Source organism: Lutra lutra, chromosome 1, assembly GCF_902655055.1.
Source record: "Lutra lutra chromosome 1, mLutLut1.2, whole genome shotgun sequence".
Classification (NCBI taxonomy): Eukaryota; Metazoa; Chordata; class Mammalia; order Carnivora; family Mustelidae; genus Lutra; species Lutra lutra.
The window spans coordinates 162,321,082-162,393,170 of NC_062278.1; the positions used below are offsets into that span (position 1 = coordinate 162,321,082).

At 47.6% G+C, this 72,089-nt stretch overlaps 1 protein-coding gene and 1 long non-coding RNA gene across 2 annotated transcripts; both read right to left on the reverse strand.

Moving 5' to 3' along the window:
- Positions 1-19,789: 19,789 nt before the first annotated feature.
- LOC125107448 (uncharacterized) lies at positions 19,790-20,688 on the reverse strand. The gene is made up of 2 exons (XR_007129561.1): positions 20,604-20,688; positions 19,790-19,889 (listed from the first exon to the last, which is right to left on the reverse strand). It is a non-coding gene; the product is annotated as an uncharacterized LOC125107448 (long non-coding RNA).
- A 1,793-nt stretch (positions 20,689-22,481) lies between these two features.
- LOC125107381 (sarcoplasmic/endoplasmic reticulum calcium ATPase 3-like) lies at positions 22,482-58,595 on the reverse strand. Its single transcript, XM_047742394.1, is given in 25 exon segments — positions 22,482-22,548; positions 22,734-22,834; positions 23,150-23,267; positions 23,754-23,856; positions 24,334-24,393; positions 24,395-24,459; positions 28,521-28,598; positions 28,600-28,607; positions 29,184-29,386; positions 30,303-30,523; positions 38,842-39,177; positions 39,294-39,512; positions 40,690-40,815; positions 41,203-41,334; positions 42,615-42,717; positions 42,888-42,976; positions 44,595-45,041; positions 46,540-46,625; positions 46,720-46,794; positions 47,076-47,214; positions 47,388-47,452; positions 47,455-47,505; positions 47,566-47,652; positions 47,921-47,938; positions 58,343-58,595. Coding segments are annotated over 25 exon segments (3,126 nt in total). The 5' UTR covers positions 58,473-58,595; the 3' UTR covers position 22,482.
- Between the last annotated feature and the right edge of the window lie 13,494 nt (positions 58,596-72,089).

The window sequence follows — 72,089 nt, forward strand, 5'->3', positions numbered from 1 at the left end:
TATGGTCAACGTTATGGAAGTCCTAAACTAGTGCTCTGTACGTGACTCTTCATGTTTTCCATGCAGCCAGTGCCAACAGCTTCCAACTTTCCACAGCCTCAACCCTGTCTTGAGTCCATCCTAAAGCATACTTCCCTCACAACGTTTGAAGCATTTTCGACCTAGGTAGGCAGTGTGGATGACCACAGGTCATGACCTGCCAATATATGTTTTGGATGCGTAAAAGCCGTAGCCTGCACATCACTCACAGGATCTAACCATGCAAATTCCCTCCTAGTTCTATCTTTTTTCCTCAACTGAGAAGACACCGCCATAGATGGGTGTCCCCCTGAAGGAGTTTCCCTGAACAGAGAACTTCCAATGGTCATCGGTAAGGGCCTTGTACGTGACCTTTCATATTTCAACATAGACAGATACAATAACTTCCAACTTTCCTCAGCCTCAACCCTGTTGTGGGTCCGTCCTAAAGCACACATCCTTCACAACGTTTGAAGTGTTTTCTACTGAGGTAGACAGTATGGATGAGCACAGGTTGTGCTCTGCCACTATACGATTTGGACCCCTAAGAGCCCTAGCCTGCACTTCACTCACAGTATCAAACATGCACAGAGTCTGTTGTTGTTCTATCTTTTTTCCTCATGTGGGAAGACAATGCCACAAATTGGTGTCCCCGTGAAGGAGTTCCCTGAACTCAGACCTTCCCATGGTCACCAGTATGGACCTCTGAGACTGGGGCCCTGTATGCCACTCTTCATGTTTTCCACACAGTCAGTTCCAACAGCTTCCACATTCCGACAGCCTCAGGCTTGTCGCTAGTTCTTCCAAGAGCACACTTCCCTCACTAGGTTTGAAGCATTTTCAACAGAGGTGGACAGTGTGGATGACCACAGATGGTTCTCTGCCAATATACGATTTAGACACCTAAGAGCCGTAGACGATGCTTCACTCACAGTAACAACCTGCCCAGTGTCCGTCCTTGTTCTATCTTCTTTCCACAACTGGGAAGACACTGCCATGAATGTGTGTCACCCTGAAGGACTTTCCGTGAACACAGACCTTTCTATGGTCACCGTAATGGAAGTCCCAGGCTAGGGCCATGTAAGCGACTCTTCATGGTTTCAACACAGTCATTTCCAACAGCTTCCAACTTTGCACAGCCTCACCCCTGTCCGGAGTCCGTCAGAAAGCACACTTCCCTCACAACATTTGAAGCACCCCCACTGAGGTAGACAGTGTGGATGACCACAGGTCATGCTTCGACGATATTCCTTTTGGAGGCCTAAGAGCCATAGGCTGTACTTCATAGACATTATCCAACCTGCCCATAGTCCATCCTTGTTCTATCTTCTTTCCTCAACTGAGAGAACACTGCCATGAATGGGTGTACTCCTGAAGGAGTTTGCCTGATAAGAGACCTTCCTATGGTCTCCGGTATGGACTGGGAGACTGGGGCCCTGTACCCGACTCTTCATGTTTTCAACAAGTCAGTTCCAACACCTTCCACCTTTCGACTGCCACAAACCTGTCATGAGTCCCTCCTAAAGCACACTTCCCTCACGATGTTTGAAGAGTTTTCAACACAGGAAGACAAAGTGGATGACCACAGGTCGTGCCCTTCCATTATATGTTTTGGATGCCTAAGAGCCATAGCCTGATTTTCACACACACTATCCAACCTGCCCAAAGTCCGTCCTTTTTCTATCTACTCTCCTCAACTGGGAAGACACTTCCACGAATGGGTGTCTGCCTGAAGGAGTTTCCATGAACCCATACCTTACTATGGTCACCACAATGGAAGTCCCAGGCTTGGGCTCTGAACGCGACTCTTCATGTTTTCAACATAGTAATTTCCAACAGCTTCCAACATTACACAGCCTCAACCCTATCACTAGCGCATCCTAAAGCCTACTTCTCTCACGAAATTGGAAGCATTTTCGACATAGGTAGATGGTGTAGATGGCCACAGGTCGTGCCCTTCCAATATATGTTTTGGATGCCTAAGAGCCGTAGCCTTCACTTCACTCATAGTATCCAAACTGCACATAGTCCATTGTTGTTCTATTTTCTTTCCTCAATGGGAAGACAGTGCCACAAATTGGTGTCTGCATGAAGGAGTTTTCCTGAATACAGACCTTCCTATTTTCACCGGTATGGACGTCCGAGACTAGGCCATGTATGAGCCTATTCATGTTTTCCACACAGTCAGTTCCAACACCTTCCACGTTTTGACAGCCTCAACCCTGTTGTGAGTCCCTCCTAAAGCATACTTCACTCATGATGTTTGAATCGTTTTCAACACAGGAAGACAGTATGGATGACCACAGGTCGTGCCCTTCCAATATATGATTTGGATGCCTACGAGCCATAGCCTGCTCTTCACTCACAGTACCCAACCTGCCTAGAGTCCATGCTTGTTCTATCTTCTTTCCTCAACTGGGAAAACACTGCCACCAATGGGTGTCTGACTGAAGGAGTTTTCCTGAACACAGAACATTTCATGGTCACTGGTATGGAAGTCCCTGACTAGGTCTCTGAACATGTCTCTCCATGTTTTCCACTCAGTCAGTTCCAACAGCTCTCAACTTTGCACAGCAGCAATCCAGTCACAAGTCCGTCCTAAAGCATACTTCCCTCATGACATTTGAAGCACTTTCAACAGAGTTAGATAGTGTGGATGGCCACAGGTCGTGCTCTGGCAATATATGTTTTGGAGAACTAAGAGCCGTAACCTGTACTTCACTCACATTATTCAACAGGACTCTTCAAGTTTTCAACACAGTCATTTCCAACAGCTTCCACCTTTGCACAGCCTCAACGCAGTCGGGAGTCCGTCCTAAAGGACACTTTTCTCACGACGTCTGAAGCACTTTCGACAGAGGTAGATAGTGTGGATGACCACAAGTCGTGCTCTGGCAATATATATTTTGGAGGCCTAAGAGCCGTAGCCTGCACTTCACTCACAGTATCCAACCTGCCCAGAGTCTGTCCTTGTTCTGTCTTCTTTCCTCACTGGGAAGACACTGTCATGAATGGGAGTCCACCTGAAGAAATTTCAACGAACAAAGACCTTCCTATGTTCACAGGTATTGAAGTCCAAGACTAGGGCCCTGTATGTGAATCTTCATGTTTTCAACACAGTCAACACAGTCAACAACTTCCATGTTTCCATTGTCTCAAAACTGTCATGTGTCCTTCCTAAAGCACACACCCCTCAACACATTTGAAGAGTTTTCAACAGAGGTAGACAGTTTGGATGACCACAGTTCGTCCTCTGACATTCCCCAATTTGGAAGGCTAATGGCCATGTCCTGCACTTAACCCAGAGTATCCAACTCATTGCTCAACTGGGTAGGCACTGCCTCAAATGGGTGTCTGCCTGAAGAAGTTTCACTGAACACAGACCTTCCTATGGTCACCAGTATGGACATCGGAAACTAAGACCCTGTATGTGACTCTTCTTGATTTCAACAGTGTCAGTTCCAACAGTTTCCATGTTTTGACCCTCTCAAACCTGTTGTGAGTCCGTCCTAAAGCACACTTCCCTCACCACATTTGAAGCATTTTCAACAAATGTAGACAGTTTGGATGACCACATATCGTGCTGTCCCATTCCAAGTTTTGTAAGCTTAAGGGCCGTGGCTTACACTTAACTCAGAGTATACAACCTGCCTAGAGACCGTCCTTGTACTATCTTCTTTCCTTTACTGGGAAGACACTGCCTCGAATGGTGTCTGACTGAAGAAGTTGCACTGAACACAGAAATTCCTATGGTCACCTGTATGGACGTCCAAGACCAGGGCGCTGTACGCAAATCTTCATGATTTCAACACGCTCAGTCCAACAGCTTCCATGATTTGACACTCTCAAAACTCGCGAGTCCGTCCTAAAGCACACTTCCCTTACCACGTTTGAAGCCTTCTCAACATAGGTAGACGGTTTGGATGACCACAGGTGTGCTCTGCCATTCATGTTTTGGATGCCTAAGGGTCATGGCCTGCACTCAACCAAGAGTATACAACCTGCCCAGAGTCTCTCCTTGTTCTAACTTCATTCCTCAACTGGGAAGACACTGCCACAAATGGGAGTCCGCCTGAAGAAGTTTCACCAAACACAGACCTTCCTATGGTCACCGGTATGGATGTCCAAGACTAGGACCCTATACACGACTCTTCATGTTTTCAACACAGTCCGTTCCAACAGCTTCCATGTTTCGACCCTCTCAAAAGTGTTGCGAGTCTGCCATAAAGCAAAAATCCCTTACCAGGTTTGAAGAGTTCTCGACAGACGTAGACAGTTTGGATGACCACAGGTCGTGGCTGCCATTCCGTGTTTTGAATGCCTAAGTGCCATGGCCTGCACTTAACCCTGAGGATCGAACGTGCCCAGAGTCCATCTTTTTCTAGCTTCTTTCCTCACCTGAGAAGACAGTGCCACTAATGCGTGTTCACCTTCAGAAGTTTCATTGAACCCCAATCCTCGTATGGTCACTGGTATGGACGTTGGAGACTAGGGCAAAGTATATGACTCATCATGTTATCAACACCGTCAGTTACAACAGCTTGCATTTTCAAACCTCTCAAAACTGTTGCAAGTCTATCCTAAAGCACACTTCCCTTATTACTTTTCAAGAGTTTTTTACAGAGGTAGACTGGATGAAGACAGGTCTTGCTCTTCCATGCCATGTGTTGGAATCCTAAGGGCCATGGCCTACACTTAAAACAGAATATACATGGAGGACAAGGGGAGTTAAAGAGGAGAAGGGGATTGGGGGAAATTGGAAGGGGAGGTGAATCATGAGAGACTATGGACTCTGAAAAACAATCTGAGGGGTTTGAAGCGGCAGGGGGTGGGAGGTTGGGGGAACCAGGTGGTGGGTATTAGAGAGGGCACGAATTGCATGGAGCACTGGGTGTGGTGCAAAATAAGGAATACTGTTATGCCGGAAAAAAAAAAAAAAAAAAAAAAAACAGAATATACAACCTGCCTAGAGTCCATCCTTTTTCTATCTTCTGTCCTCAACTGAGAAGACACTGCCACAAATGGGTGTCTGCCTGAAGACGTTTCACAGAGCACAGACCTTCCAATGGTCATCGGTATGGACGTCTGAGACTAGTGCCCTGTCTGGGACTCTTCATGTTTTCAACACAGTCCATTCCAACAGCTTCCATGTTTTGACCCTCTCAAAACTGTCGTGAGTCTGTCCTAAAGCACACATCCCTTACCAGGTTTGAAGCCTTCTCGACATAGGTTGACAGTTTGGATTACCAGATGTCATGTTCTGCCATTCCATGTTTTGAATGCCTAAGGGCCATGGCCTGCACTTAACACTGAGTATCCAACCTGCCCAGAACCCATCCTTCTTCTATCTTCTTTCCTCAACTGAAAAGACACTGCCAAGAATGGGTGTCTGCCTGAAGAAGTTTCCCTGAACACAGACCTTCCTATGGTCACTGGTATGGATGTCCGAGACTAGGGCCCTGTATGCAACTCTTCATATTTTCAACACAATCAGTGTCAACAGCTTCCATGTATCGACTTCCTAAAGACTGTCACAAGTCTGTTCCAAAGCACACATCCCTTATCAGGTATGAAGCCGATTCGACAGAGGTAGACAGTTTTGATGACCAGATGTCATGCTCTGCCATTCCATGTTTTGGAAGCCTAAGGGCTGTGGACTGCACTTACACCTGAGTATCCAAACTTCCCAGAGTCTGTCCTTGTTCTATCTTCTTTCCTCAACTGAGAAGACACTGCCACAAACGCATGTCCTCCTGAAGTTTCACTGAACACAGACCTTGCTATGGTCACCAGTATGGACTTCTGAGACTAGGGCCCTGTCCAGGACTCTTCAAGTTTTCAACACAGTCTATTCCAACATCTTCCATGTTTCAACACTCAAAATTTTTGTGAGACCATCCTAAAGCACACATCCCTTACCAGGTTTGAAGCCTTCTCAACAGAGGTAGACAGTTTGGATGACCACAGGTCGTGCTCTGCCGTTCCATGTTTTGGAAGCCTAAGGGCTGTGGCCTGCATTTACACCTGAGTATCCAACTTCCCAGAATCCGTCCTTGTTCTATCTTCTTTCCTCAACTGGGAAGACACTGCCACGAATGCGTGTCCACCTGAAATTTCACTGAACACAGTCCTTCCTATGCTCACAAGTATGGACGTCCAAGACTAGGGCTGTATATGTGACTTTTCATGTTTTCAACACAATCATTCCCAACAGCTTCCATGTTTTGACCTTCTCAAAACTGTCGTGAGTCCATCCTAAAGCACACATCCCTACCAAGTTTGAAGACTTTTCAACAGAGGTAGACAGTTTGGATGACCAGATGTCATGTTATGCAATTCCATGTTTTGAAAGCCTAAGGGCCTTGGTCTGCACTTAACCCAGAGTATCCAACCTGCCCAGAGTCCATCCTTGTTCTTCTATCTTCTTTCCTCTACTGGGAAGACACCCCCACCATTGGGTGTCTGCCTTCAAAAGTTTCACTGGACACAGACCTTCGTATGGTCACAGGAATGGATGTCAGAGACTAGGGTGAAGATTTTGACTATTCATGTTTTCAACACCGTCAGTTCCAACAGCTTCCATTTTCGACCCTCTCTAATCTTTTGAGAGTCTGTCCTAAAGCACACTTCCCTCACTACATATGAAGAGTTTTCAACAAGGTAGAATGGATGACTACAGGTCGTGCTCTGCCATTCCATGTTTTGGAAGCCTAAGGGCCGTGGCCTACACTTCCCTCAGAGTATACAACCTTCCCAGAGTCCGTCCTTGTTCTATCTTCTTTCCTCAACTGTGAATATACTGCCGCAAATGGGGGTCTGCCTAAAGATGTTTCACTGAACACAGACCTTCCTATGGTCATAGGTGTGGACGTCCGAGACTACGACCCTGTCCGTGATTCTTCATGTTTTCAACAGAGTCCATTCCAACAGTTTCCATGTTTTGACCCTCTTAAAACTGTCATGAGTTCATCCTAAAACACACTTCCCTTACCACATTTGAAGCTTTTTTGACAGAGGTCGACAGTTTGGATAACCACATTCCTGCTCTGCCATTCCACTATTTGGAAGCCTAATGGCTGTGTCCTGCACGTAACTCAGAGTATCCAACCTGCCCAGAGCCCATCCCTGTTCTATCTTCTTTCCTCAACTGCACATACACTGGTGTGAATGGGTGTCTGCCTGAAGACGTTTCACAGACCACAGACCTTCTATGGTCACTGGTCTGGATGTCCGAGATTAGGGCCCTGTAAGAGTTTCCAACCGGTCCAGAGTCTGTCCTTGTTCTATCATCTTTCTCTACTGGAAAAACACTGCCACGAATGGGTGTCCACCTGAAGAAGTTTCATTGAACACAGTCCTTTGTATCATCACCAGTATGGAGGTCCGAGACTAGGGCCCTGTACGTGACTCTTGATATTTTCAACACAGTCCCTTCCAACAGCTTCCGTGGTTCAACCCTCTCAAAACTATCGTTAGTCTGTCCTAAAGCACACATCCTTTTCCGGGTTTGAAGACTTTTCAACAGAGGTAGACAGCTTGGATGACCACAGGTCGTGCTCTGCCATTCCATGTCTTGGAAACCTCAGGGCCGTGGCCTGCACTTAACCCTGAGTATCCAACCTGCCCAGAGTCCATACTTGTTCTATCTTCTTTCCTTAATTGGGAAGACACTTCCATGAATGGGTGTCCACCTTCAAAGATTCACTGAACACAGACCTTCATATGCTCACTATTATGGACATCGGAGACTAGGGCGAAGTATGCGACACATCAAGATTTCACCTCCAGGGGCGCCTGGGTGGCTCAGTGGGTTAAAGCCTCTGCCTTCAGCTAGGGTCATGATCCCGGAGTCCTGGGATCAAGCCCCACATCGGGCTATCTGCTCAGCAGGGAGCCTGCTTCCCTTCCTCTCTCTCTGCCTGCCTCTCTGCCTACTTGTGATCTCTCTCTCCGTCAAATAAATTTAAAAAAAAATCTTAAAAAAAAGAAAAAGATTTCACCTCCATCCATTTGAACAGCTTCCATATTTTGACCCTCTTAAAACTGTTGTGAGTCCGTTCTAATATACATATCCCTTACCAGGTTTGAAGCCTATTCGACAGAGGTAGACAGTTAGATTGACCACAGGTCGTGCTCTGCCATTCCAAGTTTTGGACGCCTAAGGGTCCTGGCCTGCACTTAACCCTGAGTATCCAACCTGTCCACAGACCGTCCTGGTCCTATCTTCTTTCCTGAACTTGGAAGACACTGCCATGAATGGGTGTCCGCCTGAAGAAGTTTCACTGAACACAGACCTTCATATGGTCGCCAGTATGGATTTCAAGACTAGGGTCCGGTGTGCGACTCCTCATGTTTTCAGCACATCAGATTGAACAGCATCCATGTTTCGACCTTCTCAAAACTGTCACGAGTCCGTCCTAATTCACACATCCTTTACCATGTTTGAAGCCTTTTAGACAGAGGTAGATAGTTTGGGTGACCACAGGTTGTGCTCTGCCATTCCATGTTTTGAAAGCCTAAGGGCCATGGCCTGCACTTAACCTTGAGTATCCAACCTTCCCAGAGTCCGTCCTTGTTCTCTCTTCTTTACTCAACTGGGAAGACACTGCCAGGAATGGGTGTTCACATGATGAATTTTCACTGAGCACACCTTCGTATGGTCACTGGTATGGACGTTGGAGACTATGGCGAAGTATGCAATCTTCACGTTTTCAACTACATCAGTTACAACAGCTTCCATTATCTACCCTCTCAAAACTGTTGCGAGTCCGTCCTCGAGAACGCCTCCCACACTAAGTTTGAAGCATTTCGACAGATGTAAACTGGATGACCACAGGTCTTGCTCTGTATTCCACGTTTTGGAAGCCTAAGGGCCGTGGCCTGCACTTAACTCAGAGTATACAACCTGCCTAGAGTCCGCCGTTGTTCTATCTTCTTTCCTCAACTGCAAAGACACACCTGCGAATGGGGGTCTGCCTGAAGAAGTTCCACGGAACACAGAACTTCCTATAGTCACCGGTATGGAAGCGCGAGACTTGGGCCCAGTATGCGACTCTTCATGACTTCAACAGTCAGTTCCAACAGCTTCCATGTTTTGACCTTCTCAAAACTGTCATGAATCTGTCCTAAAGCACACATCCCTTACCAGTTTTGAAGCCTTTTTGACAGAGTTAGACAGGTTGTATGACCACAGTTTGTGTTCTGCTATTCCATGTTTTGGAAGCCTTAGGGTCGTGGCCTGCTCTTAACCCAGATTACCCAACCTGTCCAGAGTCCCTCCTTGTTCTATCTTCTTTCCGCAACTGGGAAGACACTGCTTTGAATGGGTGTCCGCCTGTAGAAGTTTCACTGAACACAGACCTTCCTATGGTAATAAGTATGGACGTCTGAAACTAGGGCCCTGTAAGGGACTCCATGTTTTCAACACAGTCTGTACCAACAGCTTTCATGTTTCGACCTTCTCAAAACTGTCACGAGTCCATCCTATAGTACACATCCCTTACCAGGTTTTAAGCCTTTTCGACAGAGTTAGACAGTTTGGATGACCACTTGTTGTGCCTTGCCATTCCATGTTTTGGAAGCCTAAGGGCCGTGGCCTGTACTTAACCCAGAGTATCCAACCTGCCCAGAATCCGTCCCTGTTCAATCTTCTTTCCTCAACTGGGAAGACACTTCCACACTGCCACGAATGGATGTCCACCTTCAGAAATTTCACTGAACACAGTCTTTCGTATGGTCACCAGTATGGACGTTGGAGACTCGGGCAAAGTATGCGACTCTTCATGTTTTCTACACCATCAGTTCCAACAGCGTCCATGATTTGAATATCTCAAAACTGTTACGAGTCCGTCCTAAAGCACACTTCCCTCACTACATTTGAAGAGTTTTGACAGAGGTAGATTGGGTGACCACAGGTCGTGCTCTGCAATTCCATGTTCTGGAAGCCTAAGGGCCGTGACCTACCCTTAAATCAGAGTATGCAACATGTCCAGAATCCCTTTTGTTTTATCTTCTTTCCTCAACATTGAAGACACTACCATGAATGGTTGTCTGCCTGAAGAAGTTTCACTGAACACAGACCTTCCTATGTTCACAGGTATTGAAGTCCAAGACCTGGGCCCTATACGCAACTCTTCATGTTTTCAACACAGTCAGTTCCAACAGCTTCCATGTTTCGACCTTCTCAAAACTGTCATGAGTCTGTCCTAATGCACACATCCCTTACCAGGTTTGAAGCCTTTTCAACAGAGTTAGACTCTTTGGACGACCACAAGTCTTGCTCTGCAATTCCAAGTTTTGGAAGCCTAAGGGCCGTGCCCTGCACTTAATGCAGAGTATCCACCCTTTCCAGGAGCCCTCCTTGTTCTATCTTCTTTCCTCAATTGGGAAAACACTGCCACGAATGGGTGTCCGCCTTCAGAAGTTTCACTGAACATAGATCTTCGTATGTTCACGGTATGGACGCTGGACTAGGGCAAAGTATGCAACTCTTCATGTTTTCAACTATGTCAGTTTCAACAGCTTCCATTATCGTCCCTCTCAAAACGGTCATGAGTCAGTCATAAAGCACACTTCCCTCACTATGTTTGAAGAGTTTTCTACAGATGTAGACTGGCTGACCACAGGTCTTGCTCTGCCATTCCATGTTTTGGAAGCCTAAGTGCCGTGGCCTACACTTAACTCCGAGTATACAACCTGCCTAGATACCGTCCTTGTTATATATTCTTTCCTCAAATGCAAAGACACTCCTACGATTGGGGGTCTACTGGAAAGAGTTTCACTGAACACAGAGCTTCCTATGGTCACCAGTAGGGACATCTGACACTAGTGCCCTTTACGCTACTCTTCATGTTTTCAATACAGTCAGTCCCAACAGCTGCCAGGTTTTGACCTTATCAAAACTGTCACATGTTTGTCCTAAAGCACAAATCCCTTACCAGGTTTGAAGCCATTTCGACACAGTTAGAAAGTATGGATGACCACAGGTCATGCTCTGCCATTCCACGTTTTGGAAGCCTAAGTGCAGTGGCCTCCATTTACCTCAGAGTGTACAACCTGCCTAGAGTCTCTCTCTGTTCTATCTTCTTTCCTCAACTGCGAATAAACTGTCCCAAATGGGGGTCCACCTGAAGAAATTTCACTGAACACAGACCATAAATGGTCACCAATATGGACATCCCAGACTAGGGCCCTGTACGCGACTCTTCATTTTTTCAACACATTCAGTTACAACAGTTTCAATGATTCGACCATCTCAAAACTGTCATGAGTCCATCCTAAAGCACACATCCCTCAACACGTTTGAAGAATTTTCGACAGAGGTAGAAAGTTTGGATGACTACAGTTCATGCTCTGCCATTCCATGTTTTGGAAGCCTAAGGGCCATAGCCTGCACTTAACCCAAAGTATTCAACCTGTCCAGAGTCTGTCCCTGTTCTATCTTCTTTCCTCAACTGCGAAGACATTGCCATGAATGGGGGTCTTCCTGAAGAAGTTTCGTTGAACACAGACCTTGGTATGGTCACCAGTATGGACGTCCGTGACTAGGGCCCTGTACGCGACTCTTCAAAAAGGTTTGAAGCCTTTTTGACAGAGTTAGACAGTTTGGATGTCCAGATGTCGTGCTCTGACATTCCATATTTTGGAAGCCTAAGGGTCGTATCCTGCACTTAACCCTGACTATCCAACCTGACCAGAGTCTGTCCTTGTTCTATCCTCTTTCCTCCACTGGGAAGATACTGCCAGAATGGTGTTTGCCTTCAGAAGTTTCACTGAACACAGACCTTCGTATGGTCACCAGTATGGACTTCGGAGACTAGGGAAAATTATGTCATTCTTCATGTTTTCAACACCATCAGTTCCACCAGCTTCCATTTTTGAACCTCTCAAATCTGTCACGAGTCCGTCCTAAAGCACACTTCCCTCACTATGTTTGAGGAGTTTTCGACAGAGGTAGACTGGATGGCCATAGGTCGTGCTCTGCCATTCCATGTTTTGGAAGCCTAGGGGCCATGACCTACACTTCACTCAGAGTATCCAGCCTTCCCAGATTCCGTCCGGGTTCTACCTTCTTTCCTCAACTGGGAAGACATTGAGACAAATGGGTGTCCACCTGAAGAAATTTCTCTGAACACAGAACTTCCTATGGTCACAGCTATGGACGTCCGGGACTAGGGCCCTCTACATAACTCTCCATGTTTTCAACACAGTCTGTTCCAACAGATTCCATGTTTTGCCCTCTCAAAACTGTCACAATTCCATCCAAAAGCACACTTCCCTCACCAAATTTGTAGCATTTTCGACAAAGGTACACAGTTTTGATGTCCACAGGTTGCTCAGATACTCTGTTTGGGAAGCTTAAGAGACGTGGTCTACACTTAACTCAGAGTATACAACGTGCCAACAGTCCATCCTTGCTCTATCTTCTTTCCTCATCTGTGAAGACACTGCCTCGAATGGGGATACACCTGAAGAAGTTTCACTGAACACAGAACTTCCTATGGCCACCGGAATGTACCTCCATGACTAGGGCCCTGTATGCGACTCTTCATGTTTTCAACAAGGTCAGTTCCAACAGCTTCCTAGTTTCAACCCTCTCAAAACTGCCGTGAGTGCGTCTTAAAGCACACTTCCCTCACCAAATTTGAAGTGTTTTCAAAAGAGGTAGACAGTTTGGATGACCACAGTTCGTGCTCTGCCATTCCATGTTTGGAAGCCTAAGGGCCGTGGTCTACACTTAACTCAGAGTATCCAACCTTTCCAGGAGCCCTCGTTGTTCTATCTTCTTTCCTCAACTGGGAAAACACTGCCACGAATGGGTATCCACCTGAAGAAGATTCACTGAACACAGACCTTCGTATGGTCAATGGTATGGATTTTGGAGACTAGGGCAATGTATGCGACTCTTCATGTTTTCAACTACGTCAGTTACAACAGCTTCCATTATCAACCCTCTCAAAACTGTCACAAGCCCATCGAACAGAACACTTCCCTCACTATGATTGAATTCTACAGACGTAGGCTGGATGAACACATGTCTTGCTCTGCCATTCCATGTTTTGGAAGCCGAAGTGCCATGGCCTACACTTAACTCCAAGTATACAAACTGCCTAGAGTCCGTCCTTGTTATATCTTCTTTCCACAAATTCGAAGACACTCCCTAGATTGGGGGTCCACTGGAAAGAGTTTCACTGAACACAGAGCTTCCTATGGTCGCTGGTATGAATGTCTGATACTAGGGCCCTGTACACGACTCTTCATGTTTTCAACAGAGTCAGTTCCAACAGCTTCCAGGTTTCGACCTTCTCAGAACTATCTCGAGTCTATCCTAAAACACACATCCCTTACCAGGTTTGAAGAAATTTTGACAGTTAGACAGTTTGGATGACCAGTGTGGTGCTCTGCCATTCCATGTTTTGGAAGCCTAAGGGTCGTATCCTGCACTTAACCCTGACTATCCAACCTGACCAGAGTCTGTCCTTGTTCTATCCTCTTTCCTCCACTGGGAAGATACTGCCAGAATGGTGTTTGCCTTCAGAAGTTTCACTGAACACAGACCTTCGTATGGTCACCAGTATGGACTTCGGAGACTAGGGAAAATTATGTCACTCTTCATGTTTTCAACACCATCAGTTCCACCAGCTTCCATTTTTGAACCTCTCAAATCTGTCACGAGTCCGTCCTAAAGCACACTTCCCTCACTATGTTTGAGGAGTTTTCGACAGAGGTAGACTGGATGGCCATAGGTCGTGCTCTGCCATTCCATGTTTTGGAAGCCTAGGGGCCATGACCTACACTTCACTCAGAGTATCCAGCCTTCCCAGATTCCGTCCGGGTTCTACCTTCTTTCCTCAACTGGGAAGACATTGAGACAAATGGGTGTCCACCTGAAGAAATTTCTCTGATCACAGAACTTCCTATGGTCACAGCTATGGACGTCCGGGACTAGGGCCCTCTACATAACTCTCCATGTTTTCAACACAGTCTGTTCCAACAGATTCCATGTTTTGCCCTCTCAAAACTGTCACAATTCCATCCAAAAGCACACTTCCCTCACCAAATTTGTAGCATTTTCGACAAAGGTACACAGTTTTGATGTCCACAGGTTGCTCAGATACTCTGTTTGGGAAGCTTAAGAGACGTGGTCTACACTTAACTCAGAGTATACAACGTGCCAACAGTCCATCCTTGTTCTATCTTCTTTCCTCATCTGTGAAGACACTGCCTCGAATGGGGATACACCTGAAGAAGTTTCACTGAACACAGAACTTCCTATGGCCACCGGAATGTACCTCCATGACTAGGGCCCTGTATGCGACTCTTCATGTTTTCAACAAGGTCAGTTCCAACAGCTTCCTAGTTTCAACCCTCTCAAAACTGCCGTGAGTGCGTCTTAAAGCACACTTCCCTCACCAAATTTGAAGTGTTTTCAAAAGAGGTAGACAGTTTGGATGACCACAGTTCGTGCTCTGCCATTCCATGTTTGGAAGCCTAAGGGCCGTGGTCTACACTTAACTCAGAGTATCCAACCTTTCCAGGAGCCCTCGTTGTTCTATCTTCTTTCCTCAACTGGGAAAACACTGCCACGAATGGGTATCCACCTGAAGAAGATTCACTGAACACAGACCTTCGTATGGTCAATGGTATGGATTTTGGAGACTAGGGCAATGTATGCGACTCTTCATGTTTTCAACTACGTCAGTTACAACAGCTTCCATTATCAACCCTCTCAAAACTGTCACAAGCCCATCGAACAGAACACTTCCCTCACTATGATTGAATTCTACAGACGTAGGCTGGATGAACACATGTCTTGCTCTGCCATTCCATGTTTTGGAAGCCGAAGTGCCATGGCCTACACTTAACTCCAAGTATACAAACTGCCTAGAGTCCGTCCTTGTTATATCTTCTTTCCACAAATTCGAAGACACTCCCTAGATTGGGGGTCCACTGGAAAGAGTTTCACTGAACACAGAGCTTCCTATGGTCGCTGGTATGAATGTCTGATACTAGGGCCCTGTACACGACTCTTCATGTTTTCAACAGAGTCAGTTCCAACAGCTTCCAGGTTTCGACCTTCTCAGAACTATCTCGAGTCTATCCTAAAACACACATCCCTTACCAGGTTTGAAGAAATTTTGACACAGTTAGACAGTTTGGATGACCAGTGTGGTGCTCTGCCATTCCATGTTTTGGAAGCCTAAGGGCCGTTGCCTGCACATAAACCTGAGTATCCAACCTGTCCAGAGTCCCTCCTTGTTCTATCTTCTTTACTCAACTGGGAAGACCCTGCCATGAATGGGTGTCCACCTGAAGAAGTTTCACTGAACACAGACCTTCCTATTGTCACAGTTATGGACGTCGGAACCTAGGGCCCTATACACGACTCTTCATGTTTTCAACAAGTCAGTTCCAACAGCTTCCATGTTTCGACCTTCTCAAAACTGTCGCGAGTCCATCCTAAGGCACATATCCCTTAGGAGGTTTAAAGCTTTTTCGACAGAAATAGACAGTTTGGAGGACCACATGTCCTGCTCTGCCATTCCAAGTTTTGGAAGCCTAAAGGCCGTGGCCTGCACTTACCCCAAGTATCCAAACTTTCCAGGACCCCTCGTTGTTCTATCTTCTTTCCTCAACTGGAAGACACTGCCTCAATGGGTCTCTGCCTGAAGTTTCACTGAACACAGATTTTCCTATGTTCACATGTATGGACGTCTGATTCTAGGGCCTTGTACGCAACTCTTCATGTTTTCAACACAGTCCGTTCCAACAGCTTCCATGTTTCGACCCTCTCGAAACTGTCACGATTCTGTTCTAAAGCACACTTCCCTCACCACATTTGAAGACTTTTCATCTGAGATAGTTTGGAAGACCACAGGTCGTGCTCTGCCATTTCTCGTTTTGGAAGCCTAACAGCAGTGGTCTACACTTAACTCAGAATATACAACCTGCCCAAATCCCGTCCTTGTTCTATTGTCTTTCCTCAACTGTAAAGACAGTGCTGCAAATGGGGGTCAGCCTGAAGAAGTTTTCCTGAACACAGACCTTCCTATGGTCAGCGGTATGTGCATCTGAAACTAGGGCCCTGTACGCAACTCTTAATGATTTCAACACAGTCCATTCCAATAGCTTCCAGGTATCAACCCTCTCAAAACTGTTGAGATTCTGTCCTAAAGCATACTTCCCTTACCAGGTTTGAAGGCTTTTCGACAGAGGTAGAGAGTTTGGATGACCACAGTTCGTACTCTGTCATTCTATGTTTTGGAAGCCTAAGGGCCGTGGCCTACACTTAACCCAGAGTATCCAACCTGTCCAGAGTCTCTCCTTGTTCTATCTTCTTTCCTCAACTGGGAAGACACTGCCACGAATAGGTGTCCACCTGAAGTAGTTTCACTGAACACAGACCTTCTTATGGTCACCGGTATGGACATTGGAAAATAGGGCGTAGTATTCGACTCTTCGTGTTTTCAACACCGTCAGATACAACAGCTTCCATTTTTGATCTTCTCAAAACTTTCATGAGTCTGTCCTAAAGCACACTTCCCTCAACATTTGAAGAGTTTTGACAGACTTACTGGATGACCACAGATCTTGCTCTGACATTCCATGTTTTGGAAGCCTAAGAGCCCTGGCCTACACTTAACTCAGAGTACACAACCTGCCCAGAGTCCATCCTTGTTCTATCTTCTTTCCACAACTGCAAAGACAAGACCGTTAATGGGGTCCACCTGAAGAAGTATCCCTGAACAGAGACCTTCTTATGGTCACTGGTATGGATGTCCGAGACTAGGTCCCTGTATGTGATTCTTCATGTGTTCAACTTGGTCAGTTCCAGCAGCTTCCATGTTTCAATCTTCTCAAAACTGTCGCGAGTCCCTCCTAAAGTGCACGTCCCTCATTACGTTTGAAGAGTTTTTGACAGATGTAGACAGTTTGGATGACCACAGTTCATGCTCTGCCATTCCATGTTTTGGAAGCCTAAGGGCCATGGCCCGCTCTTAACCCATAGTATCCAACCTGTCCAGAGTCCGTCCTTGTTCTAACTTCTTTCCTCAACTAGGAAGACACTGGTACAAATGGGTGTCTGCCTGAAGAATTTTCACTGAACACAAACCTTCTTATGCTCACCGGTATGAACATTGGATACTAGGGCGATGTATCCAACTCTTCATGTTTTCATCTACGTCAATTACAACAGCTTCCATATCGACCCTCTCAAAACTGTCGTGAGTCTTTCCTAAAGCACACTTCCGTCACTACATTTGAAAAGTTTTCAACAAACGTAGAGTGGGTGACCACAGGTCTTGCTCTGCCTTCCATGTTTTGGAAGCCTAAGCGCCGTGGCCTACATTTAACTCAGAGTATACAACATGCCTTGAGTCTGTCCTTTTTCTATCTTCTTTCCTCAACTTCAAATACACTGCCGTGAATGGGGGTCTGCCTGAAGAAGTTTCACTGAACACAGAGCTTCCTGTGGTCACCGTTATGGACGTCTGAGACTAGAACACTGTATGTGACTATTCATGTTTCCAACACACTCAGTTCCAACAGCTTCCATGTTTTGATCCTCTCAAATCTGTCGCGAGTGCGTCCTAAAGCACACGTCCCTTACCATGTTTCAGGCATTTTCGAGAGAGGTAGATAGTTTGAATGAAAACATCCCGTACTCTGCCGTTCCATAATTTGGAGGCCTAATGTCGGTGGCCTGCACTTCCCTCAGAGTATCCAACTTGCACAGAGCCCGTCCTTGTTCTATCTTCTTTCCTCAACTAGGAAGACACTGCCACGAATGGGTGTCTGCCTTCTGAAGTTTCACTGAACACAGACCTTCCTATGGTCACTGGTATGGACGTCTGAGACTAGGGCCCTGTATGCGAATCTTCATGTTTTCCACAGAGTCAGGTCCAACAGCTTCCATGTATTGACCCTCTCAAATATGTCGCGAATCCATCCTGAAGCACACATCCCTTACCAGGTTTGAAGCTTTTTTGACAGGGGTAGTCAGTTTGGATGACCACAGGTCATGCTCTGCCATTCCATGTTTTGGAAGCCTAAGGGCCGTGTCCTGCACTTAACTCAGATTATCTAACCTGTCCAGAGTTCTTCCATGTTCTATCTTCTTTCCTCAAGAGGGAAGACACTGCCATGAATGGGTGTCCGCCTGAAGAAGTTTCACTGAACACAGACCTTCATATGGTCACCGGTATGGACGTCAGAGACTAGGGCCCTGTACGTGACTCTTCTTGTTTTCAACACTGTCATTTCCAACAGCTTCCATGTTTTGACCTTCTCAAAACTGTCACGAGTCTGTCCTAAAGCACACAACCCTTACCAGTTTTGAAGACTTTTCATGAGAGTTAGACAGTTGGTTGACCACATGTTGTGCTCTGCCATACTACGTTTTGGAAGGTTAAGGGCTGTGGCATGCACTTAACACAGAGTATCCAACCTGTCCAGAGTCCCTCTGTGTTCTATCTTCTTACCTCAACTTTTGAAGACACTGCCACGAATGGGTGTCCGCCTGAAGAAATTTCACTGAACACAAATATTCCCATGGTCACAAGTATGGACATTGGGGATTGTGCCTTGCACAAGACTCTTCCTTTTTTCAACACAGCCAGTTCCAACAGCCTCCATGTTTTGACCCTCTCAAAACTGTCCCAAGTCCGTCCTAAAGTACACTTCCCTCACCACATTTGAAGGGTTTTAGACAGAGGTAGACAGCTTGGAGGACCACAGTTCGTGCTCTGCCATTCCAATGTTTGGAAGCCTAATGGCCATGTCCTGCACTTAATTCAGTGTATCCAAGCTGCCCACAGTCCAGTCTTGTTCTATCTTCTTTCCTCAAGTAGGAAGACACTGCGACGAATGTGTGTTGGTTGAAGAAGTTTCACTGGACACAGACCTTCCTATGGTCACCGGTATGGATGTCTGAGCCCAAGGCCCTGTACGCAACTCTTCACACTTTCAACACAGTCAGTTCTAACAGCTTCCATGTTTCAACCTTCTCAAAACTGTTGCGAGTCCGTCTGAAAGCAAACATCCCTTACCAGGATTGAAGACTTTTCCACAGAGATACACAGTTTGGATGACCACAGGTCGTGCTTTGCCATTCCACGTTTTGAAAGCCTAAAGGCCATGGCCTACACTTAACTCAGATTATACAACCTGCCCAGAGTCCATCCTTGTTCCATCTTCTTTCCTCAACTGCGAAGACACTGCTGCGAATGGGCATCAACCTGAAGAAGTTTCACTGAACACAGTGGTCACCAGTATGGACGTCCGAGACTAGGGCCCTGTATGCGAGTGTTCATGTTTTCAACACCATCCGTTCCAACAGCTTCCATGTTTTACCCTCTCAAATCTGTCCCAAGTCCATCCTAAAGCACACTTCCCTCACCAAATTTGAAGGGTTTTGGACAGAGGTAGAAAGTTGGATGACCACAGTTCGTGCTCTGCCATTCCACGATTTGGAAGCCTAAGGCCATGCCCTGCACTTAATTCTGTGTATCCAACCTTGCCAGAGTCCGTCCTTGTTCTATCTCCTTTCCTCAACTAGGAAGACACTGCCATAAATGGGTGTCCACCTGAAGAAGTTTCACTGAACACAGACCTTACTATGGTCACAGCTATGGATGTCCAACACTAGGGCCATGTACGCGACTCTTCATGTTTTCAACACAGTTCCAACAGCTTCCATGTTTCCAACCTCTGAAAACTGTCACGAGTCCATCCTAAAGCACACATCACTCACCAGGTTTGAAGCCTTTTCGACAGAGGTAGACAGTTGGGATGACCACAGATCGTGCTCTGCCATTCCATGTTTTGGAAGCCTAAGGGACTTGGCCTGCACTTAACCCTGAGTATCCAACCTGCCAGAGACCGTCCTGGTCCTATCTTCTTTCCTCAAGTGTGAAGACACTGCCACAAATGGGTGTTTGCCGTCAGAAGTTTCACTGAACACAGACCTTCATATGGTCACTGGTATGGATGTCGGAGACTAGGGTGAAGTCTTCGACTCTTCATGTTTTCAACACCATCAGTTCCTACAGCTTCCATTTTCTACCCTCTCAAAACTTTCACGAGTCTGTCCTAAAGCAAACTTCCCTCACTACATTTGAAGAGTTTTCGACAGACATTTACTGGATGACCACAGTTCGTGCTCTGCCATTCCATGTTTTGGAAGCCTAAGGGCCGTGGCCTGCACTAGCACCTGAGTATGCAACCTGCCCAGAGTCCGTCCTTGTTCTGTCTTCTTTCTTAAATTGGGAAGACACTGCCAGGAATGGGTGTCTACCTGAAGAAGTTTCACTGAACAGAGACATTCCTATGGTCATAGGTATGGACGTCCATGACTAGGGCCCTGTACACGACTCTTCATGTTTTCAACACAGTCCATTCCAACAGCTTCCATCTTTCGACCCTCTCAAAACTGTCTCGAGTCTGTCTTAAAGCACACATCTCTTACCAGGTTTGAAGCCTTCTCGAGAGATGTAGACAGTTTGGATGACCACAGTTCGTGATCTGCCATTCCATATCTTGGACGCCTAAGGGCCAAGGCTTGCACTTAACCCTGAGTATTCAACCAGCCCAGAGTCCGTCCTTGTTCTATCCTCTTTCCTCAACTGGGAAGACACTGCCACGAATGGGTGTAAGCCTAAAGAAGTTTCACTGAACAAAGACCTTCCTATGGTCACCGGTATGGACGTCTGAGTCTGGGGCTCTGTACGCGACTCTTCATATTTTCAACACATTCAGATCCAAAAGCTTCCATGGTTCAACCATCTCAAAATTGTAGCGATTCCGTCCTAAGGCACACTTCCCTCACTACGATTGAAGAGTTTTCGACAGAGGTAGAAAGTTTGGGTGACCACAGGTCGTGCTCTGCCATTCCATGTTTTGGAAGCTTAAGGGCTGTGGCCTACCCTTAACACAGAGTATACAACCTGCCTAGAATCTGTCCTTGTTCTATCCTCTTTCCTGAACTGCGAGTACACTGCCGCAAAAGGGGGTCCGCCTGAAGAAGTTTCACTGAACACAGACTTTCCTGTGCTCACCTGTATGGACACCTGAGACTAGGGCCGTGTATGCGACTCTTCATGTTTTCAACACAGTCAGTTCACACCCATACAGCCACTCCCTAGAGCAGGGCACCACCCTTTCAAGCCAAGCCTCACCAGGACCATAGTCAACATCTCAGGTTCATGGTGGAGGTGGAGGTGTTGCCCAGAACCAGCTCGCTCTGGGCTGAACTCAGTGTCTGCCCTCAGATCAGCTCAACACAACCCATCAACCTCCCTGCCTTGCCCCTCCCATGTGTCCTCCATGTTATCCCAGTCCCTTCCATGCTTCCACCCTTCTGTGGTTCTCACTGCCTTGAAGATAATGTCCAGAGTCCTTAATCTGTCATTCAATGCCCTTTTCACACTCTAGCCTTACTTCTCTACCTTGCACTCTGAGCCCCCAGCCCCACTAGAGATGCCAAACCATGCTTCTTAGCTCTTTCTCCACCAACTTCCATCCTCCCCTTTCAAACCTCTGCTCAGACTTGTCGCTTCTAGAAATCAGCTCCAACCCTTGACCCAGCAGGGATTGCTCCTTCCAATCTGATCCATCCTGTTAGGGGCCCCCTCCCAAATCCTCCACCACCCAGCAGCCGGGACTGAACAGTGCCCAAGACACAGGCTCTTCCCCATTGGCTAAGAAATTTTCTAAGTTTTCTTAAGAAAATGTGCTGAACTCCTTGGCAGTTGTGGCTGCTAGGGAAAGTTCTCAAGGAAGACAGAGAAGCTGCCTGAGCTGCCAATGAGGCTTGACTTCTCAGGTGAGTTAGTGCAATCAAGGTTGGTGGGTGGATTTCCTGGTAGACCACCTCTGTGATTCAGCCAGAAATGTGGAGGCCCTGGGCTCCGAGGATGGAGTTTTAGGTGATTGACCTATTTCACCTTCTTTAGCTCCCTAGGAGTATCCACAGTGAGTGGGTCAGAAAGAACCACACAGGGGGCAAAATGCCTTGCCTTGCTTCCTGCTTCTTCACCCATGTGCTCTAACAATGTCTTGCATTGGCTGAGTACCTACTCCTACCCTCAGGTAAGCCCCTCTGTGTGTGTCTGCTATGGACAGACCTGCGGTGGGCCAGCTTCCCCAGAGAGAGAAGGCTGACTTGTTTTGGCCTCTTTAATAAAATAAAATGTTTGCAGCACCCAGGAGCACTGGCCAGCGTGGGAGATAGGAGCCGATTAATTGCCCTGGCCCCTATGGAATGACAAGCAGGTGATCTATTTATAGACCCTCCAACTCAGGCTCCCTCCCGAAGCTGGGACACATCCCTGCCAGAGATGGCCCTCAAGAACCCAGCTGCTCCAGGGCAGGCCTTGGCCATTGCTGGGCCTAATCCAGACCCTCCGCAGCAGCCTGGCCTGGGGGCTACTGCCTTGGCTCGCACTCCCAGGAACAGGGAGGTGTTTATTTTTTGCCCCTGCTTCTCACTCTAAGCAGCTCTGACAGTGAGAAGATCCTGGCTCCCTCACCCTCGGGAGGTTCAGAATCACCTACTCTCTGAGGCTCCTCTGCCAGCAGGGGTCCCCAGCCTCCCCTGCAACGCTGCCCCCAAACCTGACTCTGCCATTTTCCCTCCAGTACCAGATTAAGGTAGACCCAGAGCTGTGAGCTCAGAAACAGAGAACCCCCTCTTCTACCCTCCTATGAGGTGACACCAAAGAGGCCAATCCAGTGTGGTCTGGGGTCCCAGAGGTGGTCAGTAGCTGCCCACTCCATGCCCAGGAGACTGTCCTGAGAATGCATGCCTAAAGACAGGCTGGGTTTAGAGGATCTAGAGGCCAAGGCCTAAAGAAGGGTACAGGGGGCCTGGGCACGCAGGGTTGGTGGCGAGTGAGGAGAACGAGGGAGCAGGGCTCTGAGCAGTGCTCTTGGCCATAAGGCCCTGCTGACACCACAGGCCCTAGTTACCAGAGCAGAGCCCCTCCTTGTCCTCCACTTGCTGATCCAAGAATACTTCTTTTCCTGGACAGACAGGGAAGCTGCAGCCTGGGAGCGGAGGCAAGCAGGGAGGGGGGCAGGGAAGCAGGCTGGAAGCAAACAGGGTGGGGAGGTTCTGGAGATTCCCACTCACCATCCATGTGGTTCCAAGACAGGTACTTGAGGGCTTCATCAAGCAGGATGACAGGCAGAGATATCTGGAGCACCACCACCCGCTGGCACCTGCTCAGTGGGGTCACCTGGAAAATAAGCTGTGGCGGAGGGAGGTGTGGTTAAAGGTATGCCCCCACAATCTATCTGCTTCATACACTTGGGCTACAATGGACTCCTCATGAGCAATTTCAAGACGCTCCTTGAGGTCCCACCTCCAGGTCTTTGTCTACCCTGGTTCCTCTACCAGAGTGCCTGCCCTCCCCCCCCCTCACCCAATTACCAAATCTTCCTGGTCCTGCCTGATAAGTGGGTGGGATTCTGCACTGGGGAGGAACATAGTCTCCTCCCACCCTGGCATCGGGAGAGTCCCCATAGCAAGAGGTCTTATCCCTGCCTCTTTAGTTCCCCAAATCTGAGGGTCCCCAAGGCACAAGCTGTCTGTACCAAGCATCTTAAGATCTCTCCACTCCCAGTCCTCCATGGAAAAGGGCCCAGAGAGGCCCAGTGACCAACCCAGGGCCAGGCTGTTGCAGGAGGGTTTGGACCCTGTCACAGAAGAGGATTGGGGCAGGGTGGAAACTCACGGGCACCAGTAGGATGAGGAAGTGCATGGACATGGCCACAGCGGCCAGCAGCCAAGGGTTCAGCCAGGGTGGCATCCGCAGCAGTGACTGGTTCTCTGATACACTGCCAAGGGCACAGGGTGCTCACTGCAGGCCCAGATGTGAGCATGCCCTGCTGTGGGCAGCCATCCACACATGTGGAGGCGTGGGGGTGGCCTGGGCTTCAGCATTTCCTTAATTGGGCCTATAGGTTGGGGCACTTCTGGGAGGCCAGTGTAGCCAGAAGGGGTGGATCACAGTAATTTGCTCAGCCCCCTGTCCCAGTGGCCTGTCCTAGGGCTTGGATGCCCTTTCTCTGTCCCTCAGATCCAATCTTGGCCCCTCTATTTATTCAGGCCCCGACCATGGCCCTCTTTGTTCCCTAGATCTCAATTCTGGCCCCACTTACTCTCAAAAGCCACTCTGGGACCCTCTGACACTTAGGCCCTAATCCCAACCCCCCTGATCCTCAGACCTGGGCCCTGACTGACCCTCAGTCCCCCAACTTAGGCCTCACTCCCCCTCTCTCAGCCCCAGCTCCAGGCCCCTCTGCCTAGCCCACCTGTTGAGGGCGTTGCACATTTCAATGGTCACCAGCACAGACAAGGCCATGGTTGTGGGACTCGAAGACCTCGCAGTCAATGTCAGCAAAGAGTGGGTTGTCCTTGGAGCACTTCAGGAAGTTCCTCTGAGGGCACCAAGGTGGGGTGGGGTGGGGTTAGGGAAAACAGTGATCAGGGGAGGGGCCAGTGTGTGGGAAGAGGGAAGCCTGGTTCCATCTTCAACCCCCATCTGAGAACATAATACAACCACTGGGCAAAGTGCTGCCGTGCGATGGGCCCAAGGAGGGGCACTGATCAAGGATGGGGCCCAAGGAGGGGCTACATGGTGCTGGATAAAAAGGCAGGCCATTGTGGGGCAGGGGTATGGAGGGACAGAGGGAGAGCAGCTAGCATTAGGATGGGGAGGACAGAAGAGGGCCCCGGGCTGAGAGGGAGGAGGATATGGGGGCTCTACCCTGAAGGTGCCTGGAATATCGGAGGTGCAGGAGTGGGGGTGGTCACTTACTGGGGCCATGGAATAAGTAAATGTACATGAAAGCCAATCAGCCAAATTGCTTGAATAAAATTCACCTTTGGTGGGTAGAAGAGGCTGCATGTACCCTAATCACTGCTATTAAATAAGATTCCATTTGTATCTCCCTCCATTTCTGCCACTGAAATTGAGCTCTACCAGACTCGCCTTTTGCTTACAATGTGGATTAATGAATTGCTAGGTGCAGGCTTACTACATGGCTTCTTCATAATTAAGAAGAAGATCTCAGGGCCCTATAGAGGATGTGGCCACTGCCGCTGCAGTCCCAGGGGACAGTGTTCTTCCTGTTCATAGACTTCACTTACAGATTCTTCTGTGATAAGATGCTGAGCTGAGGACATGCGTGAGAACTACTCTGTTTTCTTCCACAATACTGGGATGAGTGTGAATGTTTGTAACAGTTAAACCGCTTCCTTCTTCCAATAACATAAATTTGTTCTCTGGACTATCATCTGAACACAGAGATCTTTTCAGCTAAAGGTTTAAAAACTGGATCCACCCTCATAGAGAAATCTATACGATGACAGGCTGTCTGAGCTCCTGTCCAGTAAATAGATCCATTTTCCCACACTTCATAAATATGGGTAAGGTGACTGTCAGCCAGAAGGGGCCACTAAGACTTTCCTCTTCTCTCTCATGCAGGATGAAAATTTCTAAAAGACTATGGCTTGTTGAGATTTCTTATTTTAACAAAGAGATGGAGATTCTTGTCTCATTTAAATCAACAGGGAGAGTTTCTCCAAAATCAAGCTCCAGTATTTGGAACAAGTGCATGTTTTTATTTGGCACTGATCATAGAGCAAAGAAAATGTCCTGAAATTTGATTCCACCCAGAGAACAGGAAGACCAAGGGCCACTTCTTATTGTACCACTCTGGTCAGGCCCCACTTTCCCAGATCTTAATGGCCTACACAGACATGTGCATACGAATGCAGTGTACACACCTCCCACTTGAGCCTGTGCAAGCCTGGAGCCTGATGCATGTGCAGGGCGAAAAAAAGACAAACAGGATCATATCGAGATATTGCTATAGAGAAACGCCCTGCCCATTCAGACCTTCTGGGTTTTTGAGCATTGTGCCCCTGGTCATGAGTCATGGTGTGGCCTCTTGAACTGTTTATTAAAAGGTACTCAGGGCTAGAACTTTGGTCTCATAGGTTCATTGTGAGCCTTGTGGGAGTGGGGGCTTGTTTTCTCTGGGTGACGCCACTGTTCTGCCTACTCCTTCCCTTTGCTTCCCTGGCTATTTCCTATTTACCTTATCTTACATGGGCTTCTCTGTGTTTCATTAATATAATTAATACTTACACAACTCTTACTACATGCCAAATGTTGGTCTAAGCACTTTACAAGAAATCACTCCATTCATCCTCCTGATAGCCTTATGAGGCTGAGGCGGGGACCATTATTACCCATTTTATAGATGAGGAAACTAACTGAGACATTAAATAGACTGTCCAAAGTTACACAGCCAGTGTGCAGCAGAACCAGGCTCCATGCTCTGTGCTCTTAACCACTCTGCTGCCTTTTGACAGCTTCCTTCAGGAACCAAGGGCGGTTCTAGGCGGCTCTGCTGAAACTCCAACAACCGAAGCTGAAAGTTCTACCTTACGTCTAACCATTGACCACCTCCAAGTCCCACAGCCACCTATATATTTTTGGCTGAAGATTTTCTTTTGTTTTCTTTTTAAAAAATTTATTTCTTTATTACATTTATTTATTTATTTGATACAGAGAGAGCGTGCACAAGATGGGGAATACTAGGCCGAAAGGAGAGGGAGAAGCAGGCTCCCCACAGAGCAGGGGGAGCCCGATGTGGGACTCGATCCCAGGACCCCAGGATCATGACCTGAGCCGAAGGCAGTCGCTTAATCAGCTGAGCCACCCAGGTCCCCGGCTGAAGCTTTTCACCTTAAAATGTGACTGCCACTTCCATGCTCTTCCCAGGTCTTTGCAGGGCCTTGGTCTGCTTGGTGACTGGCATCTAGTCAATGCTTACTAGCCATTTCTTGGCCAGACAGATAAATGAGAAATGGAATAACCTGAAGACAGTTGGTAAGGTGGCACCAATGGGACTGGGGACTAATGAGTAGTGGGTGTGGGGTATGACCTCCAGCTGTCTGGCATGGGTGACCAGGTCAGCGATAGAACAGAGATGGGGGTAAAGGAAAGGGATTACTTGGAGAAAGGTGATAGGTTTGATTTTGTTAAGTGCAATGGGCCTATAGGACATCCCAGAGGAGATACCCAGCTGGATATATGGGACTAGGCTCAGAAGAAAGATCAGGGTGTGGGTGGGCTGTCCTGGGACATTTAAGATCTATTGATAAAGGAGGGTAATAGAGAGAGTGTTGGAAGAAGGCAGAGACAGGATGGTCAGCACACCATTGCTCTATACCTTGCTGCTCCCATAGGAGCTAAATGAGCAGAGGGTGCCTAAGGCTGGCCTGAGTTGTCTTTCTGCCAAGAGCTGGGGGGCTTTAGCCTTTGGGATGAGAGAGTGGGCCTGTGCTCTGCACTGCTGCCAGGACGGAGAGCCCACATGCTTGAGGGCTAGTGGGTACCAGGAAAGTGTCCCTGAGCTAACTGTACCTAGATGTGAATACTGCAATAATGCCCGAAATCACAGAGCCTCCCAAGGACGACAGCCAGTGACATGGCAAAGGGTCAGGTACCCCCTTTGAGCTCTTCTATCTACAAGAAGGTAACAAAGACAGGTACACTCAGAGGAAGAAGATCCTAAATCCCTGCAGCTCTCAGCTTTAAATGAAAAATTCACAACTGGCTTTGCTAGATTTGGTGCAAACATTCTTTGAGGTAAAGGAGATGCCCAGGCAGTGGTGCCCAGGTGGCACAGTCAGTTAAGTGCCCAATTTGGTTTTGGATCAGGTTGTGATCTCAGCATTGTGAGATCGACCCCTGCATTGGGCTCTGTACTCAGCATGGAGTCTGCTTGGATTCTTTTTCCCTTCCTCTCTTCCTCTCTACCCCATGTTTATTCTCTCTCTCTCAAATAAATAAATAAATCTTTAAAAATAAAAAAAGGAAATGTCCAGACAGAGGGACAGACTGACAGACAGCTGCTGAGGGGTCTCCTTGCTTGCTTCTAGAGCTATGCTGAGCTAAGCTAGCTCTGTTGTGGGCACCAGCTAACCAGGTGACTTGAAGAGGTCAGTGGATCCCTTTCTCGAGAAGTGTGTTGTTACAGAGGTGGAGGAGGAGCCTGGCAGATTCCTTCCTTCCACTCTCAGTCCCCTTTCTTCGGCCCTCTGCCTGAAGTTTTACATTTCAGGGGTTCATATTTCTGAGCCCTCAATTATTTACAGCCCTCAATTTATCAGGGGTTCCCTGATAAAGGTAAGATACTTCTGCACAGTTATGCCCCTTGCTAGCCCCCTAACCAAATGAATGGGAGAAGGAGTAACCACTTCTCTGGCTCAGGAGCTCAGTTGCTATCTCTAGTAGTTCCCAGTGGCTTCTGAGATCAGCTCCTTAGATGGTGGATGTCTATGTATGTGTATGGGGGTAGGGAGGCACAGCCAAGGCCAACCATGGGGTTACAGATCCCTTTCCCCTGGAACTCCAACAACTACTTGGGCTGTGAGTTCTACCTCAAAAATAATCCCAACATGGTCCCTGGCCGTCCTTGCTTACCAGTTGGTAGAAGGTGACGTGAGGTCCCTTGGCATCATAAAGGAACCACCAGGTGGCGGCAGCCACCATGGCCAGGCAACACGTACACTGCAAGGAGGACAGGAGGAAACTGGCTATAGTGGCCAGCTGTGGATTTCTGGCAACCATTTCCCTTTCCTAATAATCACCTGAATTTCCTCTGTCAGGGAACCACCTTCTCCCTCTCTGAGCCCCGTGGTTTGCAAGCACCTGTCCCTAGTAACAATGGTGGGCCCCGATTGTCAATCAGCATCTGCCACACCCCTGGCCATGGTGATTAGCTAGGAGATAAGCATGTGACCCAATGTGGGCCAAGAACGGGCCTGAGACTTTTATCATATTACTGAGGGATAGCTCTCTCTTCTGTTGAATTTGGGTTATAATGGAGTAAACATGAGGGCTACAGATGCAGCAGCCATCCTTCCACTCCAAGGGGCACCTGCCTAAGCATGGAGTTGAGGCAGAGCCAAAATGTGCCAACAAACTGAGGCCTGGATCCAGCCATACCCGAGCCATGCACTAGTCTTTCCCAATGGATGAGTCCAAAATTTCTTTTGGCGTAAGACAGGCTCAGTCATACTATCTGCACTTTGCAAGCCTAAATGATAGAAACTCTCAAGAAACTCCACTGAGGGCCCCACTCACCTCCAATAGCCAGATATTGAAAAAAGAGCCAGCCACTGATGAGGGCCTCATGAGGGTTTCTTGGCAGCTTCTCCATGATGTCCAGGTCTGGTGGGTTGAAGCCCAGGGCTGTGGCAGGTAGAACATCTGTCACCAGGTTCACCCAGAGCAGTTGCACAGGGATCAGGAATTCCGGGAGGCCCAAAATTGCCGTGAGGAAGATGCTGGAACCAGAGTCATAGGCTCTCGTCCCCAGCAACTGGAAGGTCCTGCTCCTACTCATACCCCAGGCTGGGAAGCTCACCTACTGTCTCACAGAAACCCCATCTCACTTTGCTAGTTCTGATGTGTGTGCATGGTCCTGCCACACACTCATTCACTCCTGCTCCCAATCTCAGGTCTGGAGCCTGGACAAATCTGCTCTTTAGGCCTCTCCTCTTTAGGCCATAACTCCTTTAGGGCATGTATGCATGGGGACAACACATGTCTAAGTACATACACAGGGTTTTTTTTTTTTTCAGACAGGAGCAAAACTTAGCACAGGCTACACAATCACACAAACACAAGTACCTAGATGCTTATCTGGATATGTAGAGATGGCAGAATTCACATGTGTCCAGGCAAACATGTGCTCACCATTCCCCATAGGCATCTCTCACATATGAACCCAAGAATGTACAAATTATATACTGGCACAAATCCTCTGTGCTTATACGTATGCCCAAAGATTTACAAAAGCACACATGCACATGTGTACACACACTTTTCACTTGGGTACACACACATCATGCTCACACTCAGCTGTGTGCACACATTCATGTACACATGTAAATACATTACTGCCCTGAAGAGCAGCTAGTTCTCACATCTTGCCAACTCTGAATGTAGGAATTATGGCTAGAGGGATGATAGGGGACTTTTTAGGCACCTCCTTGGGGGCTGGAGTACATACACCAAGACCTCTGGAGGAATGATGAGGAGCTCCTGCCCCTGCCCTCTTTGAGGTGAGATCCTAGAAGGCCCCAGCCAGAGCAGGATATGTGTCCCTCAATCCCTATGGCCCCATCCCAGGATCAGGCATTTCCCTTGGTGACCTAGAGCTGGTCCAGAAGGCTGGGAAGAGGAAATACAGGGCCTCACCAGACAACCTCGGCTACATTGGAGGAGATGAGGTAGCGGATGAATTGCTTCATGTTGTTGTAGATGGCCCGGCCCTCCTCCACTGCAGCCACGATAGAGGCAAAGTTGTCATCTGATAGCACCGTCTCGGCTGCTGACTTGGCCACAGCTGTGCCAGAGCCCATGGCAATACCAATCTCTGCTTTCTTCAGAGCTGAGGCATCATTCACCCCATCTCCAGTCTAGGGGCCAAGTTAGGTAGGATCATGCCTAAGGAACTTCACTCTCCTTCCTTGACCTCCCTCAACTAAGCCTATCCCCAAACCCAGGAGATGTCCCCAAGGAAGCAGACAGCTGAATAGAAAAATGGTGAGGTTGGAAATGAACTTAGAGATTGGGCTGGGGATGAGGCTTAAGGGAAGGCAAGGGTTGCAGACCAGCACAATTTTGAAGAGGAGATCAGTTTGAATGTTCTCATCTTCCTGGTGAGGTGGATTTGGGAAATAAGGTGGATCTCTGATGATGGTGGAGATGAAATTCAGGTTGGATGTGGTACAGAAGATGAAATTGAGGTTAAGGACAAAATTAAGGTTAAGTCAAGGATGAGGTCTAGGCTGTGGCTCATTTAAAGGACCAGGTAAGCATGATAGCTAAGGTAAAGTTGGGAGCCAAGGTGAAGGTCAAGGTCAACAATGGACTCAGGTTCAAAACTAAAAATTAGACTAAGGTAAAGGTCAAGTCAAAATCGGATGCCAAATCAAGGTTATGGTCCACATCAGGAGTGATGTCATAGTCAAGGTTGGAGATGCAATCAAGGTCAAGATTAGAGGCCATTTAAAGTTGAGGTCTACATAAAATATTGGGTTAGGGGTCAAGATCAATGTCAAGGATCAGGTCAGGGTGCAGGTCAAGACTGCAGCCCATGACAGGGTTGAGCTCAAAGTAAAAATCAGATTAAGATGGTCAAGTTCAAGGTCAGGAACCAAGTCAACATGAAGGTAAAAAATAAAGTCAAGAACCAGGTTACAACTGTAGTCAAGATTGATGACCAACTCAGTGTCAAGGTCAAGACTGGGTCACAGGTTAACATTAAAGTCAAGATAAAGGAGTGGGGGTGAACATCAACAGAGGCTAGGTCAGGAGTGAGACTGGGGTCAAGAATCAGGACAGTGTTGTGAATAGGTCTGTAATCAAGAATGAGACAGGGGCGCCTGGGTGGCTCAGTGGGTTAAAGCCTCTGCTTTCGGCTCAGGTCATGATCCCAGGGTCCTGGGATTGAGCCCCACATCGGGCTCTCTGCTCAGCAGGAGGCCTGCTTCTCTTCCTCTCTCTCTCTCTCTCTCTCTCTCTCTGCCTACTTGTGATCTCTGTCTGTCAAATAAATGAATAAAATCTTTAAAAAAAAAAAAAAGAATGAGACAAAAACTGGGCCCAAACAAAAGGTCCATCCAAAGGTGAATGAATAAAATGTGGTTATATTTACATGGTGGAAGGCTACTAATAATAAAAAAGCAGTCATCTACTGATACCCAAAAAACATGGATAAATTTCAGAAGAAAAAAGCCAGACACAAGAGTGCATACTATATGATCCCATTCATATGAAAATCGAGGACATGCAATTTATGGTGAAAAAAATGGCCTGTTGTGAGAGGGGAGCCCGATGGGGAAGGTACATGAGGGAACTTCTTGTGTCCGTAGTAATGTTCCTCATCTTGATAATGGTTTGGATGACATGCAAAGGTGTGTCTGCACTTATCAAAACACATCAAATGGGGGGAGGAGTCAAGATGACGGAGAAGTAGCAGGCTGAGACTACTTCAGGTAGCAGGAGATCAGCTAGATAGCTTATCTAAAGATTAAAAACACCTACAAATCCAATGGGAGATTGAAGAGAAGAAGAACAGCAACTCTAGAAACAGAAAATCAACCACTTTCTGCAAGGTAGGACTGGCGGAGAAGTGAATCCAAAGCGACAGGAAGATAGAATGCGGGGGGAGGGGCTGGCTCCCAGCGAGCGGCGGAGCAACGGAGCACAAAATCGGGACTTTTAAAAGTTTGTTCCACTGAGGGACATCGCTCCAGAGGCTTAACCAGGGTGAAGCCCACACGGGGTCAGCGTGGCCTCAGGTCCCGCAGGGTCACAGAAGGATCGGGGGTGTCTGAGTGTCGCAGAGCTCACAGGTATTAGAACGGGGAAGCCAGCTACAGAGACAGAGCCGAGGAGTGACTCTCAGCTCGGAGTTACCTTGAACTGGTCGCAGGCTCAGTCAGCTCAGAGCGCGGCTGGAGGCCAGGGTGGCGGGAGTCATTGGGCACTGTTCTCTGGGGGCGCATTGAGGAGTGGGGCCCCGGGCTCTCGGCTCCTCCGGGCCGGAGACCGGGAGGCCACCATCTTCATTCCCGCCCTCCGGAACTCTACAGAAAGCGCTCAGGGAACAAAAGCTCCCGAAAGCAAACCCGAGCGGATTACTCAGCCCGGCCCCAGGTAAGGGCGGTGCAAGTCTGCCTGAGGCAAAGACGCTTGAGAATCACTACAACAGGCCCCTCCCCCAGAAGATCAGCAAGAAACCCAGCCAGGACCAAGTTCACCTATCAAGGAGTGTAGTTTCAATACCAAGGAGAGCGTGGAATTCCAGAGGAGGAGAAAGCAAAGCACGGAACTCATGGCTTTCTCCCCATGATTCTTTAGCCTTGCAGTTAAATTAATTTTTTTTTCTTTTCTTTTTCAATTTTTATTCTTCTGCTAATTTTTTTTAACTTTTACCCTTTTCTATTTTAACATTTTTTAACTAGTTTATCTAATATATATATATATATATATATATATATATATATATATATATATATTTTTCCTTTTTATACTTTTTCTTTATTGGTTTTCTTTTTTTAATTTTTTTTCTTTCTTTCTGAACCTCTTTTTATCGCCTTTCTCCCCCCCCCCCCCACGATTTGGGATCTCTTCTGATTTGGCTAAAGCATATTTTCCTGGGGTTGTTGCCACCCTTTTAGTATTTTACTTGGTCCTTCATATACTCTTATCTGGACAAGATGACAAGGCGGAAAAATTCACCACAAAAAAAAGAACAAGAGGCAGTACCAAAGGCTAGGGACCTAATCAATACAGACATTGGTAATATGTCAGATCCAGATTTCAGTATGACGATTCTCAAGGTTCTAGCCGGGCTCGAAAAAGGCATGGAAGATATTAGAGAAACCCTCTCAGGAGATATAAAAGCCCTTTCTGGAGAAATAAAAGAACTAAAATCTAACCAAGTTGAAATCAAAAAAAGCTATTAATGAGGTGCAAACAAAAATGGAGGCTCTGACGGCTAGGATAAAGGAGGCAGAAGAAAGAATTAGCGATATAGAAGACCAAATGACAGAGAATAAAGAAGCTGAGCAAAAGAGGGACAAACAGCTACTGGATCACGAGGGGAGAATTCGAGAGATAAGTGACACCATAAGACGAAACAACATTAGAATAATTGGGATTCCAGAAGAAGAGGAAACAGAGAGGGGAGCAGAAGGTATATTGGAGAGAATTATTGGAGAGAATTTCCCCAATATGGCAAAGGGAACAAGCATCAAAATCCAGGAGGTTCAGAGAACCCCCCTCAAGATCAATAAGAATAGGTCCACACCTCGTCACCTAATAGTAAAATTGACAAGTCTTAGTGACAAAGAAAAGATCCTGAAAGCAGCCCAGGAAAAGAAGTCTGTAACGTACAATGGTAAAAATATTAGATTGGCAGCAGACTTATCCACAGAGACCTGGCAGGCCAGAAAGAGCTGGCATGATATATTCAGAGTACTAAACGAGAAAAACATGCAGCCAAGAATACTATATCCAGCTAGGCTATCATTGAAAATAGAAGAGGAGATTAAAAGCTTCCAGGAAAAACAAAAACTGGAAGAATTTGCAAATACCAAACCAGCTCTACGGGAAATATTGAAAGGGGTCCTCTAAGCAAAGAGAGACCCTAAAAGAAGTAGATCAGAAAGAAACAGAGACAATATACAATAACAGTCACCTTACAGGCAATACAATGGTACTAAATTCATATCTCTCAATACTTACCCTGAATGTTAATGGGCTAAATGCCCCAATCAAAAGACACAGGGTATCAGAAAGGATAAAAAATCAAAACCCATCAATATGTTGCCTACAAGAAAATCATCTTAAACCTGAAGACACCTCCAGATTTAAAGTGAGGGGGTGGAAAAGAATTTACCATGCTAATGGACATCAGAAGAAAGCAGGAGTGGCAATCCTTATATCAGATCAATTAGATTTTAAGCCAAATACTACAATAAGAGATGAGGAAGGACACTATATCATACTCAAAGGAACTATCCAACAAGAAGATCTAACAATTTTAAATATCTATGCCCCTAACGTGGGAGCAGCCAACTATATAAACCAATTAATAACAAAATCAAAGAAACATATCGACAATAATACAATAATAGTAGGGGATTTTAACACTCCCCTCACTGAAATGGACAGATCATCCAAGCAAAAGATCAACAAGGAAATCAAGGCCTTAAATGACACACTGGACCAGATGGACATCACAGATATATTCAGAACATTTCATCCCAAAGCAACAGAATACACATTCTTTTCTAGTGCACATGGAACATTCTCCAGAATAGATCACATTCTTGGTCCTAAATCAGGTCTCAACCGTTATCAAAAGATTGGAATCATTCCCTGCATATTTTCAGACCACAATGCTCTGAAGCTAGAACTCAATCACAAGAGGAAATTTGGAAAGAACCCAAATACATGGAGACTAAAAAGCATCCTTCTAAAGAATGAATGGGTCAACCAGGAAATTAAAGGAGAATTGAAAAAATTCATGGAAACAAATGATAATGAAAACACAACGGTTCAAAATCTGTGGGACACAACAAAGGCAGTCCTGAGAGGAAAATATATAGCGGTACAAGCCTTTCTCAAGAAACAAGTAAGGTCTCAGGTACACAACCTAACCCTACACCTAAAGGAGCTGGAGAAAGAACAAGAAAGAAACCCTAAACCCAGCAGGAGAAGAGAAATCATACAGATCAGAGCAGAAATCAATGAAATAGAAACCAAAAAACAATAGAACAAATCAACAAAACTAGGAGCTGGTTCTTTGAAAGAATTAATAAGATTGATAAACCCCTGGCCAGACTTATCAAAAAGAAAAGAGAAAGGACCCAAATAAATAAAATCATGAATGAAAGAGGAGAGATCAAAACTAACACCAAAGAAATACAGACAATTATAAGAACATATTATGAGCAACCCTACGCCAACAAATTTGACAATCTGGAAGAAATGGATGCATTCCTAGAGACATATAAACTACCACAACTGAACCAGGAAGAAATAGAAAGCCTCAACAGACCCATAACCAGTAAGGAGATTGAAACAGTCATCAAAAATCTCCAAACAAACAAAAGCCCAGGGCCAGATGGCTTCCCGGGGGAATTCTACCAAACATTTAAAGAAGAACTAATTCCTTTTCTCCTGAAACTGTTCCAAAAAATAGAAATGGAAGGAAAACTTCCAAACTCATTTTATGAGGCCAGCATCACCTTGATCCCAAAACCAGACAAGGATCCCATCAAAAAAGAGAACTACAGAACAATATCCTTGATGAACACAGATGCAAAAATTCTCGCCAAAATACTAGCCAATAGGATTCAACAGTACATTAAAAGGATTATTCACCACGACCAAGTGGGATTTATTCCAGGGCTGCAAGGTTGGTTCAACATCCGCAAATCAATCAATGTGATACAACACATTAATAAAAGAAAGAACAAGAACCATATGATACTCCCCATAGATGCTGAAAAAGCATTTGACAAAGTACAGCATCCCTTCCTGATCAAAACTCTTCAAAGTGTAGGGATAGAGGGCACATACCTCAATATTATCAAAGCCATCTATGAAAAACCCACCGCAAATATCATTCTCAATGGAGAAAAACGGAAAGCTTTTCCGCTACGGTCAGGAACTTGGCAGGGATGTCCATTATCACCACTGCTATTCAACATAGTACCAGAAGTTCTATCTCAGCAATCAGACAACAAAAGGAAATTAAAGGCATCCAAATCGGCAAAGAAGAAGTCAAACTATCACTCTTTGCAGATGATATGATACTCTATGTGGAAAACCCAAAAGACTCCACTCCAAAACTGCTAGAACTTGTACAGGAATTCAGTAAAGTGTCAGGATATAAAATCAATGCACAGAAATCAGTTGCATTTCTCTACACCAACAACAAGACAGAAGAAAGAGAAATTAAAGAGTCCATCCCATTTACAATTGCACCCAAAACTATAAGATACCTAGGAATAAACCTAACCAAAGAGACTAAGAATCTATACACAGAAAAGTGTAAAGTACTCATGAAAGAAATTGAGGAAGACACAAAGAAATGGAAAAATGTTCCATGCTCCTGGATTGGAAGAATAAATATTGTGAAAATGTCTATGCTACCTAAAGCAATCTACACATTTAATGCAATTCCTATCAAAGTACCATCCATTTTTTTCAAAGAAATGGAACAAATAATCCTAAAATTTATATGGAACCAGAAAAGACCTCGAATAGCCAAAGGAATATTGAAAAAGAAAGCCAAAGTTGGTGGCATCACAATTCCGGACTTCAAGCTCTATTACAAAGCTGTCATCATCAAGACAGCATGGTACTGGCACAAAAACAGACACATAGATCAATGGAACAGAATAGAGAGCCCAGATATGGACCCTCAACTCTATGGTCAACTCATCTTCGACAAAGCAGGAAAGAATGTCCAATGGAAAAAAGACAGCCTCTTCAATAAATGGTGTTGGGAAATTGGACAGCCACATGCAGAAAAATGAAATTGGATCATTTCCTACACCACACACGAAAATAGACTCAAAATGGATGAAGGATCTCAATGTGAGAAAGTAATCCATCAAAATCCTTGAGGAGAACACAGGCAACAACCTCTTCGACGTCAGCCGCAGCAACATCTTCCTAGGAACATCGCCAAAAGCAAGGGAAGCAAGGGCAAAAATGAACTATTGGGATTTTATCAAGATCAAAAGCTTTTGCACTCAAAGGAAACAGTTAACAAAACCAAAAGACAACTGACAGAATGGGAGAAGATATTTGCAAATGACATATCAGATAAAGGGTTAGTGTCCAAAATCTATAAAGAACTTAGCAAACTCAACACCCAAAGAACAAATAATCCAATCAAGAAATGGGCAGAGGACATGAACAGACATTTCTGCAAAGAAGACATCCAGATGGCCAACAGACACATGAAAAAGTGCTCCACATCACTCGGCATCAGGGAAATACAAATCAAAACCACCATGAGATATCACCTCACACCAGTCAGAATGGCTAAAATTAACAAGTCAGGAAATGACAGATGCTGGCGAGGATGCGGAGAAAGGGGAACCCTCCTACACTGTTGGTGGGAATGCAAGCTGGTGCAACCACTCTGGAAAACAGCATGGAGGTTCCTCAAAATGTTGAAAATAGAACTACCTTATGACCCAGCAATTGCACTGCTGGGTATTTACCCTAAAGATACAAACGTAGTGATCCAAAGGGGCACGTGCACCCGAATGTTTATAGCAGCAATGTCTACAATAGCCAAACTATGGAAAGAACCTAGATGTCCATCAACAGACAAATGGATAAAGAAGATGTGGTATATATACACAATGGAATACTATGCAGCCATCAAAAGAAATGAAATCTTGCCATTTGTGACGACATGGATGGAACTAGAGGGTATCATGCTTAGCGAAATAAGTCAATCGGAGAAAGACAACTATCATATGATCTCCCTGATATGAGGGAGAGGAGATGCAACATGAGGGGTTACGGGGGTAGGAGAAGAGTAAATGAAACAAGATGGGATTGGGAGGGAGACAAACCATAAGTGACTCTTAATCTCACAAAACAAACTGAGTGTTGATGGGGGGAGGGGGGTTGGGAGGGGGGTGGGATTATGGACACCCGGGAGGGTATGTGCTATGGTGAGTGCTGTGAAGTGTGTAATCCTGGTGATTCACAGACCTGTACCCCTGGGGATAAAAATATATTATATGTTTATAAAAAATAAAATTAATAAAAATTTTTTAAAAAACACATCAAATGAATGATATGCTCAAGATTGTGCATTTTATTGCATGTAAGTTTTGCCTCAAAAAGGAAAAAAATAGAACCACAAAAAAATGTTCCTCTCTAGAGCATGCATTCTAAATTACTTTGAAATTTATTTAAGAAAAGATGGATTAAGTTTGGATAGATGGATAGGTATTTGCAAAGCAAATAGAATGTTACTTGTAGAATCTAGATCATAGATATTACAGGTGTTCACTATAAAACTGTTTTCATTTCTCTCTGTGTTTGAGATTTTTTTTGTAATAAAATGTTTGAAAAAATAAGAATGAATCAGAGGCAGAGGTTGTATGGGTTGCTCTTGCTAAGCTCCATGGCCAGTGTTCCCTCCACACCTCCCCACTTCCACTAGGCTCCCATCTTGTGGCCTCACCGTGGCAGTGATCTCATTAAAGGACAGTAGGTTCTCTATGATCTGGGACTTGTGCACAGGTTCTACACGGGCAAAACAGCATGCTGTGTGACAGGCATGGCGCTGCTGCTCAGGGCTGAGGTCATTGAACTCACGACCTGTGTAGACCTTCCCTACCACATCCTCTGTGTCCCCGAAGATGCCAAGTTGGTGGCAGATGGCCACAGCTGTGCCTTTGTTGTCCCCTGTGATCATGACCACACGGATGCCAGCTTGGTGGCAGCGTGCAATGCAAGCAGCCACCTCAGGCCTGGGGGGGTCCAGCATGCCCACGCAGCCCACAAAAGTCAGGTCCATCTGTAGGGAGGGAGCATATGCAAGTGGGGTCTGGGCCCATGCTCAACCTCCTACCTACCCAGCCTTTGCAGGGAGACAGACAGCTCCCAGCCCAGGGGCTCTGCTTTGCCACCCACCTTGTACTGCACAAACTTGCTGCAGTCATCCAGCTGCATATCCTCCTTCCATGAGGGTGCATCCCGAATGGCCAGCGCCAGGCAGTGCAGTGTGTCTGAGCCTGAGCCCCAGTCCCAAATCTTGGCCAGGATTTGCTCCCTGGAGGTGGCATTCAGAGGTACCATGTGGCTTCCCACTCGGACTGAGCTGCAGCACTCAATCACACTCTCAGGAGCCCCCTGTATCATGGGGGAGGGGAGAGGCAACTCTGTCAGTCAGACCCCTTCCTTCCCCTCTTGCCCAACTGAGGAAGTTGAGGCCCAGGAATGGGAAAAGGCCATCCAAGAGTACACAAAGTGAGATAAGGACCAGATTCCATTCTTTGAAAGTTCAGAGTGAGAACCAAGGGGACCTCACTGTGAGGAAACCCAAAAGGAATGGGGGTTGTGGCTGACCATTGGATGACACCCTCCCCCTACCAACTCAAGGCTGAGAAGGTCTGCTACAGCATTTAGAGAGGTGGGGATAGAACTGGCAGCCCTCCTACAGGCACTGCCACACTGTCAATCCAGTACTGCTGGGATCCCAATTCTGTAGGGGTCTCAGCAACAGGAGGCAGGCTGAGCCCTGCCTGGGGACCAGAAATAGAGCCATGCTGAAGGTGTGACTCTGGGAAGGTATCCTTGGGGGTGACAGGTTCCTCAGCAGCCTTGGAGTCTCACCTTGGGGTCTTGCTCCTATTCTCACCTTGGGAATAGATTCTTAACGCTCCATCAATGCCTCCTCCCTCTCCTCCAAAGGGCACCCCAAATGCTAAGTTTTCAAAGTGGCCTGAGATCCCAATACAGAAGACTTTTCATTTCAAAAGGGGTTAGAACCTCCATTTCATTGTGAAGTTAGGGCTGTCATTCCTACTTCAGGTTGAAAAGCAGTGAGAGGCCCTGTGATGGGCAGAAGTCTAGATGAGAAACTTCCCTCCCTAGGACTCAGTTTCCAGAACATGTAGCACCAAAGATGGGCACCAACTACCTCAATACCCCATTCAGAGGTGAAAGCCTTCTGAGACCTTCCAGCTTAATCTTGCCATTCAGATGGGGAGACTGAGGCCCATGGAGGAGCATAGGAGACCCCAAAGTCATGTGACAAGGCAATGCTTCTCAGTCTAGAGCTGGGACCATGGTGAGCGGCAGGCCTTGGTGCCTGTCTCTGGCTTTATCTCCACCAAGACTGGATCCTGTCCCCATTTCCCCATGGTGGGCTGACCACCCTCGTTCCAGATTCACTGCTTTGACAATGGGCCTCACACCTCCCTCTGTCCCCCATAATTATAGTCACTAGCTCGTCAGAGGATTGAAGATCAGATCTCCCAGGGACTCCTCATGCACAGAAGCTCCAGGCCAGTTAGGCAGGTCCCACCTTCACAAACATCTTGCTGCCCTGGGCCGCCAGGCCAGGGTTAGTAGGTATGCAGTATACGGGCATGGACTTTCTGTCTCGGGAGAACTCCAAAGTAAACTCCTTCCGCATCAGCTGCTTGATGACCTATAGGGGTCAGAAGGGTCAGGATGTGAGGGGTGGAGCCAGGAGCCCTAACTGCTTTCTTTCCAGCTGCCTGGAAAATAGCCTCCTGTTCCCTGTGGGATGGTGTCTATCCCTTCTCTCATCCTAACATTTGAGCCCCCATCTCCCTCTTCAGCCTAAGAAATGCCACAAGGTTGTCACTTCCTGACCATGCTGTGTACTTCCCAACTCTGGGTCCTTGCCCACACTCAGTCTTTTCCTTTCTTTTCTCTCTAGCCAAGTCTTATTAGGGTCTGAGGTCCGTCCTCCTCCCAGAGACCTCCCAAGACCTTGTCCTTTTCTCTTTCTTCTCTAGATGCCCAGAAGCCCAGCTATAAGGCCTGCGGCTGGAGCCCTCACTCTGCTCACCCCATTGCAGGCGCTGGCTCACTCCACCAGCAATAGGGCCTATAGGTTGGTGTCAAACACATTCATTTTCTCCACCAGGCAAGTCAGAGCCATCTCTGTGGCCTCTCCCACCTTCTCATACATGCCCTTAGCCTGGTGGGGCCCAGAATACAGGGTGTGAATAGCAGGGTCTCCTCCAGAGGACCCCCAAGCCTTACCTCCCACTCACTCCCTGACCCCTGGAGCTCCCTTTACCACAGTTACCTCTAACCTCCTTTGCACCAAGCCAGTGGGGCCCTTCCCAGTCCAGCTGACATGGGGTCTGGGTAGTGTCTGACACTGAGACTTTCCTTCCCTTCTGACCATGCCGCCCCCCTGCCCACCCAGGCATCAGTAAACATGGATCCTTCCTGCCATCCATCTCTCTCTCCACAGGCTCCTTCTCGGCCTCCTTCCCCAGATTCCCCACATTCCTCTTTCTAGACTCTGCTGTCCAGGCCCTGCTCCTTCTCTCCCACCTTTTCTTCCTGAGGCCTCATAAACCCCCTGCTTCCCCACTTTTCATGTGCTTGACTTCCAGTGCCCAGCCTGGCAGTGATATTTCCCTTGAACGCCAAGCCCACATATCTAACTGCTGCCTGTTGGACTTGGTTCCTTAGTGACCCTCAAGTCACCTCCCCTTCTCCCTATATTTGCCACTCCAGTGACTGTCCCAGCCAGGACAGCAACCAGGAGGTACCCTCTCTCTCTTTCACCTAGCTAGTCACCAAGTCACATCCTAAATCTCTAACCCAAGCTTTCTTCCCTTTCCCTGAAGCCCTAGCTAACAACTCTCTGACCTGGAGGACCACACAGGGGCTCCTGAATCCAGTCTTGCCCTGTCTGTTCCATCCTCCACACAGAAGCTCAGGTGATCTTTTGTTAATGCAGTTCTGACCATATCACTTCCCTGCTCAAAACCACTTGGTGGCTGTCTACTGCCTTTAGCTTATTATGGAACGTGATTTGGTCTGGTCAAGTCCTTTCCCCAGGCAGGAGTATCTTCATGCATGTTCTATTCCATTGCTCCAGCAGCAGGTAAGGGCATTCACTGCCTGCATCACATCAGGTTATGACTTGTGGGACCTTCCTGGGCTGTGTCTTCTACTTTAAACACCCTCTCTAGTCCTATTTCCCAAATCTCTTCCTCTAGACACCCTGGCACTACAGTCCCTTACATTAGTCTTCCACAGCCCAAGAGCCCTAGGGAACAGCTTCAAAGCCAGTGTGCAAAAGGAGGGGCAGTGGGGGTGTTCAGGGGTGGTAGTGTTCCTGGGGTGTGGCACTCCAAAGGGGCAGGGACTGCCAATCCTGGGAGTTTTGAGACTCTGGGAGAATGGTCTGTCCTGGGCACCTGGACACTAGTGAGGTCACAGAAGAGAGCTGGGTCCCACCTCACTGTAGTCCAGCGCTGAGTCATTGCACAGGGCACATATCATCGCCAGCTCCATCAGCCCATCGAATTGCCCACAGCGCACGAGCCACTCCTCCTGTCTCCTGTGGGGCTGGGTCTTGGTACAAGGGCATTTGTCCCCATCCCTGGGAGGTGCATGGCCTCTCGGTCCCACCCCAGGAAGTCTTGCCCACTCACAGCTCTCTGAGCTCTCTGGTGTAGCCCAGGTCACCGGGGAACCCTGCCCACCTGCAACCCCTTGGCCAGCACTCACACTTCACCTTCTGGGGCATAATGGGTGCCTGAGATGGTGAACTCGTGCAAACGGCAGGAGCCTGCTTCAGCCTCAGCTACCACGAACATCTGGGGAGCACAGAGGCATGCTTAGGCAAGGCATCACCTCTCTCTTCTTTGGGCAGCCACTCTGAATAAAGCCTGACCCAAGGTGGGGTCCTCTGGGCCCCTAAAGAAGCTGTTGGCCTTCCCTCCTGCCAAGGTCTGGAAGAGTCAGGTTCAGGCCAAGGCAGGACCTCTGCTCTGGACCCCTGAGGGGTATATGGCAGATTCTTCAGTGTCCTGGATGGAGCCCTCACATGGGGTAGGAAGCCTGGATCCTTGCCCATTTTGTTATGTGACTCCTGGCTGAGCACCTGAGCTTTAGTTTCTCCACTGGTAACAGGAGAAGAGAGTGGGATCTGAGTACAGCTGCCCCTCTTTTCCCCTTGAAAGGATGAGTTCCTGGCCTCTAAGGGTGGAAACCCACATACTGCTCTGAGACACAGACTCCTGCCCAAAGGTGTTCTCAGACAGCGAGCTCTTGCCTACAGGGCCTGCTGGGTCACCCAGCCACTACCTGTGCACCTCAGTGTCAGGGCTTTACCCCTCCCAGGGTGGCCCATTTTCTTGCCTGAAAGCTAGCTTTACCAAGGAGATAATTCTTGTTTCCTAGAAATTGCCTTGGTGTACATTTCCAAGTCAATGGCCAGCTCAGCACACAGTAGGTGCTCAACAAATGCCCCTTCTTTCGTGCTCCCCTCCCTACTCCTGAGGGGACTGGAGAGAAGCCCTCCAGCCAGCATACCTCCTGAGAAGTCAAGTTTCTTCGGCCCCCTCCCAGCAAGTAATGCCTCTACAACTTCCCTGTAGTATGTTTTTCAAACCTTTATTTCAATGAAGGAACACTCTGTTCCAATGAAGTCCTCCTAGAGATTTTACAGGTCAGGGGATGCAGAATATAAAACTTGCTTGTGCCCCTTCCCCTGTCGCAGGGCTTCCTTCCCCTTCCCCAAGGTTTTGGGCTTCAAGGTTTTGGATACAGAGTCTGAGTTTCCCAGTGGGCAGATCATGGGAGCAGAGGTGGAAGAAGAATGACTGGGCATCTAAGAGGGGTGGAAAACCCACAGCATTCACCACTACCCACCCACCCCTCTGCCCCATAGGCCTACTGGAGTTTCAGCCAGAATGCCTGGAACATACATGCAACAAGCCCAGGATCTGGGATTGAAGGCCAGGAAATGAATAATTCCTTTCCCAGCCCTGCCCAGGTCACTGGTGCTTGCATATCTGGTTACTGGTGACGGGCATCGACTGTGGAGTGATGGAGGAGCTGGACAGAACTTGGTTGGGTCCGGGCCCAGCTTGGCTCAGATGCCAAGGCTGTAGTTGACCCTCTGCAGTATCCTTTATGGTTGTCTGTCCAAGCTTGCATACCCAAACTTCAGATGAAAAAACTGAGGTTCACAGACAATGACCTGCCAGGGCCGTACAGTGACATCTGGGTCCTGGTGATACTCATCTGGCCAGACCTTGCTGCTCTGCCCCATGAAAAACTGGATCTGCTCCCCACCTTGCGGGCAGCCCACAGGTTCTCTCCTCCATCCCCTGCCAAAAAGGAGTTGGGGGAAGCCCCAAGAAGGAGTTCAGCCTGCTGAGCATCACACAGCAACACCAGTGGGACCCCAAGCTGGCTGCAGCCACTGACCTGGCACACAGACATCTGGTTGGTGGTGAGGGTGCCTGTCTTGTCAGAGCAGATGACAGAGGTGCAGCCCAGGGTCTCCACAGATGGCAGGCTCCACACAATGGCATTCTTGTGTGCCATACGCCATGTGCCCAGAGCCAGGCATGTAGTGATAACAGCCGGGAGGCCCTCAGGGATGGCAGCCACCACCAGGGCCACAGCAATCTTGAAGTAGTAGATGGTGCCACAGAGCCAGGAGCCACCATGGGCCGGGTTGGCAAAGTGGCCAATGTTGATGACCCACACAGCCACACAGATCACAGAGATGGCATGGGATAGTTGCCGCCCAAACTCATCCAGCTTGTGCTGCAGTGGCGTCTGCTCTGGCTCCACTGCCACCATCTGGCTCCTGATCTTCCCCAGCTCCACTGCCACGCCCAGGGCCTTCCCCAAAGCAATTTTGGTGCCCTGGCCAATGGAGAGACAAGGAGGGCTGCTTAGCATCCCAGCAGGGGCCTGGGACCCCTTGACCTCTTCAGGCTACCATAGCATTCCTATCCCCCTACTTGGCTTGTTTTTTCTCCATGTCACTCAATGCTCCCAGGCTTATGAAGCTATCTAGTGCTAAGCCGTGGCTGTCATCCCCATGACAGTGTTAGCTCCATGAAGGCAAGGACTTGGTTCAGCACTGTATCCCCGGTGCCTATCATGAGGCCTGGCACATGAAGCACTGGACCAATACAGACTATGTGACCGACTAGCACAGCACAATACCAACCTATAAAAATGTGATTTGTAGAAAGCCAATGTGGCCACATGGGAGTGCCAGGCTGACTGTGATCCTAGGTAAATGATCTGTAAATATTTGCTGAAGAATCCAGAAAATCTGAGCTTAAGTCCATCCACTCCCAAGGCCCGCATAAAATCCCTAAGTCCCGGTAAAAAGGCTACTTAGCCTTAAGCTTCTGTGTCCTCTTCTATAAAATGGTTCAAGAAAGGAGCTGCTCAGAGGAGGCTAATGACGTGGTACCCTTCAGAAAGGTGCCCTGTGCTGAGGCTGGAGAAAAGGTAGGGACCTCTCGTAACCTCAGCTTCTATTCCTCTGTCCTGAGCAAAAAAAACTTCCACTCCCCCATGCCTCCACCCACTTGCAAGCCCCTCAGCCAGGAAATAATCTGCAGTTAGCCAGAGCGTCTTCCTTAGAAAGCTGCCTAGTGACAGGTGCTGATGCTTGATCTTGCCTTGTAGAGTCCCCTCCCCACTTCAAAGCAGCTTGTCTAAGGCTTCCATACATCTAAGCAGTGGGGGGTCTCCTTAAGAACTCTGGGTGAATATTGTTTTCTCCATTTCTGTCCGCTTCTGGGGATGTTTTCTAGCCTTATAACTTGGTGCCCTGGGCCACGGCCAAATGGCCTGACTCATCCTTGTGGTTTCCGTGTTCAGCTTCAGGCTGTTTCTGGGCAGCTTGTAAGCATCAGTGCTCTCTCTGAGGCCCCAGAGGCCTATCATGCCCACCAGCGCTCAGCTGGTTTTCCCATCTGAGAAATGGACTCCACCACTTTGGCAACCCTTATCACTAGAGGAATCTCCATTGGGTGATTATAGGCTAGCTCTGTCCCTCTCCAGCTTAAAGCAGGATAAGCCTAGCAGGTAAGAGGAAAAGCTCTGGAGTCAGAATGTCTGAGTTCACATCCCAGCTCTACCATTCACTGGCTGTGTGACCTGGAAAATACAAATAACAAGAGTACTTATTTTAAAAGCACCGTGAGGACTAAATATACGTAAAGGGCTTAGAATAGTCGCAGGCACACAGCCTTGAGTAAACATAAGCTGTTACCAGTACTATAAATTTGTACATATTGTCAATAATTGATTATGTTCATTCTTGTAGGGCTTTAACTGATTGAATGTTAAAGTTTTTACTATCAGTGTCCAGACAAAGGCCCAAGCCATCCCAGGAACTTGCAGAGAATAGCATATTCTTCTTGTCCTGGTTCACAGCTCTGGGATCTAGGATGGCATCTCTGTGCTTGGTGACAGACATGGATTCACCTAGTCATGGAATCAGAAATGGGAAACCCTACATTAAGACACCCCCATGCCTGGACCTGCTCAGCCCTGCTCAGCCCTGGTCTCTGGGCCTCACCTGTCAGGATGGACTGGTCCACTCTCAGGGTGGTGGACTTGATAAGGCAGAGGTCAGCGGGTACTTTGTCTCCCACTGTGGAGAGAGTGGCTGAGTGTGGCTTTGGGCACCACCCCTTGGCAGAGCCAGGAGGACTGCCAGGAACCAAGAGTGAGAGGTAGGGGCCTAGGCTGTGATCCCTGAGATAGACGCTGCTCCTTCACTCACAGTGTCCTGATCCGTCCAACAAGGTTTTGGCTGAAGAGCTTTGGAAGGATCCCACAGCTCCCTGCTCTGTGTATATAGCCAGAAAAATGGGAGTACAGAGAGGGAAGGGCTCACCAGCATCACATAATGGAAAGACACCCCCAGTGTACCTGCCACCTCTACGATGTCTCCAGGGACGATGTCCCGAGCGTGGACCCTCTGCACACCTTTGCGGTCTGAGCAGATCACCTTGCCCATCTCAGGCTCATACTCCTTCAAGGCCTCAATGGCACTCTCAGCATTGTGTTCCTATAGAACAGGAGGCAGGTAGGTGGTCTGCCCTCACTGGCCCTTGCAGGCTGACCCCTTAGAATGACACCCCTGGGGCCAGGGATGGAGCTGCAGGACTCTTAACACAAAGTGGCGGTCACATGGAACAGTCAGGACACCTGAAGGCCCAGGCCCACCTCTGTGCCTCCCACCTGCCATATGCCCATGATAGCATTGGCCACAAGGATCAGCATGATGACCAGGGGCTCCACGAAGCTGTTGTGGTTTCTTCGCCCTCTTCGAAGCAGGCCAGGACCCATGGAGTCAGAGCTGGTGAGCTGGGGCTCTTCTGTGGCCCAGGCTTTCTGATGCTGTGTGATGAGGCCTTACTTACGAAGGAGACCAGGGCAGCCAACAGCAGGATGTGCACCAGGAGATCCTCAAACTGTTCCAGCACCAGCTCCCACAGGGACTTCCCTGAGAATCAGAGCACCATGTAAACCTTGGGTCCCTTACCAACTGACCTACCCTCATTCAGAGCTGGGACCACCTAGGAGACTACCTGGCCCACTCCCTCCCTACCAATCAAAGAGCAAGAGTCTGAGGCCTTAGAGGCATAGGTGGGTGATACTGGTGTGTGGGGGGGTGCGTGTCAGCAAATCCTCACTCTGTTGGGGAGAGGGAGGGACACAACCCGAGAGTGAATGGCTCAAGGCCTTGCAGCCCGCCCTGGCCCAAGACTCACCTTCCTCAGTTGGGAGCTCTGCAGGATCCAGGCAGCCACAGGAGCCATGAGGAGACAAGAGAAATACTGAATTATATAGTAGGACCATGGAGAAGTCTCAGTAGTCTCTCCCAGCTGTGCCTACCCTGGCCATCATAATGGTCTAGACATGCTCCCACAGCTCTCTGAGGTCACAGAATGGATGGTCTGAGCCCAGAGGCTTCCATTCTTCCACTCACTTCATCCCACCCTGGTTAAGGAAGATCTGGTATGGCCTGACAAGACCAGAGCCAGGAGGGCCCTCCTAGTCCCTCCCCCATGTACAGAGGAGTAATGGAGCAAACTGGAGGAGAGACGGGACCCCTGAGATCACAGTAAGTTGACAGCTCCCCTGTAGTGCTCTTTCTCAGATGGCTGCACAATCCTATTCAAGGCCCCACATGGCCACAGCAAGGGAGTCCCTCCCTCAAATTGAGAACATCAGTCCAGGCCACCTCTGACATACCTGCTCCTCCAGGAGCACTGAGGTAAGGTCTACAGCATGGCCAGGCCAGACAGCTGAGCCCTGCCCTATGTGGGTTCCCTCCAACACAACCTCAGCAGCCAGCATCCCAGGCAGTGTCTAACCTGTCATGTTTCAGTTCCTGGAGGTTGAGTCTCAACTTGTCCCCTCCCAGCCCCTCTACTTGGGGCAAGCTGCATCCCATATGTCCAGTCTGAAACCCACAGAACATTCTGAGGAATGATGTTCCCAAACACCACCAGGACCTGCTGTCACTTTACAAGCTCTATTTCTATCTCTTATATTTCCTGAAGCACTTTTTATTCCAGACAGAGTGTACTACCTGGGTACCTGAAGTCTTTGAATCTTCCTTCCCAACAGCCCAAAGGATGACAGGGCAGGTGTTCACCCTGTTTCACAGCTGCAAGAACTGAGATCCAGGGTGGAAACATGACTTGAACAAGATCACACAGCAAATAGGCAGGTCTATGGGAAGAGGCAGGAGCTGGGCCTCAAAGGGTGGATTCCAATGGGCCTCTCTCTCCATAGGCTGAGCTTAGGTCTTGCTGAGGCCTGTCTGGGGCTCCTCCCAGACTGAGCCTACCTGAGCCCTGCTGCTGAGTACAGTTTCCAGGCCAGTAGCATTGGCATCACCTGGGAGCTTGTCAGCAATGCAGACTCTGAGCCTCTACCCTAGGTTGGCTCTCCCTTCTTCTTCCTCCTTCTTGACACAGGTCCTTGTATCTGCCCACCTGTTTTTCACTCAAGTATCAGCAAAGAGTTTTCCTGTGGGAGCCCTCTCCCAAAACCAACAGTGTGGAAGACCTGGGGCACCTGGCAGCTGAACCATGGAGAGTATCAAGCAGCCCACTGGACTGCAGGAACCCAGGAAGGAAACATATAACCTAAAAATACATTTTCTTTTTTTTTAATCATTTTTTTTAATTTATTTCCAGCATAACAGTATTCATTGTTTTTGTACCACACCGAGTGCTCCATGCAATCCGTGCCCTCTCTAATACCCACCACCTGGTTCCCCCAACCTCCCACCCCCCCACCTCTTCAAACCCTTCAGATTGCTTTTCATAGTCCATAGTCTCTCATGGTTCACCTCCCCTTCCAATTTCCCCCAACTCCCTTCTCCTAACTCCCCATGTCCTCCATGCTATTTGTTATGCTCCACAAATAAGTGAAACCATATGATAATTGACTCTCTCTGCTTGACTTATTTCACTCAGCATAATCTCTTCCAGTCCCGTCCAGGTTGCTACAAAACTTGGGTATTCATCCTTTCTGATGGAGGCATAATACTCCATAGTGTATATGGACCACATCTTCCTTATCCATTCGTCCGTTGAAGGGCATCTTGGTCCATTCCACAGTTTGGTGACCATGGCCATTGCTGCTATAAACATTGGGGTACAGATGACCCTGCTTTTCACCTCATCTGTATCTTTGGGGTAAATACCCAGTAGGGCAATTGCAGGGTCATAGGGAAGTTCTATTTTTAATTTCTTGAGGAATCTCCACACTGTTCTCCAAAGTGGTTGCACCAACTTGCAATCCCACCAACAGTGTAAGAGGATTCCCCATTCTCCACATCCCCTCCAACACATGTTGTTTCCTCTCTTGCTAATTTTGGCCATTCTAACTGGTGTAAGGTGATATCTCAATGTGGTTTTAATTTGAATCTCCCTGATGGCTAGTGATGATGAACAGTAAAAATACATTTTCTAGCTTTTTCTCCCTAGTCCTATTTTAGGCAACAGCTGACATTTTCCGTGGAAAATGTAATCTCCAGTGTCCTGCATTGAGGTTAAAATCAAACAGACTTTTTCCTTCTGATCTATTTAGCTAAAGTGAACAGGAAAGGCAGGGGGGAGGGCCAGGCCTGGTTTTCTGGGCCAATTCTCCAATGGAGCAGGATCCTTTAGAGGTCATCTCTGCCATTCACCAGACTTGGCACAGAACTGTTCTAACCTCATGATACACATCAGTCTGCTTCTGCCACGCTCTACCCAGGAGAGACTTCTAAACCCCCTACTTCTGTGAATGCCTTCAAGGTTCCTGACCAGAGGAAGAGTTTATCCATAAGATTAACCTGAATCCCTCCTGCGGTCTCCCTCACCCCTACCTTCTGTCAGGCATGTAGCCCCTAGACCACTGTATAAGGGCATTTTTTTCTGGGCAGGGTCAAGGCCTGGGGTTGGGAAGCAATGTCACAGGGCACACAGAGCAGCTCGAGTTCCCCACAAGCTGCCCTCTGTCTGTCTGGGTGATCTCTCATGTTCTCCCCTTCCACATTCTGACCCAAAATCTGACTCAGGATCCACTCTTTGATGGTCATTTGTTCCCCCAGATACTTCTGATTCTTTCCCCCTTGTGGGCACATAGTAGAACTGTGGACGCCATGCAAGTTACAAAAAGAAGGATGCAAGTTAGTTCTGGGCAGGGGCACTAACATGGTGGCAGGAGACTCTGGAGTTAGAAAGGCAGTGTCCTGGAGAACTTTCTGTGCTGATGGAAGTGCCCTTTAGCTGCACTGTCTCATAGGGTAGCTACTATCTGCGCACACCTGTGGGGAATGTGGTTAATGTGAGTGAGAAGCCAAATTTTAAATTCTACTTAATTTTCATTCATTTAAATTTAAATAACCACACAAAGCTAGTGGTTGCGTAGGACAGTGCAGATCTAGAGCTCTCTGGCCCTCTTTGGCCCAGTAACCAGCAACCTGTGAGATGGTGTCTGCTCTGTGAACCAGAATCACAGAGTATAGAAAACATGAAGCCCCCAGATAACCTGCCATTGAGATATTTATATATATACAGTGTGAGGAAGAAATGACCTGTATTGTTTTAAGCCACTGAGACATGGGGTTTGTTACTGGATCCTGACTGGTACCCCTTCTCCCCAGACCTACAAGGTTCCCCTTCTACCCTTACCCACTCCCTTGGGGAAGGCTCTTCCAGCCACGAGGTCACAGAAGATGCCCTCCCTACCTCTGCACATACAATGTACATGCTTCTACTCTTGCCTTAGCAGCTGGCTCCCAGTGCAGTCCTGAACCTCATTTGGAAGGTAGGGTACCCAGCCAAATCCTGAAGGGCTGCTGTGAGGATTATCATCATTATTAATAAAAAAACACATTTACTGAGCACCTTCTATGTCCTAAGCAGCGTGCCAAGTGCTCTACCTCCGTTATTTCTGGAGATCGATGGGGAGGTATCATACACAAAGCATACACAAGGGCCCTCCACAGCTAGAATAACTACAGCGGAATTATTAGTGTAGAATGTGCCAGGTCCCATGCATCATCTAGTGCTTTAAGTCTCACGGGATTCCCAAACCACCTGACAAGGAAGAGACAATTATTATTCCCATTTTATAGAGCAGACAACTGAGGCACAGAGAAGTTGAATGACCAGTTTATGGTCATACAGCTGGGAGGTGGCAGCCCTGAACTCAGGTGGTCTGGCTTTTGTCCCCCTGCTTGGCACCTCCTGATTAGCTCCTAAGCTGCTCTGCCTTCTGACCCCATCCCACTGCCTTCCTTGGCCAAAGTCACTTGAGAGAGAGAACTTGGCATCCCATGTCCTGATTGTTAGGTTGGATGCCCTCACCCCATTGACTAACTCACCCCTCCATTGTGACCCCAGAACCACTAGCCAAATCAGCCCTGCCGCAAAAGGCTCTGCTATCCTCACAGGTGGTTTTAGTGAGGGTTTTTTGAGAGTTACTAGGCTTTGTCTCCTCAGGCCTGGTCTTCTTCAAATTCTAATCCTGCCAAGACCCCAGACAACCCAATTTTTCCTTCACATGACTGGCTCCCTCGGCCATGGAGGAACTAGGAGGGGCCAGGAGACTAGCAGCAATTAGGAGAGCACCCTCCCAGCCTCTCCCCAGGCATCCCTGTTAGATGTTATTTCCCTCTTGCTATCCTCAGGCTGTGTGGGGGAGGGAGTTGAGCCCTCAGCAGTGCCAGATATCCCATTTTTTCAATGGGGAGAATGGCGCAGCCCTGCCTGCCTCTTGATGTCATTCGCCAGGCTGTGCAGGAAAAGATGGTAGTAGGAAACACTCCCCCCCATCCTAGCTGGGCCTGCCTGGTGGGAAGTAACCCCTCATTATTCTTCTGAAATAGTGTAGCTCTGGACCTCTCACCTGGTGGACTCTGCCAGACAACCCCCTGCTCTGGGTCACTGATGCCAGACTGAGCTGGCCTACACCCCCAGATGCCCAATGTGGGGCTGGCCTGGAGGGGTCTGAAGTTAGTCTGTGTGTCCTGGGGGACAAAAAGGAATATGTGATCAGAGAAACTTCATGGTTTAGAGCAAGGAGTCTGTCCCAGAGGGCTAAGTTCATGTCTTGCTCTATCTCTTGATAGTTCTCTGGTTATGGAAAAGTCACTTAACCCCTTCTGTGCCTCAGTTTTCCATCTGCAAAGTAAGTATAATAGTAACTCCTCTTAAGTCACTGTGAAGATTAAATGACATGCTATTCATAAATTGCTTAGAACAGGCACAACACATGGTAAGTACTCAGTAAACATTAGCTATAATATCAGTTATTAAAATGAAGCTCCATGCCAGTAGAACTTTGTTAAGTGCAGTGTTTCCAACACCTGAAGCAGTGCCTGGCACATAGTAGGTGCTCAAAAAGATCTGTGAGCGAGTGAATGACACTGCCTGTGCCCTACTCATGGACCCTCAATGGCTCTTCTTGGCCAGTAGAATTAAGACCAACCAACCTTAGGATGGCCTTCAGGGCCTTCCTGGATCTGCCTGAACCTGGCCATCCAGAATCCTCTTATAGCTTAGGCATACGTCCGTCTGCCAGCCAAGCGAGATGCCTCAGAATTGCTACCACCTTCCCTGGTTTTGCTAGAGCTTTTTCCCCCTCCAAGATTTTGCTCAGAGCATTCCTTCTGCACAGAGTACCCTTCCCTAACCCCCAGCCTTTCAGGAAGCTTTCCTGGAAAGCCCCTCCCCCTATCACCCTGCCCTTCCTTACCAGTCATCAGTATCAGGGCCACCCGCACCTGACTTGAGCACTTCCAGGGTGGGGAGGGGCTGAGTCATCCCTGGGTCCACAAAGAGCCTCACAGAATTGTTTACTCAGTTGCCCCATGGTTCAGGTAAAGGCCCTGGGCCCAGTGCCTGGAGCCCAGGAGAAGTGGGGTGCAGGGCCAAGGCTGCCCCAGGCTCCATGCACCACCTGCTCTCCTAATCTACCCTCTTGACTCCTTTCTTCTCATCTCAAAACATTGGAAACTGGTATTTCAACTTCTAAATGTCGGTTCCAGCCTGGAGAGGCAAGAGCTCACCAAGGTCTTCCTCAAAGGTCAGGTTTACAGAGCAATTAAATCACCACTTGCAGAGTCAGGGAGATGCCTTCACTGAGAAGACCCCACCCAGCCCACCTGGCCCTGTCTGGGTCAAGGATCTACCTAGAGTGGACAACATGGTCCTGCTCTCAAGGGGGCCTTGGGAAGCAGCTGTCCCAGTGCAGGGATCTAGAGCCAACCTGGCTGATCTGGCACTAGGAAACCCTGGCAATGGGGTTGCTTAGCATCTGTGTGCCAGCTGTGCTGTGGACAGACTCAGCCCTGCCTCAGGGAGCTCCTGGTACAAGGGGAGGGGTGGCTGCTCCTGGAAGGGGGGCTCTAAGACTGTCCAAGAGGGCAGTGGGCATGAAATCTACAGGGAAGCCTGAAAGACCAACACCTGCAAGCAAAACACACCTCCCTCATATCCGAAAGCCATTTCACATCCTGAAAGGCCTTCAAGGGATCTCTTTAGGGGTTCCATGTCTGTAACTGAGGAGGACACTGAGGCCAAGGAGGGACAAGTCTTCCTGAGGCCACACAGCGATTTGGACCACTCAGACCTCACCCTGTCCTCCTGCTTGACCCCACTCCCCTTGGCCAATTTTCCACGGGCCACAGATATGTATTTCCTGAGTTCCAGAGGCCAGCTGGGGTCTGGGCTGAGGGCAGGAGATAAGGTCACAGCCCCAGGCACCACTGGCAGTAATCTAAATCTGGCCATCCCTTCCACCTGCAGCTATGGTGCCATTGTATCCATGACACAGATGGGCAGTGTAAGGCCCAGGATAGCAGGCTCTGGTTCCTGTTAGAGACCCTCCCCCAGAAGAGGAACAACCCCAGACTTCTGGGATCTTTCATGACTCCCATATCACTGGGCTCTCCAGGACCACTGGGTGTTGGTGCACTTGGGAGGACAAGCTCAACACAATTTAGCCTCTTGCTTTGTCTCATGTCCAGCAAAGGTTATGGGCAGTCCGTTCAAGGACATGAGGAAATCAAATAGCTCCTAAATATATGGAAAAATGCCCAACCCAATTTGTAAACAGTGAAATGCGAAGTAAAACTATGAGAAGACCCTTTCTTTACCATCAGATGGGCACGGATCAAAATGTCCAGTAATGCACTGCAGTTGTGCAGGGGTGTGGAAACAGGCATGTCAACTTTAAAGGAGAACAACTGAATAATAGCTGTCAAATTTACACTACACATGCCTTTTGACCCAAGAATTCCACTTCTAGGAATTTAACCTTTGGCAATATTGACAAGTGTGTGACAAGTGATGTGGGGACAAGAGTATGCCTTGTAATGTGTCATAGGAGAGGCTATGAACAATAAGTGCCCTCCAAAAGCTGGACAAAGAAATAGTACCACACCCACATGAAACTCTGCATAGGAAGACCGCAGATGCCCCACATGGCACCATCTCCAAGAGTGATTATCACGGAAAAACAGGGGCAAAACAGCACTCACGATCATTACCGTTTGTGTAAAAAAGATCACAGATCTAGATGTGTATGTACACAGAATATCTTGGAAAGGAGACACAAAACACTGGGAACACTGTGGTTGGGGACAGGTCTAGGGAGACTTTATAATGTCTCCTGTACCCTTTGAATGTTGTACTATGTGCACAGTTTCATTAAAAAAAAAACAACAACAAACTTCAAGGATGTAGAAAGCCTCTGGAAGAAGCTGAGTCCTGTGGGCTCCTCTGGGACCTACAGAGCAGGGCATGCTCACAAGAGGTGCTGGGCCAGGAGCCTCCTACTCACTGCCCTGCTGGGGTTTCAGAGGACATGTCTATTCACTGGGGTTGAGATATGCTGTGTTCTGTGTGTATGGGGGACTCCTGGGTAGCAAACTCACCTGCACTGCTGAGGAAGGAGGAAGAGGAGGTGGCAGGGCAGGATCCCCAATCCCTGCTTTACAGCCTGCCTTCCGCCATCCACCAGCAGAATTTGCAAACCCTAGGACTTAAGCAAATGAGTTCTTTGTGGTTTCCAGCACTAATGACTTTGCAGGTGCATAGACTCCTGGGGTGGGGGAGGACACTAGTCCCTGGGGTGTTTCCCTCCACCTGTAGGTTTGGCTCACCCTCACCACCCAGCTGGCCTGGAGCCTGGCCCAGACTCTTCTGCTACATGGAGGGATGGCTTGGTGTACACTTACAAGCAACCCTATGATGAAGAAATCAAGACATAGAGAGGAGAATTGGCTTATTTAGGATGACACAGTTATGAAGAGGGCAGAGCTAAGGTTCAAAACTCTGTCAGCCCTACCCCAGAGATGCGTATACCACTCCAGATCACGTAAGAAAGACCTCCCCAGTGCCTATAGAAACTGCAGGACACCCATGCCTCCTCTTCAGCTGGGACTGATCAAAGTAAGAGTATGAGGCAGGAAGGGGCAACTGGCTCCCCTCTCCTCACCTGAGGACTTCCAGAGCCCTGAAATGCTTCCAAAGGTAGAAGCCAAGTCAGTGATCTGAGGGATCTCTGGGGCCCTGTGAGGCTGGTGGCATTGCTGGGATAGCTACTGCCTAGCTGACCCACCTCCTAGCACAGCCACCAATACCATGGATCCAGGCCTGTGGAACAAGTGACTCCCTTGTACAGACAGAAAAAGTGAGGCTAAAGAGGATTAGGTACCCAATACCAGTTCTACCAAGTATTGTGTGACCTTGGGCAAGCTAATATGCTGGTGACTCAGTTACCTCCTCCATAAAGTGGGAGTGACAACAGTTGTTTTCATGTAGTTGTTTTGGGGAATAAATAAGAGAGGCAAAGTGTTAAGAATAGTGCCTGGCACATAGTAAGTGCTCAGTGATCACTAGCTTTTATTATTATTATTACCAAAACACAAGGGAACCAGGGGAACCCATCAATGGCCCCCAACCAATGGCTGCATACCTACCATCCCCTGAATGCACATCTACCTCTTTGGGGACCTATACACCAACATCCTTATCCATCACCTCACACAGATGCTCAGTGGCTTGCTCACCCCCAAATCCCCTTACCCACACAAAACAACATAGGGAAGAACTAGAGGTTCCCTCCTTCTCAGGCAGCCCCCCTGCTGGAACAATGAACACATGGGAACCAGGAAGAAGAGGGATGTTTCCCAGGGCTACACAGGGCCTCTGGAGGCAGAACCAAAGGCTGGGTCTCCAGTTTTCCTTGGGATTCAGGACTCCCAAGATGGAGGCCACAGCAGCACAAAAGAGGCTATGGAACCCCAAATCTGCTGCCCTAACCCCCATCCCCACCCCAAGGTTCGGGGACAGGTCCTGCTGTCTTGCCCTCTAGCAGCAATGACACCCTTCCTGCCAAGTCACTAATGGAGGATATTAAATAATATTTATCTCTCTAGTTCCTCCCATAGCTCAACTAAATATAGCAACTAAATTTTTGGAAAAGGATTTCTGCTCCAGAAAGATAATATTTATATAAGAAGTGGTTTTCATAAGCCAATAAAAACCCAAAGCTTCCTTTCTGACAGCTCTCAGTAATTTTAACCATCCCTGAGCCATGAGACACTCAGGTCGGAGCACTCTCCCTTCTGGCTGGCTGGGATCCCTGAATGGGTGAGGCCCCAAGTCCTAACACAAAGTGGGTCCAGGCTGCACTTTGGGGATGGAGGGGACATTTTCATCTGGATCCCTAACATTGTGCCCAATGCCTTGGGGGTGGATGAAGAGAGTGGCAAGTGACTTGAGGAGGGGATCTCTACATTTTCCACCTTCACAGGGCCTCCAAATGTGCCTGGGGCCCCATCTGGATAGTACTTGGTATTTGTTATGCCTTCTGGCAGATGGAGAATCACAAACTCCTTTGAAGCTGAGGAAGAAATAATGCCATTTCCACCCAAACAACAATAGCGGGAAGGCTCCCTCCCTGCCCAGAGATGGTCAGGTGCTGCTCCAGGTCACACAAGAGGGAAAGGCATTCCCTGGCAAATCCCTGAGTGAGGCCTTGAGTCTGCCCGCCCCCGCCCCCGCTCCAACCCCGGCAAAAGGTGGGTCTCCTGCCTCAGCAGTTCAAAGCCCCCACTGACTCCAGCCAGCCACATCCGCCTTGGGTTGCTGAGGGAGGAAGACCTGGGGGTGGGGGTGGGAGCACCAAGGCTGCCAGCTGACAAGCTGCACCTTCTGAAGGTTTTACTGAGCCCCCATGGAGGCCCTCAGGGCCAGCTGGGAGGGTAGGTCTCAGGGTCCCTGACTGGTCCCTGGCCAGCTGATCTCGGCGTGTGCATCTGCATGATGAGGGCAGGCTGCAGGGCGGACAGCCGATAGTGGTGGATTCAAGCTTAAGGGAGTGGATAGGGTCGGGGGTGTATGTGGGAAGCTCGGAAGGACCGCGCCGGTCCCTAGGTCTGGGGGAAGGGGAGCCAGGCGTCAGGTCTCTAAACCCAGAACCCGCCCAACCTCCCGCGAAGGTGGCCCCACAGCCCCTCCGAGCGCACCAAAGGCATCTGCGGAAGTTTCCGGAGCTCTCGCTTCCTGCCAGCCTCCGGGGACCGAAGGCTATAAGTGGGGAGGACCGCTCCCGGGTTTCCGAGTAAGAGAGTAAACTGAGACCGCGGCGCGTGCGGCCCCTAGCTTCCCCGGCCAGGCCCGCGCTCTCATGGTTGGGGCCGTAGCGCTCCCGCGAGTCAGACACCTGTTCCGGCCTCAGGCCGCTCTCGACCGTCACTGAGAAGCGCCTCAGCACGTCAGAGGCCGGGAGCAGGTGCGCCGCCTCCATGCCGCCCGCCTGATTTTCTTCGAGGTCGGCACCGTCGAGTCCGCCTCTTCGCGGGGCTACTGCGCGGGGCGCCGGGAGTTTGGGCCTGGGCAAGAGCCACGCGATGTCATGTCAGCGCCGGGACCTTCCTCGACGGCAGTGGCTGCAGCTGCTTCGGAGGCGGGCGCCAGGATGCAGCGCCCTAGGCTCCCTCCCCGGGGCGGGGCGGCGCGGAGCCCGCCCCCTCACTCACACACCTTCCCGCAGCCCTGGGAGCCTGCCGCCGCCCCGCCCTGGCAGCGCCCCAGGACCCAGAGACCAAGCGGCTCGCGGGTTCTGCGGAAGAGGGAACTGAGGCAGCCTTCGAGGAGTGCGCGGAGCGTGGTCGGAAGGGGTGTCAATCCCTGTGGGGAGAGCTCTGGGCGCCCCCAGGGGCCGAGAGCTGCGGCGGGCTGCGGAGCACGGGTCTGTGAGCTGCCTTCTTCTGACCCTTCCTGGGTCCAGGGAGGTGGCAAAATAGAGGTGTCCACGGAAGGGCTTCCTACCCCCGAAAATTTGAATTATGCAAAGAGTGACCCGGGATCTAGAGAGAACCCAAAAGCCTGTGAGTAAGCGCATCTACGGAGATTACTTAATGTATTCTTCTTTTGAAGTTTGTGCTTTCTTTATCTCTAACACATTTTTTGCACTGCACGGTTATTCCTCATGCAACCAAACCTCCGACAATGAAGTGGTATATGTGAAAGAAAACCAGTCATGTTATCTTGGACTCATACCCTCACCCCAGCAGGAAATGTAAATTCGTAGGTGGGCACGGGGCTCCCTAAAGGCCTGAAGGGGTGAGGTGGAGGCCTCTGGCAAGGGCCCCCAGAGACAGTGATCCTGAGCGGGGAAGGGGGAGTGACTGAAGAACCCCCATTCCAGTGCTTTGCTTTCTGAGTCGCTGCTCTAGGGGAGACAAGAGAAAGGGCTGCAGGTCAGGAAAGCAATCTGTTGAAGGCAGAAACCACTGACCCCACCAAAAGGAGGAGCAAGGAGAGCATTCTACTTCAGGCACCCCTTTTAAGACCCAGCCAGTCTCATCCCATGGGCCATCTTACCCCCCAACCAAGCTGGCCTCTGCTGTCTTGCCCCTCTGGGTTCCACCTTGGCCACACAAGGTCCTAGATTCCAGGATTGAGCCCACCCAGACAGCTGTTCAGACCGTAAACTCACGATATATCGTGTGTCTGTAGCCAGAAAGCCTTCCCAGATACTGCAGTTGCACACAAGGGCCCCAGCTTCCAGCCTGGCCCCTGGTTGCTGACTTCTATGCAAACCATGTGTACCCCTAACATTTGATCACTTCCTGTCAGGAGAGAACTGTAGTCCTCCTCCTCTATCTCATCTTCACTATGCCTCCTTGAGCATAGAGACTCTCAGTGAGTTTATGCTTTATCTGTACTTAGACAAACAGCTAGTGGCCAAAGTGGCATGGTCCCAGGCATGCTGTCCAAAGGGCAGGTTTTTCCTCTCCACCTCCCAGCTGCCATTTACTGAGAACTTCAGTACTGGCATCTGGTCCCAGCTCTTTCTAACTCCCTCGTGGGACTGCTGGTTGGCAGAATTTACAGCCTGTCTGGCAGTGGGCATGCCTCCCTTACCTCACCAAGGGGCCAAGGTGAAGCATGGGGGAAAGATAGGTCTTAGAAGGATTTAGACATGTGAAGAAGAGGGTGTTGCATTCAGAAAAAACAGCGTATGTAGAAAGTAGGAAACCTCAGCTGTGTGTGAGACAGTGATTCAGTCCTTCAGCGTGGCTGGATCATAAGGTCATGAACACCAGGATCAGGAAGGTAGGTTAGAGAGACTGGAATGTGACACTGAGGACATTCATTGTCTATATAAAGGCCTACATTTTGTACTGAAGGATTTTTAAACAATAAAAGATGGAGCTCCCCCCTGAAGCTTTACAAGAGGGGAGCAGAGACTGAAGGGACCCTGCAATCTTCCTGACAGAAAATGAGGCAGTGTGAACCAAGGCAGAGACAGTTACAATGGACAGGATCCAGTAATGGATTAGATTTAGTGGTGAGAGATAGTTAGGAGTCACAAGTAACCCCCAAATTTCTGGCTTCAGTAGCTGGGTAGGTGAAGGTTTCAGCCAATTGATGTGGAAAAAGGAGTCAGGGGGTGCATTTGGGGCCAAGTGGAGTGTGAGGGGCCTGGGGGACTCCAGGTGGAGGTGTCTAAGGGCAGCTGTTTGTTTGGGGCTGATGGAGGATACCTGGGAGGCAGCCTGAGCTGCTCATGTAATTCCCCTCCCCAGCTGAGTGGCCAGGGTGGGGCCATGAGCTAGGAGTACCTCAGCCATAGGAGGTGAGCTGAGCCAATCACACTCTCTCTTGAGAGTTTAAGCTTGAGCTGGAGATTATATCCAGAGGGCAATAGGTACTTGGACTAGAGTTAGAGGGCCAGAGTTAACATCTTCTCAAGTACAGCAGAGGGAAAATGCAGAGGGAAAGCAGAGGGGAAAACCAAGTCCTCATGAAGCAAGAAATTGAGTCAAGATTCTGTGTAGTGGGGGGAGACAAGATGGCGGGGAAGTAGGAGGAGGCACCTTTCAACCTGTACCCTAAAGTGAGCTGATTACCTAAAGAACTCCGATCACCCATGAAATCAGCCTGAGATCAGAATTATACACGTCTGGATCTCTACAGGGGCAGAAGATGCCAGAGGGCAGGTAAAGTGGAGTGGGAATGTCGGACTGATATTGGAAGATAAACAAAAGGGGCGACCGATTGGAAAGAAATACCCCTAATACGAGAGTGCCCTGCATCTGGGGACCAGCATTAACTTGGAGAATGGTTGAAAGCACTCCAAAAGAGCAAAGGATGGCAGGGGGGAAACTGTGGGAATCGGGGCAGCTAGGGACAGGGGCTTAAGTCCCCGGACCCAGGACAGCCTCCCCTGGCGCTGAGCCAGAGAGAGTGCTGTGGAGAAACCAGGTCTTGGTCCCTGAGCCGCCAGCGCGCCCGAGATTGCTTGGGGTCTGGCTCCTGTAAGGGGCTGGGAGCCACGCCAGATGGCAGAATGCCGAGCCCTGCTACAGAGCCTAAGACATGCATGCCCCTCACCCTCCCCTGAGAGAGGTGTACAAAGGCCGACCTGGTGCTCTTAGACCTGCTCAATTGTTTCGGAGCCAGAGACTCGCGCCCAAAATTCTCCCCTGAGAGAGGTGCCCTAAGGCCCAGCCTGGTGCTTTCGGACCTGCGCCACACTGTCAGAGCCTTAGACATGCGTGTGCGTGACCCACAGCCTCCCCTGAGAGAAGTGCGTGCAAGCTGGGCGCTCTTAGACCCAGAAAGACCAGGCACTCCCAGCCTGGGCCAGCGGGAATATCTCAGTGTGCAATCACTGCTTGGAACCTCTCTGGTGGTCTGGAGCTGCCCAGACAGCCGCTGCTGCCATGGTTTTGGGTACAAACAGAAGATCCTGCCTCCCCAGGGACCGCGACTCGGAACCTGCTCTGCCAGCGGACAAGGGGAATTTATATGGGCTCTGCAGCCAGACTGAGGCTTCTCCCTGAGAGGGAGGTCAGGGTGCAGTTTGCTTTCCTCTAAACCTACAAAAACCATCAAATCGGTCAAGGCAGGAGAAAGGAAAAAAAGGGGGAACAAACATAAAAACCTCCAGAGAACAAAAGCCTGAAAAAACCGGTTTCCTCAGAGCCCAACCCCTTGAGGGGGGTGGGAGGACTTAACTCAGGGAACATCATTGACTGAAAACCCACGTGGCAGGCCCCTCCCCCAGAAAACCAACCAGGGAAGAAAAAAAAAAAAAGACTACTAGAGAACAACCACCACTACTTCATAGGACAACTTTTACTTTTAATTTGTTCCCACTATTCTGGCTCATTTTTTTTATATAGATAATTTCTTAACCTATTTACCATCACTGAGCTGTCCAGTACATCAAATTCCATAATAACCTTCTAACCTGAACTTTTTGATACATACACCTGTGTTTTTCTTTTGCATTTCTATTTTTTTAATTTCTTTTTTTTTTAATTTTAGTTTAGAATAGTCTAGAATATTCCTTTTTTATTTTTATTTTCTAATATTCATATAGAGTTAAACTTCAAAGTAATCCCCTTTCCCCAATCAATACTAGCCCTATAGGTAAACCAATTTTTTTAAAGATTTTATTTATTTATTTGACAGACAGAGATCACAAGTAGGCTGAGAGGGAGGCAGAGAGAGAGAGAGGAGGAAGCAGGCTCCCCGCTGAGCAGAGAGCCCGATATGGGGCTCAATCACAGGATCCTGGGATCATGACCTGAGCCGAAGGCAGAGGCTTTAACCCACTGAGCCACCCAAGTGCCACAGCAAACCAATTTTTAATCCCCTTTTAACTTAGGAAAGTTGAGTCCTTTAAGTAAGATATCAAGATACATCCAGGAAGAAACAAAACAAACTTCATCGCCCACACTGAGAATTTATAATGACTCTCCCATCTTTTTATTCCACCAGTGTATTTGTGTTTTTGTGTTTGTCCTCATATTATATAAATCTTACACTTGGGGTTCTTTTTTTTTTAAGATTTTATTTATTTATTTGACAGACAGAGATTACAAGTAGGCAGAGAGGCAGTCAGAGAGAGGAGGAAAAAGGCTCCCCGCTGAGCAGAGAGCCCGATGTGGGGCTCAATCCCAGGACCCTGTGATCATGACCCGAGCCGAAGGCAGAGGCTTTAACCCACTGAGCCACCCAGGCGCCCCTGGGGTTCTTTTTGATGAGGCTCTTCCTTTATTTGCTTATATATATATTTTTTTCTCTTGTTATATACTTTTATCAGTCTTTTTGTTTATCTGTTTTTGTTTGTATACTTCATAAATCTTACCTTGGGGCCCATTTGGGCTGAACCTTCTCTTTTATCTTCCCTTTCTTTCCTGTCTCTCTCTCTATCTCTCTTTTTTCTTTTTCTTTTCTTTTTTCTCTCATTTGGGTGGGGAATCCTGATTGATCAGAAGTGTTCCAGGGTGCACCTTGACTCCACCATGGTCGATACATTCAGCTATATCTGTTCAGTCATCTCTCACCAAAATGACTAGGAGGAAGAATGCCCAAAAGAAGAAAAATACAGAGGAAGGACCTAATGGCTATCAACATAGACCATAGGTCAGAAAGAGAATTCAGGCTAACAATTATCCAGGCAATAGCTAGGTTGGAGAAAGCCATGGATGAACAAACGGGAATTGATTAGGGCCAAAATTAAAGCGACCAGAGTTGATGTTCACAATATTAGGGCAGAGCTAAAAGCTACCAGGGCTGAGGTTCACAATGCTCTCAATGAGTTCCAATCTAATCTAAATTCTCTCAAAGCTAGGGTAACTGAGACAGAAGATAGAATTAGTGATCTGGAGGGCAAACAGATAGAAAGGATCAGGAGGAAGCCTCAAACAAACAGCTTAGAGGCCACAAAAACAGAATCAAGGAAATAAATGATGCCATGAAACATTCCAGCATCAGAATTATTGTAATCTCTGAAGGGGAGGAGAAAGAAAGAAGTCTAGAAGATATAGTGGAACAAGTTCTTCATGAAAATTTTCCCAATCTCCCAAATGGAACCAGTGTTCATGTACTAGAGGCCGAATGGTCTCCACCCAAGATTATAGATTCCAAAAAAAAAACATCAAGGCACCTGATAATCAAATTGAGGAATCATAATTGTAGATATAATCTCTTGAAAGCCGCTAGGACAAAGAGGCTCCTTACTTACAGAGGAAAGCCCATCAGAATAAAGTCAGACCTGTCCACAGAGACCTGGCAAGCCAGAAAGGGCTGGCAAGATATATTCAGGGCACTAAATGAGAAGAACATGCAGCCAAGAATACTTTATCCAGCAATACTGACATTCAAAATGGATGGAGAGATAAAGAATTTCCAAGACCGGCAAGGCTTAAAAGACTATGCAACCACCAAGCCGACACTGCAGGAAATATTAAGGGGGGTTCTATAAAAGAGGAAAAATCCTAAGAATAGCATTGAACAGAAATATAGAGACAATCTACAGAAAGACTTCAAAGGTAACACGATGTCAATAAAAATGTATCTATCAATAATCACTCTCAATGTGAATGGCCTAAATGCACCCATAAAATGGCACAGGGTTGCAGATTGGATAAAACGATAGGACCCATCCATATGTTGTCTACAAGAGACCCATTTTGAACCTAAAGATACACCCAGACTGAAAGTGAAGGGATGGAGAAGCATGATTCATGCCAATGGGCCTCAAAAGAAGGCTGGGGTAGCGATTCTCATATCAGATAAATTAGATTTTAAACTAAAGACTGTAGTCAGAGATACAGAAGGACACTACATCATTCTTAAAGGGACTATCCACCAAGATGATCTAACAATTGTAAATATCTATGCCCCCAATATGGGAGCAGCCAATTACATAAGAAAACTGTTAATCAATATAAAGAGTCATATTGATACGAATACATTAATAGTAGGGGATCTTAACATGCCTCTCTCAGAAATAGATCATCGAAGCAGAAAATTAATAAAGAAACAAGAGCACTGAATGACACATTGGACCAGATGGACCACATAGATGTATACAGAACATTCCACCCTAAAACTACAGGATACTCATTATACTCAAGTAGACATGGAACCTTCTCAAGAATAGACCACATACTGGGTCACAAATCAGGACTCAACTGATACCAAAAGACTGAGATTATTCCCTGCATATTCTCAGATCACAATGCTTTGAAACTGGAGCTCAATCACAAGGAAAAGTTCAGAAGGAACTCAAACACCTGGAAGCTAAAGGCCACCTTGCTTAAGAATGCTTGGATCGGGGAGGAGTCAAGATGGCGGAGAAGTAGCAGGCTGAGACTACTTCAGGTAGCGGGAAATCAGCTAGATAGCTTATCTAAAGATTGCAAACACCTACAAATCCAACAGGAGATCGAAGAGAAGAAGAACAGCAATTCTAGAAACAGAAAATCAACCACTTTCTGAAAAGTAGGACTGGTGGAGAAGTGAATCCAAAGCGACGGGAAGATAGAATGCAGGGGGAGGGGCCGGCTCCCGGCAAGCGGCGGAGCAATGGAGCACAAAATCAGGACTTTTAAAAGTCTGTTCCGCTGAGGGACATCACTCCAGAGGCTTAACTGGGGTGAAGCCCATGTGGGGTGAGCGTGGCCTCAGGTCCTGCAGGGTCACAGAAGGATCGGGGGTGTTTGAGTGTCGCAGAGCTCACAGGTATTAGAACGGGGAAGCCGGCTACAGAGACAGAGCCGAGGAGTGAGCTCTAAACTCAGGGTTACCTTGAACTGGTCACAGGCTCAGTCAGCTCGGAGTGTGGCTGGAAGCCAGGGTGACGGGAGTAATTGGGCGCTGTTCTCTGAGGGCGCACTGAGGAGTGGGGCCCCAGGCTCTCGGCTCCTCCGGGCCTGAGACTGGGAGGCCACCATCTTCATTCCCATCCTCCGGAACTCTACGGAAAGCGCTCAGGGAACAAAAGCTCCCGAAAGCGAACCCAAGCGGATTACTCAGCCCGGTCCCTGGTAAGGGCGGTGCAACTCCGCCTGGGGAAAAGACACTTGAGAATCACTACAACAGGCCCCTCCCCCAGAAGATCAACAAGAAATCCAGCCAGGACCAAGTTCACCTACCAAGGAGTGCAGTTTCAATACCAAGGAGAGCAGCAGAATTCCAGAGAGGAAGAAAGCAAAGCACGGAACTCATGTCTTTCTCTCCATGATCCTTTAGCCATGCAGTTAATTTAATTTTTTTTTCTTTTTCAATTTTTTTTCTCTTCTTCTGCTAAATTTTTTTTAACTTTTACCCTTTTCTTTTTTAACGTTTTTTAACTAGTTTATCTAATATATAAATATATATATATATATATATATATATATATATATATATATATTTATATTTTTTCTTTATTGGTTTTCTTCTTTTAATTGTTTCTTTTTTTTTCTTTTCTTTCTGAACCTCTTTTTATCCCCTTTCTCACCCCTCACGATTTGGGATCTCTTCTGATTTGGCTAAAGCATATTTTCCTGGGGTTGTTGCCACTCTTTTAGTATTTTACTTGCTCCTTCATATACTCTCATCTGGACAAAATGACAAGGCGGAAAAATTCACCACAAAAAAAAGAACAAGAGGCAGTGCCAAAGGCTAGGGACCTAATCAATACAGACATTGGTAATATGTCAGATCTAGAGTACAGAATGATGATTCTCAAGGTTCTAGCCGGGCTCAAAAAAGGCATGGAAGATATTAGAGAAACCCTCTCAGGAGATATAAAAGCCCTTTCTGGAGAAATAAAAGAACTAAAATCTAACCAAGTTGAAATCAAAAAAGCTATTAATGAGGTGTAATAAAAAATGGAGGCTCTCACTGCTAGGATAAATGAGGCAGAAGAAAGAATTAGCGATATAGAAGACCAAATGACAGAGAATAAAGAAGCTGAGCAAAAGAGGGACAAATATTGCTACTGGACCACGAGGGGAGAATTCAAGAGATAAGTGACACCATAAGCTGAAACAACATTAGAATAATTGGGATTCCAGAAGAAGAAGAAAGAATGCTTGGGTCAACAAGGAGATCAAAGAAGAACTGAAACAATTTATGGAAACCAATGAGAATGAAGACACTTTGATCCAAAACCTATGGGATACAGCAAAGGCAGTCCTAAAAGGGAAATACATAGCCATCCAAGCCTCCCTCAAAAAATTTGAAAAATCCAGAATACACCAGCTGTCTCTACACCTTAAAGAACTGGAGAATAAACAACAAATCAAACCAACTCAACACAGAAGAAGGGAAATCATCAAGATTAGAGCTGAGATCAATGAGGTAGAAACCAGAGATACAGTAGAACGTATCAATGAAACTAGAAGCTGGTTTTTTGAAAGAATCAATAAGATGGATAAATCATTGGCCACTCTAATCCAAAAGAAAAGAGAGAAAGCCCAAATTCATAAAATTATGAATGAAAAGGGAGAGATCACAACTAACACTAAGGAAGTAGAAACAATCATCAGAAGTTATTATCAACAGTTATATGCCAATAAGCTAAACAACATAGATGAAATGGATGCATTCCTGGAAAGCTATAAACTCCCACAATCGAACCAGGAAGATATCGACAACCTAAATAGACCGATATCTAGTAACGAGATTGAAGCAGTGATCAAAAACCTCCCAAAAAACAAGAGCCCAGGACCTGACGTATTCCCTGGAGAATTCTACCAAACTTTCAAAGAAGAAATAACACCTATTCTCCTGAAGCTGTTTCAAAAAAATTGAAGCAGAAGGAAAACCTCCAGACCCTTTCTATGAAGCCAGCATTACCCTGATCCCCAAACCAGGCAAAGACCCTACCAGAAAGGAGAATTTCAGACCACTATCACTGATGAATATGGATGCTAAGATTCTCAACAAGATCCTAGCAAACAGGATCGAACAGCACATTAAAAAGATTATCCACCATGACCAGGTGGGATTCATTCCTGGGTTACAAGGATGGTTCAACATTCGCAAATCAATCAATGTGATAGAACAAATTAATAAGAGAAGAGAGAAGAACCACATGGTCCTCTCAATTGATGCAGAAAAAGCATTTGACAAAATCCAGCATCCGTTCCTGATTAAAATGCTTCAAAGAATAGGGATAGAGGGAACATTCCTGAACTTCATCAAATCTATCTATGAAAAACGCACAGCAAATATCATCCTCAATGGGAAAAGTTTGCAGCCTTCCCGTTGAGATCAGGAACACGACAAGGATACCCACTCTCACCACTCTTGTTCAACATAGTATTAGAAGTCTAGCAACAGCAATCAGACAACAAAGAGAAATAAAATGTATCCAAATTGGCAATGAAGAAGTCAAACTCTCTCTCTTCACAGATGACATGATTCTTTATATGGAAAACCCAAAAGACTCCACCCCCAAACTACTAGAACTCATACAGCAATTCAGTAACGTGGCAGGATACAAAGTCAATGTACAGAAATCAGTGGTTTTCTTATACACTAACAGTGAAAATACAGAAAGGGAAATTAGAGAATTGATTCCATTTACTATAGCCCCAAGAACCATAAGATACCTGGGAATAAACCTAACCAAAGAGGTAAAGAAACTCTACTCAAAGTACTGCAGAACACTCATGAAAGAAATTGTAGAAGACACAAAAAGATGCAAGACCATTCCATGCTCTTCGATCGGAAGAATAAACATTGTTAAAATGCCTATACTGCTGAGAGCAATCTATACTTTTAATGCCATTCCGATCAAAATTCCATCAGTTTTCTTCAAAGAGCTGGAGCAAATAATCCAAAAATTTGTATGGGACCAGAAGAGACCCCGAATCACTAAGGAAATGTTGAAAAACAAAAATAAAACTGGGGACATCAAGTTACCTGATTTCAAGCTTTACTCCAAAGCTGTGATCACCAAGACAGCATGGTACTGGCATCAAAACAGACACATAGACCAGTGGAACAGAGTAGAGAGCCCAGATATGGACCCTCAACTCTATGGTCAGCTAATCTTCGACAAAACAGGAAAAAATATACAGTGGAAAAAAGACAGTCTCTTCAATAAATGGTGCTGGGAAAACTGGACAGCTATATGTAGAAGAATGAAACTCGACCATTCTCTTACACCGTACACAAAGATAAACTCAAAATGGATAAAAGACCTCAACGTGAGACAGGAATCCATCAGAATCCTAGAGGAGAACATTGGCAGTAATCTCTTCGATATCAGCCACAGCAACTTCTTTCAAGATATGTCTCCAAAGGCAAAGGAAACAAAAGCCAAAATAAACTTTTGGGACTTCATCAAAATCAAAAGCTTCTGCACAGCAAAGGAAACAGTCAAGAAAACAAAGAGGCAACCCACGGAATGGGAGAAGATATTTGCAAATGACAGTACAGACAAAAGATTGATATCCAGGATCTATAAAGAACTCCTCAAACTCAACACACACAAAACAGATAATCATATCAAAAAATGGGCAGAAGGTATGAACAGACACTTCTCCAATGAAGACATACAAATGGCTATCAGACACATGAAAAAAATGTTCATCATCACTAGCCATCAGGGAGATTCAAATTAAAACCACATTGAGATATCACCTTACACCAGTTAGAATGGCCAAAATTAGCAAGAGAGGAAACAACATGTGTTGGAGGGGATGTGGAGAAAGGGGAACCCTCTTACACTGTTGGTGGGAATGCAAGTTGGTGCAGCCTCTTTGGAGAACAGTGTGGATATTCCTCAAATTTAAAAATAGAACTTCCCTATGATCCTGCAATTGCACTACTGGCTATTTACCCCAAATATACAGATGGAGTGAAAAGAAGGGCCATCTGTACCCCAATGTTTATAGCAGCAATGGTCACAGTTGCCAAGCTGTGGAAAAAAACAAGATGCCTTTCAATGGACGAATGGATAAGGAAGATGTGGTCCATATACACTATGGAGTATTATGCCTCCATCAGAAAGGATGAATACCCAACTTTTGTAGCAACATGGACGGGACTGGAGGAGACTATGCTGAGTGAAATAAGTCAAGCAGAGAGAGTCAATTATCATATGGTTTCACTTATTTGTGGAGCATAACAAATAGCATGGAGGATTGGGGAGTTAGGAGAAGGGAGTTGGGGGAACTTGGAAGGGGAGGTGAACCATGAGAGACTATGGACTCTGAAAAACAATCTGAAGGGTTTGAAGAGGTGGGTGGGGGTGGGAGGTTGGGGGAACCAGGTGGTGGGTATTAGAGAGGGCACGGATTGCATGGAGCACTGGGTGTGGTACAAAAACAATGAATATTGTTATGCTGAAAATAAATTTTTTAAAATGATTAAAAAAAAAAGACAAGTCTGAAAAACACACTTAAAAACGTGGCTAGGTTTACAGGTATATACTCAGTACTGATGGATAAATTTCGATGGATCTGAAAAAGTATTTCACAGGTTCTTTCCTCTTTAAAAATTTTCAAAGTATAGGGATGGAGGAATACGCCACAATTTCATAGAATCCATTATGGAAAGCCAAGAGCCAATATCGTTCTCAGTAGAGAAAAACAAAAAGATATTCTCTTAAGATCAGAAATACAAGGACGCCAACTCTGGCTACTTCTTTTAAACATAGAACTAGAAATCCTATCAAGAACAATAGGACAGGGGCGCCTGGGTGGCTCAATGGGTTAAGGCCTCTGCCTTCAGATCGAGTCGTGGTTCCAGGGCCCTGGGATTGAGCCCCACATCAAGCTCTCTGCTCAGCGGGGAGCCTGCTTCCCCCCTCTGCCTGCCTCTCTGCCTACTTGTGATCTCTGTCAAATAAATAAATAAATCATTTTTAAAATAAGAACAATAAGAGGGACGCCTGGGTGGCTCAGTTGGATAGGCAGCTGCCTTCGGCTCGGGTCATGCTCCCAGCATCCTGGGATCGAGTCCCGCATCAGGCTCCTTGCTCGGCGGGGAGCCTGCTTCTCCCTCTGCTTCTGCCTGCCATTCTGTCTGCCTGTGCTCGCTCTCTCTCCCTCTCTCTCTGACAAATAAATAAAATCTTTATTAAAAAAAGAAACAATAAGACAGCAACAACAAGAAATATATAAAATCTATGCAAGTTGGCAAAAAAAGTCAAACTCTTTCTTCACTTAAAAAAAAAAAAAAAACTGAACATGTTAGGGGAGTGTGGTCGCGTCCGCACTGACTTAGTTCTCACAGGGAGGCTAGTGGCCTTTTCCTCATGCATTCTCAGACACTCTGAAATTTGCCTCTCCCTTCATGGAACAAGACGGTGACTTGAGGGAAGTTGGCCATGCGGCCTTGTCCCTCCCACATAAGTACACTGGACATTTCCCTTACACTTCAACGCTTCTATCTCCATGGATGAAGATGTTCATAGGAGGACGGTTTTCCCCAAGAGTTGTTCCTTTAGAGTTCAGGGCCCAGCCTGGCACTTTCATTCTGTTTCCAGGCATCCATGTCAAAGCGCTGCTGTCTCCCTGAAACAGGATGTCAGGGCAGAGGTGCATGCTGCACAAGCTGGTTTCTCGGGGTCGAGTGTATGGCCTCTACCAGGTAACTATGCTCTCACCTGCATCTGGGAGACAGCTTCTAACTTCAGGGGAAAATGTTAGTTGATGACTATCCTCTCTGTTGTTCTTTTGGGGAGATGAGGGATTTGCACTTTCCTCAATGCTTCCAGACATCAGAAATTCTTCTCTCTTCACATGACCAGGTGTGGCATGCTCACCAGACTGTTTTCTCTGAGGTAAGCCTGTGGCACTTGCCTTGCATTTGCACACACCCCTTTGGAAAGGCCTCTCTGCTCAGTGTGCCTTGAGGCTGTTAGCCTGAAGGAGGGTTTTCCTACCATGTTGTATCTTCGAGCTAGGTGTCCAGCACAGTACTCCCCTCATGCCTTCTCAGGCAGGGCCAGGCTGACCGCTAGGGTTAGGCTTGAGAAGCTGGAAGCTGTCGCGCACCTATCTGAAAGGTGTGGTGGAGAAGTGCGCTGAGGACCAAACGGAGAGCTAGAGTGAGGATGAGCTTCCAAGTGGGCCCCAGCAAGTTCCTCTTAGTCTTCCTGAAGCGGCAGTGTGTT